Source organism: Nannobrachium achirus (genome assembly GCF_963921795.1).
Source record: "Nannobrachium achirus genome assembly, chromosome: 13".
NCBI classification, from domain to species: Eukaryota; Metazoa; Chordata; class Actinopteri; order Myctophiformes; family Myctophidae; genus Nannobrachium; species Nannobrachium achirus.
In genome coordinates, this window is record NC_137833.1 from 60,927,985 (window position 1) to 61,000,073 (window position 72,089).

The 72,089-nt window shown below is 41.0% G+C and overlaps 4 protein-coding genes across 5 annotated transcripts; all 4 read left to right on the forward strand.

The window, feature by feature from the left end:
• The first annotated feature begins 6,862 nt into the window (after positions 1–6,862).
• LOC308297086 (glutathione S-transferase P-like) lies at positions 6,863–15,373 on the forward strand. The gene is made up of 7 exons (XM_080740489.1): positions 6,863–6,995; positions 7,393–7,428; positions 8,706–8,812; positions 9,434–9,521; positions 10,933–11,036; positions 11,905–12,006; positions 14,977–15,373. Coding segments are annotated over exons 1-7 (627 nt in total). The 5' UTR covers positions 6,863–6,994; the 3' UTR covers positions 15,166–15,373.
• Positions 15,374–16,512: 1,139 nt separating this feature from the next.
• Positions 16,513–30,071, forward strand: LOC308297087 (glutathione S-transferase P-like). Its single transcript, XM_080740490.1, has 7 exons — positions 16,513–16,628; positions 19,561–19,596; positions 24,933–25,039; positions 25,177–25,264; positions 26,119–26,222; positions 27,269–27,370; positions 29,760–30,071. Coding segments are annotated over exons 1-7 (627 nt in total). The 5' UTR covers positions 16,513–16,627; the 3' UTR covers positions 29,949–30,071.
• Positions 30,072–34,513: 4,442 nt separating this feature from the next.
• cdk1 (cyclin dependent kinase 1) lies at positions 34,514–46,866 on the forward strand. Of its 2 annotated transcripts, XM_080740486.1 has the most exons (8): positions 34,514–34,554; positions 34,909–34,950; positions 35,392–35,548; positions 36,989–37,112; positions 37,566–37,736; positions 39,197–39,360; positions 43,761–43,902; positions 46,295–46,866. In XM_080740486.1, the coding sequence occupies exons 2-8, from the start codon at positions 34,914–34,916 to the stop codon at positions 46,406–46,408; spliced, it is 909 nt and encodes a 302-aa protein (XP_080596612.1). In that variant the 5' UTR covers positions 34,514–34,554; positions 34,909–34,913; the 3' UTR covers positions 46,409–46,866. The 2 variants fall into 2 exon arrangements, with proteins under 2 accessions (XP_080596612.1, XP_080596613.1); XM_080740487.1 differs by lacking the exon at positions 34,514–34,554 and having other exon boundaries at positions 34,878–34,950.
• A 6,179-nt stretch (positions 46,867–53,045) lies between these two features.
• Positions 53,046–56,495, forward strand: LOC308296722 (cadherin-4-like; the record flags this gene model as incomplete). Its single annotated transcript, XM_080740050.1, has 6 exons — positions 53,046–53,054; positions 53,335–53,487; positions 54,128–54,275; positions 54,451–54,623; positions 55,896–55,982; positions 56,481–56,495. The coding sequence occupies 6 exons, from the start codon at positions 53,046–53,048 to the stop codon at positions 56,493–56,495; spliced, it is 585 nt and encodes a 194-aa protein (XP_080596176.1).
• Positions 56,496–72,089: the final 15,594 nt, after the last annotated feature.

Genomic DNA, 72,089 nt, shown 5'->3' on the forward strand with positions numbered 1-72,089 from the left:
AAATAGCTCCAAGGAGGTGTTTGTTGAACATGAACTAAACCTTTGAATCAATATCCCAACAAATTAGGCCACACTTAGATTATAGGTTCAACACCCCATATTTAAGCAGATATGTATGTCTATACCTTTCCTAATGTTGCTTATAAAAAATACAAAAAAGTAATGTAAAAAATGTATTAAAGAAATAAAGGCTTTACAGAAATAGAAAAAGGCAAAAGCATCCAAAGTACATATCAATGTTCCCAATTTAGTCTAAATCGTCGTTTCCTTTTTTACACTATAATGACAATAATCATCATAGTAAGAATGCAGAATAAATTCTTATCACCCTTTCAAAGGTTAGAGATGCACCAAACGGTTGATCATTTCCATTCCATACTTTCTTCTACAGAATTAAAATTTATGTTAATCCTGGGGGCTCTCTCTGTCAGATTGGTGCTTTTGACGTCCGACATCTCGCTGCCCAATGTGCCTTCTGAAGGGGACGGTATATACTGTATACATCTCTGCCAGCCTGTGCCTGGATTCACTTCCCCAAACCGCTGTCTCCTGAGTGACCAAGTTACTTCTGCATATTTTGTTGTTTTTCATTTCAACCAAAATTCCCCCATGTGTGTCTCTTCATAACAGGATGCAAGTGTGTGGTAATCTGTCTTGTCTGTACATTTCTCTTCACGTTTAGCATTAAACAACCCACAAATTATATTTTGCATCTAGCATTTAAAGCAGTGCAAAGATGATCATCTCCAACTTGATCTAAAGTTAAGGGAAAACAGGGTTGAAAGGCTGATTTGAAAGCCACGTCTTTCGACAGCATGCATAAATCTAAGTTGAGAGAGATAGAGAGAGAGAGAGAAAGCCCTGGGAGAATATTCTTTAATCCTCTTTTTGTTACATTTCTTGTTATTCTTTAAAGCCACCACTGTAGCAAGCTTTTACTTTGTCTCAGAATAAATACACATATGGATGGCTGGTTATGTTGCACACTGTGAATCTAAAACAACTGCTTTGCACGCTATGCTTTTAGTCCACAGCTGCTCAACCACAGTGTATGGCTACTGGCTAGAAGTACAACTTCATACATAACTGACAGGCTGATATGATTTACAATATAATACATCCAGTTTTATCTCACGTACCCATCCAACCATATATGCGGTCCATGCATCTGTTTATATGTCCAGACATCACATCTCTGCACAGTGAGAACTGAAATGGTGTTCGGGTTTTTAAAAGATATTTTCATGTCTATCTCTGCCACATTCTCTCTCTCAGTTTTTTGTTTTTAGTTAATAGATTCAAAGCTATATTTGTGTCCATGCCTTACCCTTATGCCTAAACTTCTTTGCCTTTTTTTACTATGTTGAAAAAAAAAGAAAAGAAAGAAGAAACTTTTTTTTTTTAATATTTCAAATAGCCGATCTACATCAACACGTTATGATCTGGTAGATCAGCTATATGAAATATTAAAAATCGCACCCGTGCGAAGTGGGCGGTGCAAACATATTTAGGGAGTATGATATACTGTGGACTTCGATTTTCAAGCCTGTTTTTTCCTATGCTTTTCCCTTTGTAATTGAAGATATTATATCATATAAGAGGTTTTTCAAAGGCTGTTTATTTGTATTTTAAACTTGTATTAGCTGCCTATCATCTATAACCTGTGAAATTATCCACTGTCTGTCTAAAAGTGTGGTTATTTTCTCCGCTTATGGGTGATATTCATCTAATACAATTTTGAAATTCAAAATCAATGGTCTGTTAAGTTTGGTCAATTCATAACATGAACAGTAGATATTGGCGAAAGCCAACCAATCAGAGGTATTTGTGTCTCCGTGTTTATGACACTATACTAATTATTTCGGCAAAGCCAAAATATTTGAAGGCAAAGCCATTCGAAAACCAAAGAGGCCAGAAGATGAATATATTAGTAATATCGCATCTACACCGAGACCTTATAAGAAGTTTGGACCAGCTCTGCTACCAGAGCCTGAGGACTCTGGTGGTCCTTGTCGTCAGTTAGACAACCAAGTCACAACGATAAGTGACCTTATTTGCCTCTAGAGCTCAAGGCCAAGACTAAGACCTAAGAGGTTTTTCAAAGGCTGTTTATTTGTATTTTAAACTTGCTGCCTGTCATTTATAACCTGTGAAATTATCCACAGTCTGTCTAAAAGTGTGGTTATTTTCTCTGCTTATGGGTGATATTCATCTAATACAATTTTGAAATTCAAATTCAATAGTCTGTTCAGTTTGGTCAATTCATAATATACATGAACAGACTCTGTGTCTATGACGTACTATTCTTTTGACTAAACACATTATTTGATTGGTCTTTGCATGTAGCCATGACATTTGATTATGATCAAGTAAGCATTTGATTGGACACCATGTTTATGACACCATACTATTTTCTCCGTCCTAAAGTGTGAACCAATCGGGTGCCTCTGTGCCTATGAAATCATTTTTTATGAAGTGTTTTCTCCGGCCTAAACGCGTTCTAAATCAGGGTGAACCAATCGGGTGCCTCTGTGCCTATGACACCATGGACAAATCAACAGAATCGAAGTGTTTCATTGGTCTGGCTAACTCATGTCATCATCTTTAGTGACATCATCATTTTTGTAAAAAGCAGGACATAGGAGCGGTTTGCACCGCTCAAAAATGTTTTTTTGAAATAGTAAAACATGCCAAAAGGTTTAGGGGTAAAGGGTAAGGCATGGCTGAAAATATCCAATCCAATTTCAATGATAATATTGCTTTTGTGGCAGCTTATCAAGCAAAAGAAAATATGTAAGTATGTGGGGATAGGGGATATGATTCCTTAATGTAAGGTATAGGATCCAACTTCATAGCCAAACATTGTTTAAGAATGCACGCATTGCACTATTTGATAACATTTTAGATTAAAGCTTGCCACATGGGGTAGGCCTAGCTGAGGACTTCTTCTAATGCTGTGGACCAGAGCGAGGGTAAGCCTACTTCTACTTATTATGGGGTACAATAATGTAGCAGAAGCAGATTAGCACTAGTTAGTCCCTCCAGGAATCTGCGGAGAAAAAGTCTTGATTCCACAGAGAACATAATCATGATTCTGCGGAATTCTGCGGAGACCAGTTATCAAGTCAGAAATTGTTTGAATTAATAGGCATGACGCGAGAGAAACGTTAAAAAAAAAATCACACCCGTGTGAACTGAGCGGTGGTTCTCCCCCCCCCCCCCGTGTGTGTGTGTGTGTGTGTGTGTGTGTGTGTGTGTGTGTGTGTGGCCTGGACAACAGCGCCCCTCCCTTAACATGTGTGGTCAGAAAAGGTACTACACAGGCTTGAGGCTACATACAGACCCACCCACATACAAACAAACAAACTAACAAACAAACATACCTACACACACGGCCACGCTATGGAGACGGTGTGACCACCGCTCAAAAATTGCACGATACTATTATGTGCAACAAATTACATCAAGCTCAGGCATTATTTATACGAGTGGTGAGAACCACTGATCTATTCCTATCCCACGTTTACCCTTAGGGTCGTTTCACACTCTAATAAGGAGCCTAACTAATTTCGGTTCGGGAGGGCTCCCCGACCCGAAATTATTTAAGTTCGGGGGGAGTCCATTCATACTTTATTAACGGCTAGTGCCGAAGTCGCTTGTAAATATTGGAGGTCCATGTCATGACAACGTTTGTGGCCGATGAATGAGCGTTGCAGGGCGGATACATATCTGACTGGCCCTCGCTGCACGCTGAATGACTGGAGGTCCAGTGAGTAGCAGCTCCAGCAGGCAGCAGCACCAGTGGTGCTCTCACACTCACAAACGCTCGAGCTCTGTCGAAAACATTTAATCTACAAGCTCACATTATAGACGTGCCGCCTCTCTTGCTGCATGCATGTCATCACACAGTCACAACTCGTTGTGGAAAACCTATCAACACGGAACGGAACACTAGCAAAGTTGTGTTTAAGCTCTCTTTTCTCTTTAAAACGGTCGGCGACTAGCGAGACAAAGCTGTGTGTGTGTGTGTGTGTGTGTGTGTGTGTGTGTGTGTGTGTGTGTGTGTGTGTGTGTGTGTGTGTGTGTGTGTGTGTGTGTGTGTGTGTGTGTGTGGACTCGTGTGTCAGAGCGAGAACCAGCTGACAATGTATCCGCACAAGCATTGGAAGTCGGCGTGTCTCCCTCCCAAACGACCGCTGTTTCCTTGGCTTCACAGCCGAGCATATGAACTTGGAGCCGGGCTGAATGAATGAGAAGACACCGCTGAGTACCGAAATTAAGTCGGGAGGTCACAACATTTCGGCTGCACCGTAGAGCCGAGTTTAGTCAGTTGACGCCCCCCCCGAACCGGGAGGGGAAACCCATATTTGGGTCTGGACATTGCCAAACCGAAATTAGTTAGGCTCTTTATTAGAGTGTGAATCGACCCTTACTCAGCCCATTTCTCAATAATGATGATTCAATCAGGCATCTGGTTAGGGTATTTCTGTACTTCCCCTTCTTGAGATCCTAACTCCCTTTTCTGTTGAACCTGACTTGACCTCTGACTTCCCAGTAACTGAACATTGACGGTAATGCGTCATCACAGGTCACCAGGTCATGCACATAACTATTAACTTCTGTTATTACCACAGGTTTCCTAAGGTGCTTAGTGGGGAAAAAGGGATGTATGAATTATGGGCATCGCCATCACCTGCTGTTGTCGGTCATTCAATTCGTTTGAGGGAAACAATAATGTGGTAAGACAAACTGACAGAAATAGAAAGGGGTCAAATTAGTCTGCCTTCTTGTTCTTACGCTACAAGATCATAGCTGATTCAAATGAATGATCGATGCTTATTATCAGGCACTGCAAGCACCGTTTAATCCCCATGCAGAGATTCAGGTGTCACAGCAGCAACAGCAGCGTCAACTAAACACTGGACAGGAGTTAAGATACTGCTAAGAGCAAGTGTCAAGAGCCATTGATGATTAATGTGAAGAAGGCCATAATATTGGGTTTTCTCTGTCCTGCTCGACCCGTTCAGCTATGGCTGCCCCATGTTCTGATTCCAAAGGCTTCCCAGGGGAAATTTGAACTACACTCACACTCTCACACTATGCAATCTTTACATTAAAAGGAGTGCAAACCAATGAATAGAGCGTCTCCTTGATGAGTATATTAAATCTACCCTTTTGTTGCCCTGCCTACAATTCTCTTACTCCCAATGTAGACTGACATTTACCCTATATTATTGCATTAGGACCACGTACGACTAGCTTGGGGATAAGAAGAGGAACTTGAAGAACTGGAGCAAAAGCGAGTGATTGACTGACCATCCATCAGACAGACGAAATAGAAAGACCAGAAATGAATGTCTCATTAGTCTCATAATGAGAGGATTTCAGTGAATTGCACAGGAATGTATGTTTTTATAACCACCAAGAATGTTGCCCAGCTGAGTCAGGAGGAGTGCTCTAACTGAATCCAACATACTGTGGAGATAGTGAAGTGAGACCAAAACATAAGAAAAATAAAATAAAACGGCAAGTGCAGCAAAATGAAGTTGACACGGAGCACAGTTATCAGGGAGAATTTTCTGTGTGTGTGTCAGTGTGTGTGTGTGTGTGTGTGTGTGTCACACATGTATGCACATGCACATGGGTTATCCATCTTTTCTGGTGGTATCCATAATCACGCTCCCCCAGGGCCCTGTGAAGCAAAGTCCTATATGTGGCCACACCATGTAGGCTACAATTTGTTTTATAATAGGAGTAATAACTGATATAATGTCTGGTTTTACTGTTATTCCGCAAATGGCCGAGAAATCCAGGGGGGATTAAGCTAGTGCTGAAGAATATTAGTAAGTAGGCTAAGTGTACAGAATAAATAAAATAATATAAAGCGGTAAGAACATTATTAATAATGATAATAATAATCTTTCACACAGGCCTACTTAGCCTATATCTTATATCTCAGAATCTAGTAATTTTCTTTCACAAAATAATGAAAGATAGTAGGCTAATTTGCAAGTAAAAACCTAAAAGTCAGACCCTTTTAATTGTGTTGTGTTGGGGGAGGGGTTGATAATGATAACATGACGTACGACCGTCATGGGTCAGGATTCACCTGCTTTGGTGGAGGCGAATTCAAAAGCCTATACAAACTACACAAACATTCAAATTTCACAAACAAAGTGCTTTATAAAGTCACAACCCGTTCTAAATCTTGGCCGGCATTGTATAATTACCTGGAACCTCCGTGTTCTTTAATAAAAGCCTTTATGTTTCTGTTTTCCCATGCATTTCCTGGTCTTCCGCATGCGCACCAACCCCATCTATTGAACACTGAGATGTGGGCGTGGCCTTGCAAAAATGGGTCCGGAAATGCATGGGAAAACAGAAAAAATATCGGATAAAAAGGCTTCTTATTAAAGAACACGGAGGTTCCGGATAATTATAGACACCGGCCAAGATTTAGAACGGTTTGTGACTTTAAAAAGCACTTTGTTTGTGAAATTTGAATGTTTGTGTAGTTTGTATAGGCTTTTGAATTCGCCTCCACCAACGCAGGTGAATCCTGACCCATGACGGTCGTACGTCATTAAGCATCAGCGACCGTCATGTTTCAGGGCTATAGGGGGGCAATAGACTTTATTTTGAAAAGTAAATATATTATACGGAATGCGGAAATATTGTTGTTGCTTCTGTGTAGGCTACTTGACAGTTGATAACGGACGTTTAATAAGTCACCGCTGTGTAGATCCGCCCAGTGCAGGATCAGATGATCTACAAACCTGCCTTTGGACTTTACTAGGGAAAAGGGCGCTCTGTTGTCAGTAGTAACTTGTAAGGCAGTCACGTGACTCACACAACAAGACCTCCATAAAGAGAGAATTACATAATCTTGGTCGGACCTCGAGATAAACGCCAGTCACGCCACACAACCACTTGGCTGAGCAACCACTACACAACCACTACGCAGTGAAGACAGCAGCTCCATTCCTTCTGTACAAGTGAGTTAAAGGGCTTGAAGACAGAGTTTCATTTGACCATGTGTTTAAATTGCATGGACTACCACCGTTATGATTTCTTTAGAACCGTAATAGCTACTATGGCAATGCATGGCTGTGCAATGATCATAGGCCTAGTACTTTCAAAAAAATGCATGGTTGAAGATGTTGATGTAGCCGCAAATTGCAACACTAGATTTGTCTTTTTAATTTGTTGAATGAATCATTCAACAAAAACAAAAAAAATGTCTAGTGTTGCAATTTGCGTTAAGGTTGATGCTGATTTTAGAAATGAACCTAAGAGAATAGCTAGCACTGTAGCCTACTATTCACCACGGATTGTGTTAATGTCTAACTTTAAACATGAACTTGAAAGCCCTTGTCCTGTTTCTTTCCACAGTGGCTCCATACACCATCACATACTTTGCAGTGAGAGGTAGGTGGAAATTATTGACAGCTTGTATTTTTTGTTGTTATATTGATCATATCCCAGGCCAGTCAAACCATTTAGGACTTAAAAAACGATATGTTTATATACTCTTCCGAAGGTTAGTTGGAATGTATTATTATTAGTAGATGCAGACATACATGCAAACACGTTGCAGACTTGTGAATTTAGTTTAGTGGAACAGGAAATACTGCTGCATGGCATTGGCACATCAGCAACATTTAAATATGTGTTTGCATGATTTACATTGTAAGGTTAAGGTATAATGAATGAAAATGTAGTTTAAAAAAGAAAATAGAAAAATGTGATCCTTTAAATTTTAAAGGTTATATCGTTGTTTGGGTAAGGTGATTGCCTACGTATTGTGTGGCCTGTCTTAAGATCTCACTCCACTCTGAATGGAAAGCAAGCCTGCAGATCCAGTGTTATTTGAAAAGAATACCGCTCACATGATGATGCCCCACCCTAGATCATGTAACAGTGTTGCTCCTTGACTGGTTTCACACCATCAACTGAATGTTTTATTGATCAAGTCAAGATAAGCAGGTGCTCTGGTGCCATGTCCATGGTCACATTCAGGGACATGCAGAGAATGTTAGAAATGCAGGGGCTGAAATGTCTAAAAGGGCCTTTTGATGGAAATATCGAAAATAGCTGACCTCCAAGCTCACAAAGCTTGGAGGTCAGGCTGGTCAGCTATTTTCAGTGCTTGATACCACACTAAACTAAGCATAATCAAGTCAATACTGGAGATGTGGGTGTAACAGCATGTATTTCTACACAGAGAGGGCAATTATTTATACATAAAGATGCAGCATTCAAGTTCAGGCGAGTTTGGACAAGGCAATTCTCTTGAATGCTGCCTTCAGGTATTGCATGGAAAGAGGGCATTTGCATTTCTTTCACCATAGTAAAAAAAAACACATTAATGGTCTGGAGAGTGCACTTTTTACAGATGGATAAAAGGCAGGGGCTCAAGCCCACTTTGATGTCTATGTGCGCACGTGGCTGGTCACATTGCAGTCAGAAATCATCTTGTGCTGAACAATTCACAGTAGTGGGATCGAAGCAGATTGTGAGCAGATTTTAAAGTGTTAGGGGACGTGCCAAATTGTTTCAACAGATCTGCAAGCAGCTTATAGAGGGGAGACCGTAATCTTAGGAAGAGCTTAAAGTTAAGGCAAGTGACCCTTTCCTGGGTTATTAAACAACTTTCTGAGAAACACTGGATTAATGTGTTGTGTGTGCTTTCCTGCATGTTTCAGGCCGCTGTGGCGCTATGAGGATCATGCTGGCTGACCAGGGCCAGGAATGGAAAGAGATCGTTGTCAACTTTGACGACTGGATGAAGGGAGACCTGAAAGCCACATGTGTGAGTTGATGCTGTCTGCTGCTATGTGATGTCTTTTGGCCCACATGAACCTATCGGAGAAAGATTGTAAATTGTTCAAAATCAGCTGTGAGGCAGGCAATTCCTTTTTCTCAATCTTATTTTTAAATCAGTCAACGGTTTATGTCTAATATCCATCCCTAACATGTTTTCACATTATGAAACCTCAACATTTCAGGTCATCCCAGGTATTATAATGGCAACACATAAAAAAAAAGAAAGACGAAACAATTTAATCTGAAAACCAGTCTCGGTGTGCTATTTTCCCCGAGATCTACTTGTCCATTTTTGTCTTGAAGCTCTTCAAGCTATAGGGCAGATTTTATTTTATTTGGAATTTTATTCTGTTACTTCCAACTCGCAACAGAAATTAGCGACTCTTATCTATATACTGTATCTATCTACACAGCATCAAACAAAACACACTGGCTCTCGTATTCATGCTATGAGAGTCCTTAAGAAGAAAACCGAATATACATTGTTTTCTTTTTCTTCCATTATTTCTTTTATGCCTTTAAATGCCTTTTGTAAATGTATTGTTATGCCTTTTGTAAAGCACTTTCTGTTGCCTTTGTGTATGATTTGTGCGCTTCTTGCCTTTAGGTATTTGGACAGTTGCCCAAATTTGAAGATGGAGACTTGGCCCTGTTTCAGTCTAATGCCATTCTGCGTCACCTGGGTCGCAATCACGGTAATGGATTTTTTCTTTTGTTTTCTAATGTTGGATGCAGGTCTGAAACCATAAAACAGTTTCTTTTGTTTGATCTAAGGTTGGCAATTTTACATTTTATCGAACCTAACTTTAGTTATAGTATTGACTGTTCATCATTACTGACATTCCAAACCCCATTATGTCTCTAATTACAAATGTCACTAACGTGCATAATTGTGTAGTGTATGTGTTAATTTGAAGCTGATAAATGGGTACTCTAGTGATTGAATGAAATTGTTGACCCACATGAAAGTATATTTTCTGTTTTATTAAAGAGCTGAGGAGGCAAAACAAACACTCTTACTATGTCAATGATCAGAATAGAGAGCTTTAACCTTTTCATTTTTATCTAAATCATTTCATTGCCTTAAGTTCAGTGTCTATGAACAGTGGATCTCAACCTGTGGGTTGGGACCTTCAGAGGGGTCCCCCAAATTTTTGGGGGGTCTCCAGATGTTTAGCTAAATGTTAACATTGTTTTCTCACTCAACAGTAACTAGACCAACATAGAGTATAAGTGTATACAGGGTATCTAAAGTGATAAGGACTTTAAAGACCTTTTTTGTACCTCTGGTCAAACATTAGTCAGATTATCAAATATTAGAGGCAGAAATTGTGAAAATAGCCAATCTACATCCTCACAACGCCTCGCAACGCAAGGCGTTGTGAGCATGTAGATCTGCTATTTTCACAATGGTATAGATCGAGTCAAACTACATGTAATGCCAACTCCTACAATTCCAAGTGCTTGTGCAGGGGCTGTGTGTGTGTGTGTGGGGGGGGGGGGGGGGTCCCCAGTTCAAATCTGCTTATTTTGGGGGTCGCGGCCTGAAAAGGTTAACACATTAAACGCCCACGTGGTGCCCACGCGCCAATCTCTTTGATGTTTACGTGTGCCCACGACGCGTTCGACGCGTTGTACAGTAAACTATACTGTACTGTAGCTACTGCACTTGGCTACCGCGGTGATGAAACAAACTCCATTTCCCAACATGCAGCGCGAAATTACGTCACCCGGACGTGCTGTCTGTCTCGTTGACTTCCTGTTTAGCGGCTGCACAAAAATGCTGTTTTCTCCGGATTCTCTTCCTTTTTTCTTTTTTTTCTGAAAACGGCAGCCTCTTCTACCGGCCGTAACACAAACACTGTGGCTTAGAATTGATAAAAAACGGTCCTGACTGAAAGAAAAGATTTTCGCGAAATAAACAGGACATACTTGGATTACATTTACTCGGATTACTTGTCTCGCCAGTACTTCGAAGGTAGGTAAAATGGCGGGTTGCGATGGGCACCAGCAAATTAAACGTCGAATAATTCTGGGCACCCGATGTACTGGTCTATGACATACTAAAAAGGATAACATTTTGTATTGAACTGTTTTCCCATTCAGATGCTTGTGGTAAAGATGGCAGGGAGGCTGCCCTTATTGACATGATGAACGATGGTGTTGAGGATCTGCGTCTGAAATATGGCAAGCTGATTTACCAAGAATATGTGAGTCTGAACACACACAATCCAAATGATGTTGGCTTATTGTACTAATTTAGGATTTGGATTCACGTGACTTTCCAGCACATATAGTCAGGGGTGTCGCACCAACTTCTGGGCCCAGGATTCACTCACATTTTGTGCTTTAACTATTGAAACATAGCATATATATATAAGCTCACAGCACGCTGTGAGCTTGTAGATCTGCTATTTTTATTTTATTGTAAAACTAAATATTTCAAATTCTAAGGTTTAAAAAAATATATACCGGTATATATGTAAAAATATATATGTTTCTATGTCAGTGGTGAACGAACTTTTTCATGTGAAGGACCCCCAAAATGTTATGTATTTGGCCACGGACCCCCATCTCAAAATATTTAGTTCCAGGGACCCCCCCAGAAGCAGAAATGTAGTTACTAATGTTCGCTTAAAAATACATATATTCAAAGATGTGCACACATTTTCACGACTTTTCAAAAATAGCAGATCTGCAAGCTCGCAGCGTGGCACTCAGTGCCGCGCTGTGAGCTTGTATATCTGCTATTTTTCATTAGCTAAAGTATAAAATAATGAAGGCCCCTCCACCTTGGGCCCTAGTAACTCAGTCCTACTCCCGCCCCTTGTGACGCCCCTGCATAGAGTACTTATTGATTTATGTGTTTTGTATATTATCTTGGTTGATAAAGTTGGTAACTTAAATAAAATACCTTGATTGCACATGTTGAGATAATATTTGTAGTTTATTATTGCTTCAAATTATTAAAGTCATGTACTGTATCATAATGTGAAGTAGAAAGTAAAGTAGAAATAGCAGCGTAATTATGGCTTTGTTTGCCATTTTAATTGATTGTGTCACAATGTTATTTTATAGGAGACCGGCAAAGATGCATACATTAAGGACCTGCCGAACCACCTCTCCAAATTTGACGCTTTCATGGCCAAGAACAAGAGCGGATTCCTGGTTGGAGACAAGGTACACTAACTGCAATTGTTTTTATAAAATGACAACTGATTAATTAATCTTTTAGCGTATGTACTAGCTACTATGGAATCATGTATACTTGATTTTTTTGTATTTTCTTTGTACAATCCCGCGTGCACTACCCTCTTTGTATTTTTTTGTACAACCCCGCTTGCAATACCCTCTTGTGCCACCAGTGGGCCCCAGCCCACAGGTTGGGAATTGTTGAAGTACACAAATGCACATTTATTATATTATCTTCACGGTGCCATGGCATTGGTCCGACATTTCATTAGTATCTGGTGAATGTTAACCTGGTGAAAATACTATGCCTAAACCTAAAATAACCTCAGTAAAACTATGCCTAAACCTCACCGCTACTCACCAGTTAAGAGTGGGGTGGCTCAGAGTAGATGACAGAGTACAGCAACTTGCAATGGGCCTGGTGTACAAGATACACTACACCACTATGATACCCAAGTACCTGTCAAAATACTTTATAAACATTAAGGATGTCCATAATTACAACACCAGAGGCAGCGCCACAGATCACTTCCAACCCAGAGTCAAAACCAACAAAGGGTCAAACTCGTTTTTCTGCTATACCACCAAAATGTGGAAAGCCTTACCGAAGGCCATAAAGGAGTGTGGATCACTAGCATCCTTTAAAATTGCCCTGAAAAACCACTTACAGGCAGCAGCCGTTCGCAACTGGTAAAAAAATGAACCTAGCCCAACCCTACCCTCCCCTGCCCCTTCTTTGTATATACTGTTTGTTTAGACTTACTGTTTTCTTTTTTCTTTTTCTTTACATATCTACTGCATAGTACTGTGTTCTATTTGTCTGTCATTCAATGTTATATGAGATACTTCAATGGTTTCCAGTGGAAATAAGCTTAGTCTTTTCATGGATCTCCTTTTAGTAGACCTTGTACCAGTGAACTGTACCGTCATGAAACAGACCCCAACCAAATTAGGACTAATGAGATGTAGGACTTATGGGCAGCCCCCCACGGGGTCCTCCCTATGTTCCCCACCCACCCTCTCCCAAAAAAGGTTCTGTGTTCCCCGTCCACCCAAAAAAAAGGGGCATGCTTAAATAAGATTAATCTTCTGCCTGCTCCTTTTCAGTTCATGTATGGATGATGTATAAATAAAATAAAAAAGTAAATTGTATGTAATGTAAAAAACCATGAATGAAATGAAATGAATAAAATGAAATGAAATATGTTCCCAACTCAAATGCAGTAAATGGTGGGACAGCTGGTCACTTGGAACACGTGGGCAATCTTAATTTAGGTGCCCACTCGTCCAGTTGTCCAGGTGCCCACATGTCCCTAGTAGGAAATGAATGTTTCCTGCATTTTTGGATGAGCGGGGAACATAGAACCTTTTTTGTGGGGGTAAGTGGGGAACATAGAACCTGGGGAACATAGGTACCGTCCCATAAATATCTCATTATGTTTTTAATTGCCATCTTAAATACTGTACAATATACAATAATGTAGTTGGCAATTAAAACATTAGATATTTATATAAAATACTGTACAGTACAAACAGTATAATTATACTTATAGAAAGAATCATAACATGGCTGGAAATGATTCAAGAAAGTGCTAGTGAAAATGGGACCGTATTGTATATTGTTCATTATATTAGCATGTACAGTATATTTCAGTTTTGCTGTTAACTGGTTGATCCCCTCCCTTTTAGTGTAAGAGAACATGATCTTCAGAGCGTTATCCTAAATCAGTGGTCCTCAACCTTTTCAGGCTGCGACCACCAAAATAATCACATTTTAAACTGGGGACCCCCTCACCCTGACGAGCACTAAGAGTTGAGGCATTACGTTTTGTATAACACGGTTCTATTGTGAAAATAGCTGATCTACATGCTCACAACGCATGTGAGCGGAGCGGGAACGAAAGCCGCTCCGCACTCCAGCAGGCTCTTGTCCCGCTCACTCGTCGCTCTGGTCGGCCGCCGCTCCGCTCCCCGCCGCTCTGTCGCATTTCTCGCTTCACGCTCCCCTCAGGGTCGTCAATCAGAGTCAGCAGCCAAAATTAAAAAAGGATTTTGCTACCATATGCGAAACACTTTCTCCTTTGCTTTGCCACAACAAGTGTTCCCAACACAAATGCCTGCGGTAACGTGAGCCTCGGCTTGATGGAGACCTGCCTTCACTGTTACAAAAGACGCCATCTAATCTAAGGCATTGTATTTTTTAATAAGACAGGCAATATTAAATCCAGTTGGTTATTGATTAATCACTACAACTCGTGGCGTGTGTTTTTCATTCAGCCAAATCAGTCTCACTTGATTTTCAAATCGTATCCGTTGACTGACTGGTGATATATAACTTAACTGACACAAGGTAGGCTATTTATTATAAACATAGCCTACGTGTGTGGATGATATAAATACATTTGACTTGAGTGAAATCGTGATAAAGGGAATTCTCTGTCTGTTCTCCTCTCCGCGGTGCCGACATGGCTTCACTGCCACTAGTAGTGCACGGCTCTTTTTTGTTGGAAACATGCGGCGCGCGGCCCCAACAGGGTCGGCTTGGAGCGGAGGAGGTCGGCGCTCCACAGAGCGGAGGAAAATCCTCGCTCCAAAGCCGCTCAGACCCATTTGAAAAGTCGCTCGCTCACACTCATGTCAAAAACGGCCCGCTCACATGCTCTGCATGCTCACAACGCCTCGCATTGCGAGGCGTTGTGAGCATGTAGATCGGCTCTTTTCACAATTTCAAAATGTCAGCCTCCAATGTTATTTGGCCAATGTTTAATTTGTCATTGTAGAGGTATTAAAAAGTCCTGAAATTGTCACTTTAGAAATGTGCAGATACCCTAAAACCTTATGTTGTTTTTACTGTTGAGTGAGAAAAGTGAATCATCTGGGGACCCCCCTGGGTGTCCCGAGTCCCGACCCACAGGTTGAGAACCACTGTCCTAAATGATTATGTCGGTGCTTTTGCAGATTTCATATGCCGACTACAACCTGTTTGATCTCCTGCTCAACCACTTGGTGCTGTGCCCAACCTGCCTGGACACCTTCCCCAAACTGAAGGGCTTCGTGGAACTGATGTGTGCCCGGCCCAACATCAAGGCCTTCATTGAGACCGACGCTCATAAGAAGTTGCCAATCAATGGCAACGGCAAACAATAAATGCCTCCAAAAGAGCTACAATGATGCTGTAGTGTTCTGATTGTTGAAAACACGACCATGGAAAAAAAATCTTTTTGAACTTGGTCAAGAACGAGCCTACAGTAATCTTAGCTAAACCTTTTCTACATAGCCTTTATTCTGTAATGTAATTCTTAAAGAATTGTATCGTTTTTTTCTGCAAAAATAAATAAAATTAGGTTGACCCTAACCCAGTGTGACAATACTTCCTGTGATAATCCATACACTGTTTACAAATGTATGTATTATATTATTTATATTATGAGTAGCATAATTCATAGATTCAGATTTGGCCTGGCAGTTTCTTTTCACTCAGCTTTTAACTTTGGGTGCATATGGGTACCCTAATGCAAGGGTCTTCGACAGGGGTTCCGGGACCCCTAGGGGGTCCTCCAAATCTTCCAATCCTTTTTATATTAACAACTTGAAACCAAGTGTCCATATTCTGAGAACTGTATAGCAGATCTAAAATGGCAGATAAATAGCCGATCTACAAGCTCACAACGCCTTGCAGCGCGAGGTGTTGTGAGCTTGTAGATCGTCTATTTTCTGCAAGAGCTTTGGTGTATAGGGGGAAAAGAGCAGACCAAGTACAGAGTGAAAGGTCAAGTTTATTAAGTATTGAATATTGTTAAATATCTGAAAACACAAATTTACATGAATCCAAAATACTGATGATTGTGCTGTCAAACAATGAAATTATATGGAATCTTATGAACAGGTTGTGGGGGTCCCTGCTTCATCTCTCTCTCAACTAAGGGGGGTCCTTGGCCTGAAAACGTTGAAGACCCCTGCTCTAATGAATAATAAATTGCATTTATGCCTTGTATTAAAATGTGATCACCATTTCTGGCGGTGGTCCGAGTCTGACTCCCATTGTAAATTCAGCCAGAGGTAACGCAGAGGTTGTGTTGGATTGTATATTGTCCAAATAAGGTATCCAGATAAAGACTGCATTTGAATGGTGTGTTTATAGTCCATGGGATTCAACTCGAATACACCATAGCCTAAATGTGGACAGTTAAGTCCTGTCCAATTCAATTGGTCAACTCTGACTAGGTAAAACTGCCCTTAAAAGTAATATTTTTGTGTCAACTATTAAGATCTACAGTTCTTTTTCATTGTTATTCATTATAAAAAAAAAAAAAAAGCTTTAGGGAAACCTGCTAAATATAATCTCAATAGCTCTACATGGATGTATTGTAATTATACTATTAAGACTTGGCCTATTAGCTCCGCCTTTGGACTTGGGGAGGGTGCAGTCTTGTCAGTATTATTCTGTCATTCACACAGTGACTCAGCAAATCCCCATAATCAGAGGAACAAGATCTGGAACTGGAACCAGATCTCCCTTTTATTCTCGTCGTCAACAGTTGACCTCATACTTGGCTGCACCCTGTAGGTTTTCTACAGACATTGAATACAGCTTCCTTCCTCCTTTACAAGTGAGTTGAATGGCTTAAAAAATTAAACGCTTCATTTGATCCATTTATTGGCTGCCATTTGTATCTGTAGAACTGAAGGGTACTATGGAAATGCAGTCCTCTGATTGAGTGTCATACTGTATGCCTACTTCCAAAATGCAGTAGATATATTTTATTTTGTTGATTCTGTTAATGTAACATGAACTTGGCAGTAGGGCTGTCACAATTATTACATAATCGTCTAATCGCAATTATTTGAGGTAATCGCAATTATTTTGCATAATCGTCATAATCGTTGCCATGTTAAGAAATGTTAATATAGTTTCAGACACTTTCAAAAAGTAGTGGAAATAGCAGATCTAAAAGCTCACAACGCGTCGCATTGTGACGTGTTGTGAGCTTGTAGATCGGCTATTTCCACTATCAATGTTCTTTTTTAAGTATAACATTTCTTTGTATATAGGTTATGTGTCATGATTGCCATGTGCAACCTCAAAGCCTAAAAGCCAAACAGAAATGTAATTGTCAACGACAAAAACACAATTAAATCGTTAATCGCAAATATTTAAGTGACAATTAATTGTCATGTAAAATGTCATAATCATGACAGCCCTAGTTTTGATTGATTGATTGATTGATTGATTGATTGATTGATTGAAGACTTTATTAGAAGTTTGCATAGGAAAAGGTACAGTTTCATGACGGTACAGTTTACTGGTACAAGGTCTACTAAAAGGAGATCCATGAAAAGACTAAGCTTATTTCCACTGGAAACCATTAAAGTATCTCATATAACATTGAATGACAGACAAATAGAACACAGTAGGCTACTATGCAGTAGATATGTAAAGAAAAACAAAAAAGAAAACAGTAAGTCTAAACAAACAGTATAAAGAAGGGGCAGGGGAGGGTAGGGTTGGGCTAGGTTCGTTTTTTTTGGAGCTGTGTGAAGCACAGGCTCCCTATACGTGGCAGTGTGGGTCTGTCTGTCTGTCTGTGTGTGTGTCTGTGTGTATGTAGCCTGAACTTCCTAAACTTCGGCACGCTACTAGTCCCACAGTTTTGCCACCACACACTCGCGCCATATGTCAAATCGACCGGCTTACTCGGGAATCGTGGGCTAGTAACTTGCTAAGAGAAAGGTTCAATAGTTTAATTGATATTAATTTATTAGTGAATTAATTTTCCCCATTGACTTATAATGGGAATCGCAAAAACTCACATTCAATTATTTGTCTCTCGCAAACCATAGGGGCTAGAGTTTCAAGACTTGGAGAGGAGGTTCATAATGATTTCAAGGATTAAATAAAAAATAATTGTGTCATTTGGCCTCATGGTGGCGCAGCCCAGTTTACGTTTTGGCCTATAACTGTTGAACCGTAGGTCGGAAAATTAAAATTATTTTTACCCTGGATTCCCTGGGTCAAGACGCATCTCCCGATATAGGCCACGCCCATTTGCGCCAGGATAGATTTTCCGCCATTTTGAATTTTCTCCAAAACACACTTTTTGTTCCTTTTCCTACATATTTTCTTCAAATGTCTTAAAAACCGGTACACATGATCTATGAACCTATGCAATGAACATACTCAAGGGATATTGCGATAGTCCATTCCGTTCGTTCGTAACGGGCTTCCAAAGTTAGCGGGAGGGGCCCGTTTTGCAAACAATAGCCATAAATCACAAACAAAAGGTCCAGTCAACACTGAATTTCAACCACAGGTCGGGGGTGGCATACTCAACGAATCCCCAAAAGCATTTCCACTCTGCCTCATGGTGGCGCTATAACGGCCTACTTGTCTCGTAACTCTTGAACCGTAGGTCGAAAAATTAAAATTATTTTTTCCCTGGATTCCTTGGGTCAAGACGCATCTCCCCATATAGGCCACGCCCATTTGCGTCAGGATAGATTTTCCGCCATCTTGAATTTTCTCCAAAACACACTTTTTGCTCCTTTTCCTACATATTTTCGTCAAATGTCACAAAAATCGGTACACATGATCCTGGGTGACCAGAGAGGTGCCGTTGAGTCTAGCCTGCCCTGAGCATCAACTGCAATACACACACACACACACACACACACACACACACACACACACACACACACAGCTCCACTTCACACGGGTGTGATTTTTTTTTTACCAGTTGCGAACGGCTGCTGCCTGTAAGTGGTTTTTCAGGGCAATTTTAAAGGATGCTAGTGATCCACACTCCTTTATGGCCTTCGGTAAGGCTTTCCACATTTTGGTGGTATAGCAGAAAAACGAGTTTGACCCTTTGTTGGTTTTGACTCTGGGTTGGAAGTGATCTGTGGCGCTGCCTCTGGTGTTGTAATTATGGACATCCTTAATGTTTATAAAGTATTTTGACAGGTACTTGGGTATCATAGTGGTGTAGTGTATCTTGTACACCAGGCCCATTGCAAGTTGCTGTACTCTGTCATCTACTCTGAGCCACCCTTAACTGGTGAGTAGCGGTGAGGTGAGTCTGATAGGGAAGGTTAAGCAGGACCCTAATTAGTTTATTTTGGGCTGTTTGGAGTTTAGTTTTAAGGGCTTGTGGGGCGTCACGATACCATACGTGAACTCCGTAGTCAAATAGGGGCTGGATTATTGCACCAGCTATGGTCTTCAGTGTGTTGAAATTGACCATTGGGGCGATCCTCTGTAGGAAACGAGTTTGTTGGTTGATTTTATTTATTACTTTAGAAGTCATCTTTTCACTGGAAAGATTAGCTTCAAGGATACATCCTAAGTAAGAGATTTCGTTTTTTCGTGTTATGACCTTGTCACCCACTTTGATTGTGAAGTTATCGACTTTTTTGAGGTTATGATTTCATCCAAAGAGGATGGACTCAGTTTTTCCCAAGTGAATTGATAATTTGTTGTCGTTAGTTGGCAGGTTAGTTGGCAGGTTCTAGTCTCTAACATTGTCCATGTCTTTCTTTCCACAGTGCCTCCATACACCATCACATACTTTCCAGTACGAGGTATGTGAACAATATAGTAAACTATGTAAAAAAAGAAGAAACAAGTTTTAAAGGCATGTTCTGAACTAAGTGAACTAGTCTAGCTTACTTCAGTTCAGTTCAGTTTGTTTTATTTTTCAGCACTTTTGGACAGTTCAATACAATGCATCTGAATATAACGATATATTAATAGGGATAATTTAAAGTAGGTCACAATTGTTAATAGTTGTTTTGTTTTATTATCAGGTTAATATAATAATATAGATATATAAATGAATAAATGTAAACATGAGAGGCATTCTAGCCTACATTTTAGCTGAGATTTCATTATTGGATCACTTTTAACAATGTTTGTAGCTTAATGGAGCTGATTGTTATTCCCACCAGGCTGGATGACCGAACGTTGCATTGTTTGACAGCTCAACTGATTATTATATTGACCAATTTAAGATCAATCTATTAAAAACAAATTTCCTTTTAAATATTCATTTTAGAATTACAAGTCTGGGTTTGAAAAATAAGCTTTCTGCTCCCACCATCCTCAACATTCATAAAAAAATAAACGCACATCACAGCTAGCAACCAGTAAGACTCCCTAATCGGGAGGTAAGCGACCGGCAGGTCGCATGTATACACACTGCAAAAAGCAACCTCATGGTGGCGCTAGAAGAGGGGCATGTGAGAAATCAGGGGCGGAGGTTGTGGTTTGCCAACCAAGGAGTGTGTGTGCAAAGTTTGGCATGGATAGGGGCAACGGTGCCGGAGATAAGAGTAGGGCCAAAAGTGTGACGTGACGTGACGGACTGACGGAGGGACTGACTGACTGACAGACAGCCGGTGGAGGTTTTCATAGTAACTGTGCGACCTGATGGCCGCAAGTTTTGCACGGATGCAGATCATCCACCATTCACATGCATCATACACCAGGCCACGAAGCAACAGGCTACAAGTCATTTTCAATGGAAGGTAGCGACATGACGCTATAAACCAGGGGTCTTCAACAGGGGGTCCTCAGAGTTTCTACAGGGGGTCCTCCAAATCTTCCAATCCTTTTTATATTAAATTGAACCCTAGTGTTCATATTCTGAGAACTGCAGACAAAAATAGCAGATCTACAAGCTCACAACGCCTCGCAGTGCGAGGCGTTGTGAGCTTGTAGATCGGCTATTTTCAGCAAAGAGGTTTGGTGTAGGGGGGAAAAAGAGCAGACCAAGTACAGAGTAAAAGGTCAAGTTTATTAGGTAATGACGGCTCAAGTGGTTAAATATCTGAAAACACAAATTGACATGAATCCAAAATATACTGATGATTGTGCTGTCACACAATGAAACTACTGTATATGGAATCTACGAAAAGGTTGTTGGGGTCCCTGCTGCTTCATCTCTCTCTCAACTCCTTGGTTTGAAAACGTTGAAGACCCCTGCTATAAACTGACACTTGTTGCTAAGTTGCTACCCCCAAAAGGTTGAGCTTCAACATTTTTCTGTGCCCCAATGACGCAGTGAAGCATCAATCAACCATTTGTTTTTGTTTCAGCGTTTCCACTTCCCTCCTCTCCTCTCTCTCCACGATTCCTGCTCCATTCATTAACAGAAAGAAACATTCTTCATTCTTGCAGTTCCATGAGCTATTTAAAGCTACCTTTTTTTGTTGACACAGACTGGCTTGTGCAACACTTCACCGGCAACTCTGCAGCAATGTACTGTAGCTTGTCAAGCTTGGTCGCTGTGTAGCTTTTATCACTGCTAGTGTGACAGTGAACAGGGGCGTCACAAGGGGGGGAAGTGGGACTGAGTTACTAGGACCCAAGGTGGGTGGAGGGGCCTGGAATTATTTTATACTTTAGCTATTGAAAAATAGCAGATCTACAAGCTCACAGCGTGGCACCAAGTGCCGCGCTGGGGGGGCTTGTAGATCTGCTATTTTTGAAAAGTCGTGAAAATGTGTGCAAATCTTTGAATATATGTATTTTTTAAGCGAACATTTGTTACTCAAATTTTGCTTCTGGGGGGTCCCTGGAACGAAATATTTTGAGATGGGGGTCCGTGGCCAAATACATTTCATTCCGGGGGTCCTTGACATGAAAAAGTTTGAGCACCACTGACATAGAAACATAGGTTTTTCAAAAATAGCAGATACCGGTATAACAGCTCGCAGCGCGGCACTCGGTGTACCCAGGGCCCAGAATTTGGTGCGACCCCCCTGACAGTGAATGCAGAGGAGCTTAAAGATGAGCTAAAATGGGAAAAGAAAAGATGCTTGTGGTAAAGATGGCAGGGAGACGACGACATCCAGGGAGGTCATCCAACCCCATCACCCCAATTTCAGTCTTGTTATAGTCGGTTAAAATAAGTTCATCTGCCCACTGTCTGGAGAGAGGTGGGACGCTTTGGTGTTTAAATCTGTGATTGGCTGATACGGGAGAGTGTTTTCTGCTGGTGTTTCGGAAATGCGCACCAGTTCTGGTTAGGGTTAGGTTTAGGCATAGTTTTACTGAGGTTAAGGTTAGGGTTAGGGTTAGGGTTAGGCATAGTTTTACTGAGGTTAGGGTTAGGATTAGGGTTGGGTTTTAGGCACTCACTACACTGAGCACACACCCGGTGCGCATTTCCGAACGCACCCTTTGATACACTCTGACTGAAACACCAGCAGAAAACACTCTCCCTGGCTGATACAGGCCCAGCCGTACTAATATACTTAATGCTATAGAACCATAACTCTACAGTGTATAGAACAGGGGCCTTCAACATTTCAGGCCAAGGACCCCTTAGCTCTGAGAGAGAGATGAAGCAGGGACCCCCATTACATATCGTATAGTTGCAGCTTAAAAATGTACACGGATTATTTCTTATACAATTTAGATTTGACAGCACTATCATCTGTGTAGGCTGGATTAATGTGTATTTTCATATATTTAACCGTTTGAACTGTCAATACCTAGTTACCTACTACTACTATTCTGCTCTTCTTTTCCATAGTCTACACCAAACCTCTGTGCTAAAAAATAGCTGATCTACAAGCTCACAACGCCTCGCAGCGCGAGGCGTTGTGAGCTTGTAGATCTGCTATTTTTTTTTGGCTAATGTTCCACTAAGAATAGGGATGCTAGGGTTCAAGTGATCAAACATGATCACACAAAGATTTGGCGGACCCCCTGTAGTAACTCTGAGGACCCCCTAGGGGGTCCGGGACCCCCTGTTGAAGACGTCTGTTATAGAAATTAAATACTCTCAAATTACCATTTGGTTTCCATCAAAGTGAGGGCAACCAAGTATTGACAACATACAAACCTTAGAAAGGAAGGGAATACAACAACATAGACTGGTGGCCTGGCACGTGCGCAACTGCACATGTTGGTTGGTTGTGTTGCTGTATGTCACAATGACACCTTCATAGAACACATTATTTTCAGACCTTATGATGTAACATCTTCCCTTTTTCTTCTCTTTTAATTGTCCATGACTTATGTCACATTTGTGACGTGTTGTGAGCTTGTAGATCTGCTATTGTTGGTGAAGAGATTTGGGCTGTATTTTGATTGTCTTAAGTACCAGCTCTTATGCCTTAACCCTTAAGTTCTGTTCAGATTCACTACACCTTCGTTCTGTTCGGGTCATTTTGACCCGGGGGATATTTGGTTTAAAAAAAACAACACTAATATAAAATTTAACTTAACAAATAATCATGATACATTGACTTTGACTCAATACCAAACAATTCATATGATATATATGGTAAATTTTTGCATTTCTGCTTTGCTATATCACATTAAACACTGAACGAGCTAGGCGTTTTTACTGATTTAGCTGGAATTCATGTAAAAAAAAACTACTTTATTTAATACTGGGCAATATTGCTCATGCTTATAGGAAAAAATTAAAATCAGACAGGGGGGCTTCGGAAGGGGGGTGTTAGAAGGGGGGGGCTGTGTGTCTGTGTTTTGGCACAATACTGTGTATTTCTGTGCATAATTATGTGCTTCCGGGTCAAAATGACCCGAACAGCACTTAAGGTTCAAAAAATATGAGGGGGGTGTAGCATGGGTGTAGTGCAAAAATATTTTTTCTACACGTTCATCTCAGAAGAATCTTTAAGGCCAGTGAGTTTCAGGTGGAAAAATTTAAACTTCTACCTTTTTTTTTCAAATGAAAATGTAAAACGGGTCAAAATGACCCGAACAGAACTTAAGGGTTAAAGGAGTAGTTCACCCCCAAAATGACTTTTTTTTCCTATTGATTACTCATGCCATGGACAGTAGAGTTCAATAATATTTTTGGTTTTTTGTCGCATTCCTAAGACAAAAATGTGATAACAATAAATTTACCCCCATTCGTTCCGGATGGGGACCTGTTTCGAAACGGGTCCCCATCCGGAATCAATGGGTGTAAATTTACTTGAATGAATACAATTTTTGTCTTATGAATGTGACAAAAAACAAAAAATATTATTGAACTCTACTCTCCATGGCATGAGTAATCAATAGAAAAAAAGTCATTTTGGGGGTGAACTACTCCTTTAACTTAAAGGCCTGTCCATACTGTCTCCGACCACCAAACTTTTCATTTGAGAGTTCTGACTTTCTGACGTGCAGCTTTCCGAACTCTAATTCGGGGTATTTTCAGAAGATGCGAGTGACGTCGTTTTATAGTTGAACCAGTCTGGACAGGCCTTTAAGTTAAGATAAGAGCTGATACTTAAGACAATCAAAATATAGCCCAAATGGTGTACTATAGACTGAAAAGGATCACACCAAGTATAGTGCAACTCAGGTCTGTTTTACTAAGTACAGTGGTTAAACTGAAGTGATATTGATACATTCCAAATATTATCAAAGTATTCTGAGGCACCCCTAGACTTGCATCACGGTACCCACTTTGAGGAACCCCGTTCTAAACCAGTGGTTCTCAACCTGTGGGTCGGGATCCCCAGAGGGGTTCCCAAATTATTTTGGGGGGGTCCCCAGATGATTAACTTACTGTGCAACATTGTTTTCTCACTCAACAGTAAACCAACATACCAACATACAGTTTAAGTGTATGCAGGGTATCTGCACATTTCTAAAGTGACAATTTAAGGACTTTAAAGACCTTTTAAGTACCTCTGGTCAAACATTGGTCAAATTGTCAAATATTAGAGGCGGAAATTGTGAAAATAGCTGATCTACATGCTCACAGATCGGCTATTTTCACAATGGAATAGATCGAGTCAAACTAAATGTAATGCCAACTCCTACAATTCCCCACAAATATAATTATTTTGGGGGTTGCTACCTGAAAAGGTTGAGAACCACTGTTCTAAACAGCTGTCTGAGAAACCCTGGACTAATGTGTTGTGTTTCTCTCTCCTGTGCGTCTCAGGCCGCTGTGGCGCTATGAGGATCATGCTGGTCGATCAGGGCCAGGAATGGAAAGAGAATATTCTCATCTATGACGAGTGGCTGAAGGGAGACCTGAAACCCACATGTGTGAGTTGATGCTGTCTGCTTTATAATGTCTTCTGTTGGATCTTTAAATTGTGAAAGATATTCTAACGTGTTTGTTCAAATTCACAAAGCCTTTGTGTATGAAATGTGCCATACAAATAAACGTCCTTTGCTTTTAGGTATTTGGACAGTTGCCTAAATTTGAAGACGGAGACTTGGTCTTGTATCAGTCTAATGCCATTCTGCGACACCTGGGTCGCAATCATGGTAATGTATTATTTGACAGGTTGTTGCAATGTAGGATGCAGGTTAAAATCCATTCATCACTGTCTGGCCAAAACCCCTTAACTCCATCTTTTAGTTTTTAGATTTTTTGGCATAAATCAGGGCTATTGAACACCAATATTGAACCAATGGAAAGTAGTAAAAAGTGCTTGGGACAAAACCTCCTAACTCCACACTTTCTGCCAAACTAGCTAACCCTATCCCAATTGGCCCTTTTTTTCATAAATATGTGCTATTGAACACCCTTTACGTCTGTGTCTTGGTTAAAATAATATTGAACCAATGAAAAGTAGTGAAAAGCCCTTCGGTCAAAACCTCCTAACTCCACTTGAGCTCATTTCCCTGAAAATGAACATTTTGGAGGTTTTGGCCCAACAGCAGAGATATTATCTCTTTACAAACCTATAAACAAATATTTATGCTTCTATTATCACCTTGGCTTATTCATAACCAAAATCATTTTAATTAAACCTCGCCTTAGATTGCAGTGCTTTGCCCACAAGGCATGGGTCAAATTATTTTACAGAAAAATATTTTACTCAAAATGTAAACATAGGATGGTTTATTCTGGGACAAATACACATTGACGAATTGAGTACGCAATTAACATGTTGTATAGTGTTAGATGCTACTATACGTTTTCTCATTACAATGCAGTATTTACTTTTGCAGACCTTCCAACCCCATAATAGTGCAAAATTGTATAGCATCTATTAAGAAGTGACATACCGTATGTGTTAAGTTCTAATTTCAATATAATTGGTTTCCTTTTTATTTGTCATGAATACAGTAATAAGACACATAACAGTTTGCTAAAACTAGTATTTCCCATTCAGGTGCTTATGGTAAAGATGTCAGAGAGGCTGCCCTTATTGACATGATGAACGATGGTGTGGAGGACCTACGGATGAAATATTATAAGATGATCTTCATAGAATATGTAAGTCTGAATCCACACAGTTAAGGAAACAGATTAAATTGTAGTCATGTGTACTAATGTAAACACATTGTGCATCATGCACATCCTTGAAGTGATTTAGCATGATGACCACATGACCCTACACGATTCCTTCTCTAGACCACAAATTCGGAATATGTTCTGCTGCAGGGGTCTTTTCAGGCCAAGGACCCCTTAGTTGAGAGAGCCTTGTCATAGATTCCATAAAGTTTCATTGTTTGACAGCACAATCGTCAGTGTATTTTGGAGTCATGTCAATTTGTGTTTTCAGATATTTAACCACTCAAACCGTCAATATAATAAACTTGACCTTTCGCTCTGTATTTAGTCTGCTCTTTTTCCCATCTACACCAAACTTATTTGCCAAAAATAGCCGATCTACAAGCTCACAATGCCTCGCGCTGCGAGGCATTGTGAGCTTGTAGATCGGCTATTTTTGGCTAAAGTTCTCAGAATATGGACGCTAGGGTTCAAGTGGTTATAATAAAATAGCAGGAAAAAAAGGTTTCTATCACACATTGATTTGGAGGACCCCCTGTAGTAACTCTGAGGACCCCCTAGGGGTCCCAGACCCCCTGTTGAAGACCCATGTTCCACTGTATATTGTTATGTTCTTATGTTGTGTGTTGTGACCATATATTACGTCTTGTAGTAGAAGAGTCTTGCACCTGAATCTGAACTTTCATAGCACATACTATTGTTTACTATGGATATTGGATCTATACAGAACCAGAAATCCATATATTTTGCTTTGTGTATTTTGTCATACAAGGAATTGTACTTGGTGAGATTGGTGAATTTGAATTAAAAGACAGATAGGCAGCAAAATGAATAATACAATAAAAAGTATATTATGTATATGTAAAAAAAAAAAAAGGAAAATTAAAAAACCTTTGTGCAGGTAATAAATAGTTGTAGTTATATGCTGGTGATGCATCATATAATGTGTTATAAAGTGAAGTAGAAACGGTAGTCTAATCATGACTTAATTTGTCATTTCAATTGATTGTGACGTCCTAATATTATAGGAGACTGGCAAAGATGCATTCATTAAGGACCTGCCGAACCACCTCTCTAAATGTGAAGCTTTCATGGCCAAGAACAACAGTGGATTCCTGGTCGGGGACAAGGTACACTGACTGCAATTGTTTTGATAAAATGTCTGCAGATGAATGTGTCTTTTTGTGGGGTATGGGACAGTGGACATGTCTAACACACATAGGCCTACATACTAGGACTGTCACAATTATGACATAATCGTCTAATCGCAATTATTTGAGGTAATCGCAATTATTTAGCATAATCGTCATAACCATTTCCATGTTGAGAAATGTTTCAAACACTTTCAAAAAGTAGTGGAAATAGCAGATCGATCTACAATCTCTTGTAGATTGTCTATTTCCACTATCAATGTTCTTTTTTAAGTATAAAATTGTCAAATATGTCAGTAATTTCTTTGTATATTTAAGTTATGTAGATAGATAGATAGATACCTTTATTATCCCAAGGGGGAAATTCAGTTGTCCAGTTGTAGCACAGCAGTATATGTGTCATGATTGATTGCCATGTGCAACTTCAAAGCCAAAAGCCATAAATGTAATTGTCAACGACAAAAACACAATTAAATTGTTAATCGCAATTATTTGAGTGACAATTAATCGTCATGTAAAATGTCATAATCGTGACTGCCCTACTACATGCTACATAATATCATAATATACTATACACAATGTAAATGTGCAATACCAGTAAGACTCCCTAATCGGGAGATAAGCGACCGTAGGGGGCTTATCTCCGCAAATAGGGCAAAAATTTGTTTTTCCAAAATCTTCCTGATCCATGTTGATGACATGAGTGTAGACATGCTGTGTAGTGATATTCGTGATTTTAGGGCAAAAACTGTAGGAGCAGTGTCCAAAAATGTGTTTTAACTCTTTTAGTGCCACCCGTTCACCACTAGAGGGCGCCCCAGGTGCCATAGAAAATCCCATAGAGATATGCTGGTATATGCAGAAGCCCTGCAGCCATGACTTGCCTGAACACTTTCCTTTGTGCATGTACAGGAAGAGGATGAAGTTAGCTTGAAGTTAGCTATTGGCTACCAAGCATTTTAGAAGCCTTATTTTCGTGAACTTAGCCATGATTAAACCTTGCACACCTCATGCATGGGAAAAAAACAGAGAAGAATGAGCTCTAAAAAATCCTGGATTGCATTGGAGTGGATTTGTGCAGTTTGTTCACAGCTTTCAAACAAAAAATTCCGATTGGAAATCCGTTCAGGCATTCTTGAGATAATCGCCATTATGTTTTACATGTTATGTAAACAAACATGGCTGCCCTGTATGTTAGATGGGGTTGTATGGGGGTGGAACATGCAAAATCGCGATTGAAATCATGTTCACTAGATTTGATGGGGTCCAAAAAAAAAAATTTTTTAAAAACTTTTTCAAAAACATTTTTTTTTTTTTTTTTTCTTCAAAAACCGAACATGTTCGGTTTTGGCATATGTAATACGTTTTAAAAAACCGAACATGTTCGGTTTTGGCACTGGATGAGTTAAAAATCGGCCTGAAGGTGGCGCTAGAATAGGGCCATGTGAGAAATGAGGGGTGGGGTCTCCACGTTGCCTTGGCGGACGAATAGGTACCGGCCCCGGCTCTCCCGGACGCTCCTAGCCCGAGTTACGGCATTTTATGTGCGCTGCAGTGGCAGGGGGTCCTCCACTGGGGGCGCCACCACTTTTGCATCCGTTCTGGAGCACCAGGAGTCGGTGGTCCCCGGGAATTCCCCGTGAGCAGCCCCGTTGGGGTGGTCATTTGGTCATTTTTGCACATTTGGTCATTTTTTACATCTGGGGGTCCCCCAGGGACCTGGGGGTCCCTGGGACTCCGGGGGTCCTTGGAGGTTGTAGTTTGGCAGGCAAGGAGTGTGTGTGTAAAATCTGGCATGGATGGGGTCAACGGGTGCGGAGATATAAGCAGGGAAAAAGTGTGACGTGTGACGTGTGAGCACATTTGGTAATTTTTTACATCTGGGGGTCCCCCAGGGACCTGGGGGTCCCTGGGGCTCCGGGGGTCCTTTGAGGTTGTAGTTTGGCAGTCAAGGAGTGTGTGTGCAAAATTTGGCATGGATGGGGGCAACGGTTGTGGAGATATGAGCAGGGCAAAAGTGTGACGGACTCACTCACTGACAGACAGACAGACAGCCCGTGGAGGTTTTGGTAATAAATGCGACCTACGGTCGCAATAAAGTTGAAGAGGTGTGTGTGTGTGTGTGTGTGTGTGTGTGTGTGTGTGTGTGTGTGTGTGTGCGCGCGCGCGTGCGTGTGCGTGTGCGTGTGCGTGTGCGTGTGCGTGTGCGTGTGTGTGTGTGTGTGTGTGTGTGAGTGTGTGTGTGTGTGTGTGTGTGTGTGAGTGTGTGTGTCAGAGAGAGATAGTGGTCTTAGTGAACCACCCCTGGCAAAGGGGGCCCTCTACTGGCGGAAATGAATAAATCAATCATGATTATATCCTTGTCCAGATTTCATATGCTGACTACAGCCTGTTTGATCTCCTGCTCAACCTCCTGGTGCTGTGCCCAACCTGCCTGGACACCTTCCCCACGCTGAAGGGCTTTGTGGAAAAGATGTCAGCCCGCCCTAAAATCAAGACCTTCCTCGACTCTGATGCTTATAAAAAGTTACCAATAAATGGCAATGGCAAACAATGAATCCTTCCTTGACCGTGGAAAAAGGTCAAGAACCAAAGTAGGGCAAATGATCATTTTCTACGTAGTCTTTAATATAATTAGGTGGAGAGAGCACTTCAATAATTGTACAGTTTTGCTGCAAAAATAAACAAATACATATAACTTGTGTGTCAGTACTTCCTACTGTTTTACAAATACCACATGTGTTGAATATTTACATTAGGAATAGCCTAATTGGATTCAAAATAGCCACGAGGTTCATAATATTTGGCCCTGTAGTTTCTTCTTATCCAATAATAAACCCTGTTTACTCCTTGCATTAAATGTGAGCTGTATCAGGATATCTTATTTGTATAAGGCAGGGGTGGGCAACTTTGATGATGGCGAGGGCCACTATATTTCCACCTTCACTCCAGAGGGCCACAATGCATTTTGCTACGTTCTACTTTGTCTTTCTAGTATCTCATACAAAATAAGCAAAAATAGAAGATCTACAAGCTCAAAACGCGTCGCACTGCGACGCGTTTTGAGCTTGTAGATCTGCTATTTTTGCTTCTTTAAAAAAATACATTTTAGTACTACTATACTAGTCATTTAGCTACTAAGATAGTCTGAAGTAATTAAAATGGTCATGTTTGCATGTTTGGAATTGTAACAGCTGAAATCAATAATATATCAGCATTCTGATATTAACCTGCGGGCCGCATTTAGTGAAGGTGGGGGCCACCAGTTGCCCATGTATGGTATAAGGCAGGGGTCTTCAACAGGGGGTCCGCGACCCCTAGGGGGTCCGCGGAGGTACTGCAGGGGGTCCGCGAAATTATTGCAAAAAAAAAAAAAAAAAAGATTTCAAAAAATGTTTTTTTTTTTTTTTTTTCATTTTTCACATTTATGTTAAACAAATAAATCATGATTCTATCCATTTTGAATAGCTTGAATACATGATTACTATGCAATTGACAGATTGTTGATATTATTGACATTGGTTCTCAGTTAATAAGTAGTATGTTTAGAAATGGTAGTGGTACGGCCCACCCTGCTCGCTGTAACTTGTACATGTTTAAAATAAAAAATATGTCGTATTTTAGATGGTCCCTGCTCCATCTACCCATCAGTTTGGGGGTCCCCGGCCTGAAAACGTTGAAGACCCCTGGTATAAGGAAACATGCATGCCACTTGCCAGGTCAGGTGGAAATGCCACAGTCAACAGTTCTGGAGGTGACCTGCATGACTCACATTGTGATTGTCAGCCAGATGTAAATGCAAATGTGGTATTGGATTGCACATTATCCATATAAAGGTATCCACAAACACAGACTGCATTGTAATGCTATTTGAATGCTGTATATTATATAGTCCGTGGGACTCAGCATCTGTCTGTATGGAATAAGTGTTGACTTTAAGTCCAGTCCCACAATTGAAACCGCTCTTCAGTGGAGGGAGAGTTAAGTGTTTTCTGCTGGTGATTCAGTCCGAGTGTATTCGAAGGGTGCGTTCGGAAATGCGCACCGGGTGTGGTTAGGGTTAGGGGTTAGGGCTAGCTTTAGGCATAGTTTTACTGAGGTTAAGGTTAGGGTTAGGTTTAGGCACTCACTACACTGAACACACACCCGGTGCGCATTTCCAAACGCACCCTTTGATACACTCGGACGAATCACCTGCAGAAAACACTATCCTCTTCAGTGGAATTTACTTAATTACTATTAACTCTTGAGTTTTTGCTATGATGGGTGTGTATTGAGTGTATTCTATATTTCAACATATCAGTAACCACCTGAACCCAAGCAAAGCATCCTTATTCTCAGGGGTGTCGCCCCAAATTCTGGGCCCTGGGTACAAGGATTCACTGCTGTTATTTTGTGCTTTAACTATTGAAAAATAGCACATATACAAGCTCACAGCGCAGCACTGAGTGCTGCGCTGTGAGCTTGTACCCCCATCTCAAAATATTTAGTTCCAGGGACCCCCAGAAGCAAACTTTTAGTTACAAACATCTGTTTAAAAAAATACATATATTCAAAGATTCTTTTCAGAATATATCTAGCGCTGTGAGCTTGTATATCTGCTATTTTTCACTAGCTAAAGTATAAAATAATTAGGGCCTCCTCCACCTTGGGCCCTGGTAACTCAGTTACTAACAATGAAATGAAATCTCTATTTCTACCAATGACTTTTCAATATTCGATTCAACAATAAAATAATTCAATGGCACACAATCAAATGAAAAAGAAAACAAATAACAAGCAAAATGCAACAAAACTCTAAATGAAATACCAAACAAATAGGCCTATAAGTTAACTCCCAAAAATAAATCAAAGAAACACAAAACAAACAAGCAAACAATCATGTACCTTAGTCTGCTAACCTATGGTGCTCATGGATGAATGGAAAAGCCACCTTGAACTTCAGGCAGCAAGCAGGCACTGTGTAGACCAGGGGTAGGCAACCTTAGGCACATGCAGGGGCGTCACAAGGGGTAGGAAAGTGGGACTGAGTTACTAGGGCCCAAGGTGGAGGGGCCCTAGTAACGTTAGCTATTGAAAAATAGCAGATATACAAGCTCACAGCGCGGCACCGAGTGCCGCGCTGCGAGCTTGTAGATCTGCTATTTTTGAAAATGTGTGCAAATCTTTGAATATGTATTTTTTAAGCGAACATTTGTAACTCATATATTTTGCTTCCGGGGGGGGGGGGGGGGGGGGGGGGGGATCACTGACATTTTCACAATTTTTCAAAAATAGCAGATCTACAAGCTGTGAGCTTGTATATCTGCTATTTTTCAATAGTTAACATTCATGGGGGGCCCGCAGTGAATCCTTGTACCCGGGGCCCAGAATTTGGTGTGACGCCCCTGGGCACATGTGCCAACGTTGGCACAGGGGAGGGTGACTGACCACTGGCACGAGTGTGAGAGAGAGGACTTTTCTTCTAAAATTAAACACACATATATTTTAAGTCCCCTCACATCTGCAAATTACATTCAATTATTCATTCCAACTCTGCATGAGGGAGTCTGGGAGATTGGTGAGAGTATTGTTCATTACAGTAAAACAATAAAATAAAGGTTGTATATGGATCGAAATCTGTATAAAATATTCAATGTTGACGTGGTGTCATAACTAATCTAAATGCCGATATGGCACACTGACTATAAGTGACTATCAATTAAATGAAAACATGGCACATCATTTCAAAAAGGTTGCCGACCCCTGGTGTAGACAATGAACCATTTCAGTCAGACTGATTCAACTGAGTGTGGAGATTGAGTGAATGTTTCAGACAAACATACCTTGCCGGGCCTAGTTCAAAACTAGCCCTGAATACATGACGGTCATATAGGTCTACATGACCGTCATGTTTCCACCTCAATCTGGCTTCTTGTGAGGTACACAAAGAGCAACGGTTTGAGCTACAAACGTCAGATTTCAAAAATAAAGTGCTTAACCAAGTCTCATTTCGGTCAGAAATGATGCCGTTCAAACAGAATTACATGCCGCTCCTGGATTGTTTAATAAAAAGCATTTTTATCCGACAAATTTCTGCTTTCCATTGTATTTCCTGGTTTTCCCAGAGCCCTCTAGTGGAGAGTCGCGTCATCTCCACTAGAGGGGGAAAACCAGGAAAAACAAGGGAAAAGAGGATAAAAATGCTTTTTATCAAACAATCCGGGAGCGGCATGTAATTCTGGTTGAACGGCATCATTTCTGACCGAAATGAGACTTGAATAAGCACTTTATTTTTTAGATTTGACGTTTGTAGCTCAAACCGTTGCCCTTTGTCTACCTTACGAGAAGCCAGGTTGAGGTGGAAACATGACGTCATGTATATGGCCTTGCTGTGCAGTGTGTGAAACGAAAAGTGACAGGAAGTACCAAAATAAAAGTTAAAGGAAGTTTCAAATTAAGGTAACTGAAAATAAATGTAAATGACAAATTAACTTCAAATTAAAGAAATTGTTGAAGTTAAAGTCACAGACACTTACAAATATGATATATAACATATCAATGATTATAGGCTATTGTACATGCTTGTACGGTACCACACCTAATACAAAAGTATATATGGTCCAACATTTCACAATGACAGTTCATAATAAATACAATAAATAAATACACATAAATACACTGGAGAGCATATCTCAACACCCCCACTTGATCTTACTCACATTGTTGTTGTTTTTTTTTTTTTTTTTTTTTTACAATATAATACAATTTAAGCATGTTTCTCCAACAAAGTCTCTTTCTACATTCACCATGTCATAATCAATACCACATTTACATTTTGGCTGCAATAATCACATTTAATAATGTTACTTTCAAATAATCAGTTCATCACCCCAAACAAAATGAACACTTTTTCTTTCTTTTGATATTTGTATCTGATCTTACTTTGAAACGTGTTATTCGCCTTTGCTTTGAAGTACTTTACCGGAAGTTGTCACACGGGCGCCTCTTCTCGCATACGTCCCGCTTCACGGTGGCCTCGCTCTGGATTGGTGCTTTTCAAAGACTAGCAGGCTGCTGGTTGGCTGGGATTTGAACTGCTGCTGCTCCGCGGCCAATTCGAAGAGAAGATCAGTCACAATCTCTACGGAAACACTGGCCGCATCAACACATTTCACTGGGAGGTAAAAAACCTTTTGCTTTCGGGTTTTTTGGGTTGTAATATAAGTTATTTATTTGTCAGTTGCGTTGCACACGATGGCGAATCCACTTGGACCCTAAAATGAGATTTGATCAGCCTGCGATGTTTGTTTATTATCGTAGAAAATACGCCCTGAAGTGTGGAGAAACTGGGCAGTGAGCCACGACTCACGAGTTCTGTTTTGAATAATGCGTTATGTTGTATCAAAGGTCGAATTTACCTGAATATAAATCATGTAACGTTTACGTAAGCAATGCTTCATGTGTCCGTTCGTTGTTGGAGCGATGTTGTGTGTGTGTTTTGAAATGTCAAAACACGTTTCTTTTTCGTCCCTAAGGAACAATGGAAGACTATCTGAAGATAGAGAAGATCGGAGAGGGTAACTGTTTTTGATATTTACCGTTAGTCTGATGCACAACCGTCGCTAACATTACAATACTCATTTAAACGGTTTATTTATGCTTATTTAGGACGGAAACTGCTTGTAATCATGACGTTTCCCAGGCCCTTGTAATATATTTCATTGTCTATGAGGGACACATCATGCTTATGTTCCCAAGCCTTTTCTCTGGCATGTTGCTCAAGGGCAGAAATCTGTTCTAATCTGTATTTGTTTAGCCTATTCATTTTACCTATTGATTCATTGATGTATAAATGCAATGATTTAAAGCAAATCACGCTTCCTCATGTTATGTTGTTACTTTATTTTTTAAATGAACAGTTTAGCTGTATTCTAATGACACAAAATAGTAGCCAACTGCTTGCCATCGTACTGCTGTTGGGTGTCAGTTGTTAATCTGTCTGTGTTCTGCTCTCATAGGAACCTATGGGGTGGTGTACAAAGGTAGACACAAGGGCACTGGGCAGATCGTGGCCATGAAGAAGATCAGACTGGAGAGTGAGGAGGAGGGAGTCCCTAGTACTGCTGTCAGAGAGATCTCACTGCTAAAAGAACTACAGCACCCCAATGTTGTACGGTATGTGCGTGCGTGTGTGTGGTGTGGGGGAACTAATGTATAATGGTAGGGGGGTTATGGTTGACTATTGGGATAGGACAGTGGTTCTCAACCTGTGGGTTCCCGAATTATTTAGGGGGTCCGTCCCCAGATGATTAACTTAATGTGCAACATTGTTTCTCACTCAACAGTAAACAAACACATTTCTAAAATGCTACTTTGAGCACTTTTTGATACCTCTAAACCTAAAAGGGCAAGGTAAACATTGGCAAAATTGTCAAATATTAGAGGCAGAAATTGTGAAAATAGCCGATCTACATGCTCACAACGCCTCGCAACGTGAGGTGTTGTGAGCATGTAGATCTGCTATTTTCACAATAGAACCGTGTTGTAGAAAATGTAATGGCTCAACTCTTTAGCCCCTTTTCGACTGCAGTTTTAGCACCACACCACACTAAACCACACCACACCGCACCACATAAAAATATCTACATTTTCCATTACAAAAAAGTACCCCTATCGGTAAGAAACAAATTGACCCTTTTAACTGTGATTATAATACAATATAAATTTGTATTACAACTATCCTAATTATAATGCACTGTAATGGATTATAACTGTGATTATAATACATTATAAAGTATTAATGTATTACTATGATAATTAAAATACACTATAATAGATTATAATAGTGGTTATAACACAATAGAATCTATTATCATGTATTACAACTATATCCTGGTGGTCTAAATGAAAAGTCAGTGAGTGATCAGTCATTATCAAGTGTCTGGCCCTGCTTGGCCTAGCTCAGACCTACTCTAGAGTGGATACTTTTTAGTACCCTGTTTAGTACCACTTTCACACCACTCTACCCAGGTCCTTGTAGTGGAAAACCTGGCACAAGTGGGCGGTGCGGTCGGTGTGGAGTGGGGTGGTGTTGGGCCAGTGGAAAATGGGCTTTTTAGTGCTCATCGGGGTGGATCCCCAGGTAAAATATGGTTATTTTGGGGGTTGTGGCCTGAAAAGGTTGAGAACCTCTGGGATAGGACAATAGTCCCCCACAAGAATAGGACAATAGTCCCCCACAAGAACCCTAGTCCAAGGTCAGATCATATTATGCCCCATACAAGATCTCATATGGTACTGTACCATAAAGCCTAGGATGACAAAACAAAAACATTGATCACCTCTTCTTAATCACAATAATAAGCTTTAAAGCTCCAATTCAGAATGTATTTAAATGTAATGTGTCTTGGTAGAGTATGATGCAATACAATTAGCACATGATCTGCAGTGTGGTCTAACTCTTCAATTTAGACCCTTGGTGGACTTAAAAGTTGTGTAATGAATTATAGCTTTATGTCATAAACTGAGCATAATTCATTTTCCATGTATGTCTATACATTGTATACGTAATTATATGTTTTTTGTAACTTCCATATGTTTGTGTGTTTTGTCCAGACTGCTGGATGTTCTGATGCAGGAATCTCGTCTCTACCTCATCTTTGAGTTCCTGTCCATGGATCTGAAGAAGTACCTGGACAGCATCCCATCTGGACAGTACATGGACACTATGCTGGTCAAGGTAAGTGTGTGTGTGTGGACTGTGGACTGTGTGGACTGTGTGCATGATAGCGGTAGGGGTCACCAATATAACATTACACTGTTGTGGACAATGATACTGGTATATTTTAATTTTCATTATATTTTAACAGTTCATTTATTTATTATTATTATTTTGTGATAGTGATAAGCACGAACAATGCCATGCCACCAATGAGGAAAAACCTGGAGTAAAATGCCCGTTTTGACAATTACCTTTTTTTATGAAAGTCTCAGTTATTAATAGCGCAAGTTTGTTTCTATAAAGTGCAAATAGCCAATGTACAAGCTTGTAGATTGGCTATTTTTGGTATTTATGGGAAAAAAAATCACACCTGTGTGTGACGTGAGCGGTGCTGATGATGATGATCATAGACCCACCGGTGTGCAATGTGAACTGAAGTTATGAATGACACCAAGCCGTCTCTCCCTGCAGAGCTACCTTCACCAGATCCTGGAGGGCATCGTGTTTTGCCATTGTCGGCGAGTTCTCCACAGGGACCTGAAGCCACAGAACCTCTTAATTGACACCAATGGTGTCATCAAGCTGGCTGACTTTGGCCTGGCCAGGGCCTTTGGAGTGCCTGTCAGAGTCTACACACACGAGGTGAGGAATTCACCTCCCATTCCCTCCATAGCCATACACAAATAGGCATATCGTATCTACGGTCAACTAACTCCCCTTTTTTTAATGACAAATGCCCTCAAAATGAGCAAATGCATTAATTTTATTTCAATTTCATGCTCCTGGAAATGTATTACAGTTTAGGCATTTAGCAGACGCTTTTAATCCAAAGCGGCAAGCTTTTAATCCAAAGCGACTTACAATAAGCAGGTAATACACATCACTATAATAAGCAAGATAATATGTCAGTACATTAACAACAATATAACAAATGCATAGGAATATCAATCTAGAAAAACAATATCATGGGTAGACCACCACGCATCTAATTAGTAAAAACTTCTAAAACCTAATGCTATCTAGCTTCATGTATGGTCATTGAGGGAAGGGGAGTGTTACAGTAGTGCTATGGGTTTAGGTGAAGTCTGAATAGGTGAGTCTTCTTCAGTCCACGGCGGAAGCTATGGAGTGAGTCTGTAGTTCTAAGTGTGACAGGGAGTTTATTCCACAGTTTGGGGGCCAGGAGGGCAAATTGTCTAGGACGAGGGTCCTCTAGGAATAGGGTAGGGTCACCATGCTCTTGGTTGCCTTGTAGGTCCTCACCAATGTTTTGAATTGGATATGGGCAGTTTGGGCACTGTCCAGTGAATGGAACGCAAAAGCAGTTTTATTCCTAACATATTTTTGTGAAGTGATGTTGCGTTGTGACATTATTGTCAAAGCATAATTCAGGCTTCAGCTGCAGGTGACACTGTACCTCATTTTAGAAATTCTCCATCCAAAGTGAATGCCATGAACATTGACAAAATAATTAATGGAATGTGTCAATTTATCAGTTCTAACACGTGGCTAAATAGAGTATTTAATCTGATGTCAAAAACAGCAACACTCGGATTTACTATTCAAAAATGTAAAAAAGAGAGAGAGATGTACAGTCTGTACATCGGTACAGACTGTCAACAGGGGGTCCTCCAAATCTTTGTGTGATAGAAACTTTTTTTTATCCTTTTTATATTAACCACTTGAACCCTAGCGTCCATATTCTGATAACTTTAGCCAAAAATAGCAGATCTACAAGCTCACAACGCCTCGCGCTGCGAGGCATCTTGAGCTTGTAGATCGGCTATTTTTTGGCAAAGCGCTTTGGTGTAGAGGGGGAAAAAGAGCAGACTAAGTACAGAGTGAAAGTTTAAGTTTTGACAGCTTCAAGTGGTTAAATATCTGAAAACACACATTGACATGAATCCAAAATACACTGATGATTGTGCTGGCAAACAATGAAACTATATGGAATTTATGAACAGGTTGTGGGGGTCCCTGCTTCATCTCTCTCTCAACTAAGGGGTCCTTGGCCTGAAAACGTTGAAGACCCCTGCTGTACAGGATACATTGCTAGTACTTCCATCCCAGGTATTGGCTAAAAGCTGTCCTCTCTTCCCCAGGTAGTAACACTGTGGTACCGGGCACCTGAGGTGCTCCTGGGTGCGGCACGTTACTCTACACCCGTTGACCTGTGGAGCATCGGGACCATCTTTGCAGAGTTGGCCACGAAGAAACCACTCTTCCATGGAGACTCGGAAATAGACCAACTCTTCAGGATCTTCAGGTGTGTGTGTGTGTGTGTGTGTGTGTGTGTGTGTGTACATTTACCAGTACTATGGTTCATTCAAAATGGAGCCAAATAATAGAATTGTTTACATTCATTTGGCACTTGCCACTTACCAACTTTTAACACTTCGCCAGCCGAAATAGAATGGCTAGTTGGTAGATTAGCCGTGAAATTTCTATTATTATATTATGATCTGAACCGCATTCATTTTACAAGACCTTCAGCGCTATATCACGTGGTCTTCATCCCCCATAACCATCAGGCGATCCCCGTTGTATTCTCACCACAGTCACCAGCGGAATTCCTCCATCTGCATTGGCTTAGAGTGGCAGATCCGTTCACGTAAATGTCTGCTCAAATAATCCAAGTATGACTCTAGAGTAGATATGAACATTTTCGCTAGCTTAGCCCCCAGCACTCCAGCTATGCGAGTACTAACGTATGAACAGAAAATGGACGGCAGCTGGGAACATTACAGGGAAAGGACCTGTATTTTATTTTATTTTTTACAACAAGGGTTCATATTTTAGATTGTAATTAGAGAAAAGAAAAGAAGAGTGTTAAAATGTTTTCATTTACTTCTTTCTATTGTTTTAGTGATTTTAGTATTTTGATTTCAGTGGGTGGGGGCATGCGTGGCTAAATTTATTTTTAGGCACAACAAGGCGTCAATTTCTTTGTTACTATTTACACCAGCCCCCATAAGTCACATCTGACCATGAAAGATTGCAGTGAAAGATTGGGAAAGGGCTTATTGTGTCAAAAAATACATACTGTATTTGCAATACATAATGCATGCCCCCAACCTGGGGAAAAATAGAAAGAAGTAAATGAAAACATTTTAACACTCATCTTTTCTTTATTCTAATGACTATCTAAAATATGAACCCTTGTAAAAAAAACAAAGTTGTCCTTTAACAGTCAGTGTTTTGAAAATAAATCGCAATCCATTTACGTCTGATTAATTTACACCTATTGGTAGGGCTGTCACGATATGACATTTTACATGACGATTAATTGTCACTTTTCATTTCTGTTTGGCTTTTAGGCTTTGAAGTTGTACATGGTAGATATGACACATAACCTAAATATACAAAGAAATTACTGACATATGATATTTGACAACTTACTACTTAAAAAATAACTTTGATAGTGGAAATAGCCGATCTACAAGCTCACAACGCGTCGCGATGCGACGCGTTGTGAGCTTGTAGATCTGCTATTTCCACTATTTCGGACATTTTCAACATTCACGATTATGACAAAATAATTGCGATAATGTCAAATAATCACGATTAGACGAGTATGTAATAATTGTGACAGCCCTACCTATTAGAATGTTGATAAAAGCTCTGCAGTCTGTATTCTCACTAAAGACTGCAAGAAGCTTTGAAGTGAAAAATGAATGAAGTTGAACATGCCTTTTTAAAATGAAGGATTTGTCCTGCAGGTGGTGCTAGAGGATTGGTCATGGTGTCATTAAAATCAGTTGGGCTGCCATGTATTCTACCTTTAGAACAGTGGTTCTCAACCTTTTCAGGCCGCGACCCCCAAAATAATCATATTTTAACTACCCCCCCCCACCCTGACGAGCACTGGCATTACATTACATACATACATTACATTTTGTATATCACAGTTCTATTGTGAAAATAGCAGATCTACATGCTCACAACGCCTCGCAATGCGAGGCGTTGAGAGCATGTAGATCTGCTATTTTCACAATTTCTGCCTCTAATATTTGACAATTTTGCCAGTGTTTAATTTGTCATTTCAGAGGTATTAAAAAGTCCTCAAATTAACACTTTAGAAATAAACTTTATGTTCGTCTGTTTACTGTTGAGTGAGAAAACAGTGTTGCACGTTAAGCTAATCATCTCGGGACCCCCCCAAAATATTTTGGGGACCCCGAGTCCCGACCCACAGGTTGAGAACCACTGTATTAGAATATGAGATCTCTTGTGCAAAGTTGATATTTTGACTTGAGGGGGTTACTGAAGAAAAGGTCACGGGGTCACTCAAATAGATTTAATGGGTTCACAAATGTATCTACGCATTTCTGCCCACAAAGCCAAGGTGTAGTAAATGCGTTTTTGTACACTCCGACTTATTTATGAAACCCAAAGGTCAAAAAATTAGCCTTAGTGATTTGGGGGATAAACAAATACCTCAGTAACAGATAGTAATAACAGATATAGACATATACAAATGGATATACAATTAGTGTAATATCACTTATAGGCCGATATCTCATTTTGCTGACCAGTTGACGCACTTTTAAACCCATTTATCAGGGATTCCTGTTTTTTCATAGTTACTAGTCTTTGGCTTTGTGGGGCAGGGGTCTTCAACAGGGGGTCCTCAGAGTTACTACAGGGGGTCCTCCAAACCTTTTTATATTAACAGCTTGACCCCCAAAATAATCATATCTTAACTGGGGACCCCCCACCCTGACAAGCACTAAGATTTGAGGCATTACATTTTGTATAACACGGTTCTATTGTGAAAATAGCAGATCTACATGCTCACAACACGAGGCGTTGTGAGCATGTAGATCTGCTATTTCTGCCTCTAATATTTGACAATTTGGCCAATGTTTAATTTATCATTTTAGGGGTATTAAAAGGTCCTTAAATTGTCACTTTAGAAATGTGCATATACCCTCTATACACTTAAACCTTACGTTGGTTTGTTTATTGTTGAGTGAAAAAACAATGTTGTACATTAGGTTAATCATCTGGGTTTTTTTTTTTTTTTTTTTTTTCATGGCCATGGTAAAAATCATCTGGAATGATAATTCCAAACATGATTTCTTTTTTCTTTTTTTTTTCTTTTTTTTTTCTTTTTTTTCATATCACCCAGTACTACAAATAGGTGTTTCTGATCTAAAATAATCTGAAAGCAGTGCTTTGTTAAATGTTATGAACAGGGTATCCTCGTACAGTAATAGAGACACACTAACTGTGGTAGCTGAGAGATGCTGGTGCTGTTCATCATCGCAGATTGTAACACAAAATCAACATCATATTTATTTATTGCCCAGCCCTACCACACATCTAAATAATTATCTTGCATTTAGCAGATAGTAATAATAATAGAACACTGACAACCCTGTCTGACAGTCTGCATGTTCACACAAACTTTCAACCCAGAATGAATAGACAGCTTTCTAAAAATGTATTATTTCATCAATCATCATGGAGTCCACGATTGTATGGTGATGTAGTGCAAATGGTCATGGCTGTTGGTGTAGCCTGCAACACCACATGGCACTCAGAAATCTACATGTTTTACATGAGCATAGGAGGCCCCCTAGCTCATCTGGAACTAACTTGTGTCACTGATTTCTCTTACTCTGCTTTACTGGCTAGAACTATTTTACTTGCCCGTGGTTTACTGAGAGCCAACGTCTAGTTGGTACAACAGTGAAAGTGGTTTTCCACTCCACAGCGTGTTCTGCTAAAGTGGGCGTGTTCCAAACGGCCAAAACATCCCAGTCACAAGCTACTGAATGACTGCCACTTGGTCTTGGTGCAAACCTCTGTGAAAAAGTTAAAAAGGGGCACGGTGGCGCAGTGGTTAGCGCTTCGCCTCACAGCTAGAAGGTCCTGGGTTCGATTCCCGCCGGGGGACGCTGTGGGTGCTGGGGGCGTGTTTCTCCCTCCGCGTCATCAGCGCCCACACCCTAGGTGGGGTCGGTGATAGGGCCTTTCTGTGTGGAGTTTGCATGTTCTCCCCGTGTCTCCTAGGGTTGATACCCTCACAAAAACATGCAGTAATCCTGGTCTCAATAATGCCTCCCCCTGGCCAGCCGGGGCGCTTGATGGAGGGGAAAGGAACTGGTTGGAATAACGTGTTCCTTCCACGCGCTACGTCCAAACCAGGGAAATCCCCACTGTCAGGTGAAAAGAAACAACTTGGACTACTCATGCATTGAAGGAAGCATGAGGTCAGTCCGTTGTCTCCCCAGGCACGGCAGAGGGAGAGCAGAGCCCAGGATTACATAGGCAATTGGCACTGGGTGAAAATGGGTTGCAAAATCGTGGGATAAAAAATATATTTAAAAAAAAGTTAAAACTTTCCTCAACCACATTTTGCCAACTCCCCATCTCGCTTTTTACTGTATTATTGTCATTGTCTTTGCTATAAAACATTGTTTATACCTGTATATTATTATGTTATTGGTTTTATACGAGCTATCTATGTATCTAATATAGATTATCAGTACAGTTTCTTTTCTTTTTTTTGACTAGTGAAAAAAAGATTTTACATGACTATGAAAAGCAGGGTTGCATTCAGGGGTTTAGTCAATCCAAGGCAGGCTAATTAAATATGTAAACAAAATGAGAACTAATTTCCAGTATTCTTATTAACCACCGGTCGTCTTTCTTCTCCAGAACCCTGGGAACCCCCAACAATGATGTGTGGCCTGATGTTGAATCCCTGCCCGACTATAAAAACAGCTTCCCCAAGTGGAAGGGTGGCAACCTGCCCTCCATGGTCAAGAACCTGGATAAGAATGGCTTGGACCTGCTACACGTACGTACACTCTACATTTAACCCATTTAGAACGGGTACACATTATTGTGTATCGTTATTTTGTGCTTTAACTATTGATACAAGCACCGAGTGCCGCGCTGCGATCTTGTAGATCTGCTATTTTTTTTAAATCGTGAAAATTAGAATTTTGACCCGATTCTATAAGTGTCTTTTGAATCCTTCTAAGGTTTTTTTAAAAACCCCATGTTTCTATATGTCAGCAATCTGGCCAGCCATCGTCAAAGAAAAGGTCCTTTTCACTTAACTGGAGCTCAGTTAGTCTGTTCTTTTGAGAGACTACTATGTCAGTGGTTCTCAAACCTTTTCATGTGAACGACCCCCAAAATGATATGTATTTGGCCACGGACCCCCATCTCAAAGTATTTAGTTCCAGGGACCACCCAGAAGCAAAATGTGAGTTACAAACGTTCGCTTTGAAAATGCATATATTCAAAGATTTGCACACATTTTCACGACTTTTTCAAAAATAGAAGATCTACAAACTCGCAGTGCCGCGCTGTGAGCTTGTAGATCTGCTATTTTTCACTGGTTAAAGCATTCAATAATTCTAGGCCTAAATGGGTTCATATTGTGACTAGGGATGGGAAGATATGAAAATGTCATATCACGATTATTGTGACCAAAGAAATCACGATCTACGATATTATTGTGATAATCAAAATATCCTCAACATCCATTATCCTGGGGCGGAATATTTGCAAAAAAAGAATAGCCGATCTACACGCTCACAAGTCACAAGTTGTGAGCTTGTAGATCTGCTATTTTTTGGGAAAGAGATTTGGTAGAGAGTGAAAAAAGACTATCAAGTATGTATATTATAAGTACGTTTTACCAATAGAGGGTTTAAGTGGTACCGGATATGCAGCTCAGCAAATAAAAGTTGAATTGAACCCAGTGCATGACGGAGGATAATTTCACGATACTCAATCTCCACGATACGATTATCGTGAGTGTTTTTTTTTTTTTTTTATCACGAAAAACAATAATATCACTTATCGTCCCATCCCTAATTGTGACTTGTTTTTGTTTTGTTTTTGATGTGCCCACTTGTGCATTATGTCTATCAGTGCAAATTGTAATCCAGGATCTCTGAAATATCATTGTTGTTCCTACTACTTAACTCATTGACTGCCAAGGCCCGAGTTTCCCGAGTTATTACAGTAGTCCCAGGCTGCCACAGCCCAAGTTTCCCAAGTTGGAAGCCATTTTGAAAAAAAAAAAAAAAATCTTTTTTCAAAAATTGTTTTTATAAAAAAAAATCTAAAAATGCCTCAAATGTATTAGGCATGATCGCAATTGCGAAATTGCATTTTTAGCCCCATAACAAACGCATCTTTCAAAATGTCAAAAATGGCTGTTTTGTCTGACTTTGAAGGCTTGTATCTCATGAATGCCTGAACGGATTTCCAAGCGGATTTTTTTGTTTGAAAGCTGTTAAAAAGTACTACATATATGGTGCATGGGCGTGCACGATCCGTGCACTAAAAATTGATCCGTGCACTAGAAATTTAAGAACGTGGCATCCTGGTACTTGGCGGCCATCTTGAAAAGGGCATTCAATGAGTTAATCCTCCCACTGACATTCAGTATTGACGGAACAAACAAAGTCGTCAAAAAAACAAGTAAACTATTGCTAGCTTTTGCCACTGACTGAAGTTCTTATGATGCAAATTGTACTTCACACATGCACAGATAATGCTAGCCTACATAGTATCTCGACAAAGATTAATTAAATGTACAATATGTTTGAGCCATACATACAATGGAATGTCTTGTTTTTTCACATGAGGTTATGTTATACATCTTTGCAATACAATGACCTTGAGTGTACCTCAATGCAGGGGTCTTCAACAGGGGGTCCACGGTCCAGGACCCCTTGGGGGTCCTTAGAGCTACAGGGGGTCCTCCAAATCTTCCAATCTTTTTTATTTTAGCAACTTGAAACCTTGTGCCATATTCTGAGAACTGTAGCCAAACATAGCAGATCTACAAGCTCACAGCGCGAGCGCGAGGCATTGTGAGCTTGTAGATCGGCTATTTTCGGCAAAGAGGTTTGGTGTAGAGGGGGAACAGAGCAGACTAAGTACAGAGTGAAAGGTCAAATGTATTATGTAATGACGGCTCAAGTGGTTAAATATCTGGAAAAAGAAATGTTACGTGAATCCGAAAAACACTGACGATTGTGCTGTCAAACGATGAAACTGTATGGAATCTCTGAAAAGCTTGTGGGGGTCCCTGCTTCATCTCTCTCTCAACTAAGGGGTCCTTGGCCTGAACACTTTGAAGACCCCTGCATTAATGGTTTTAATCACTTGTGTACACTCATGCTTTAATATGCACTCTTGGTTTCTTTTTTACTTTCTCTCTATAGAAAATGCTGATCTATGATCCTCCCAAAAGAATCTCTGCCCGACAAGCCATGGCACACCCTTATTTCGACGACCTGGACAAATCCATCCTGCCCTCCAGCTCGTGCAAGATGTGAGACATGGAGAACCCCTGATCGAAATCCTTCTCAGTTGGGTGTCAGAGCCATACAGATGCAATAAGATACTCTTTATCCCATACATCACTTTATGACATACACACACATCTAGTCCAAGACGTGGACGGTTTTTCAACGGTGGCTAATCTGTGACTGCGGCTTTTCCTTGCCTTTGTAAACGGTCCGAGGATCTGTTGGAGGAAAAAAAGAAAAGTGATCTACAGTGTTGTTAAATACATGGAAACGAGACACACAATCCCCAACTATGTCAACGTATGTCTGTTTTTTCTCTTTGTTTTTGTGATCGTGTTCATCTGTTTGTGGTGTCTGTGTTTTTCTGTGTTCATTCTGTATGTTTTGAATAACTACTCTGTAAATAATTACTTGTGAAAAAAGTAAGTTGGATCACGAAGTACTATAAAGTTGCTCTTCAAAATCTATTCAATAAAAGTGCACTTTTTGAGATCCCAATGATTTTGTTTTGTTAGTGTGCCTGCTTTATCTAAAAACGTTAACAATAGATGTGACTTAAAGGTGCTTAGCTTTTGTATTTTAAACCAGGGGTCTTCAACAGGGGGTCCGGGACCCCTAGGGGGTCCTCAGAGTTACTACAGGGGGTCCTCCAAATCTTTGTGTGATAGGAACTTGGTCTTTTCCCCTCCTTTTTTATATTAACCACTTGAACCCTAGTGTCCTGAGAACTTTAGCCAAAAATAGCAGATCTACAATACAAGCTCACAACGCCTTGCAGCGCGAGGTGTTGTGAGCTTGTAGATTGCAAAGAGCTTTGGAGGGGGGAAAGCAGACTAAGTACAGTGACGGTTCAAGTGGTTAAATATCTGAAAACACATTAACATGAATCCAAAATACATGGTTGATTGTGCTGTCTAACAATGAAACTATCTGTGAACAGATTGTGGGGGTCCCTGCTTCATCTCTCTCTCAACTAAGGGGTCCTTGGCCTGAAAACGTTGACGACCCCTGTTTTAAACCATTTGTGTCGTTTTATTATTGTATTTAGTATATTTTCAGTGAGCACGAGTGGATCGGTTTTCAGTATTGCCCTTTGAAGGTGACCTGTCTGTTAGAACCTGCAAGAAGGCTGCACACGATAAATACTCCCTCCTGTCCTGACTGTGTTTGTAGGCTTATGCTGTTTGGATGGGAGACAGCCAGGATAAGCTCATAATGAAGGACAGAAATGGGAAATGAGAACAATCCGCCTCAACCTTTTTGTAGACCTTGCCAGTAGGCAGAGGAAGATACTTTACTCCAAATGTTTCATACTGTTCAATCTGTATCAGCCTCATGGTGGCACAATATAGGCTACTAGTACGCTTTAAGTTATGTCCTATAACTTAGCATTTTTGCAAAACATTTTTTGCTAATACTTCTGAGATTTTCCCCAAAGCTCACACCAATTGATTGCTACGCATACACTGGAGTCATGTGATAAACAGTAAACATGTATGATCAAAGGTCTTTGATACCGATTTACAGATATAGTGCCGTTTTCAGGCTGCAATACCCTAAAACAGTGGTTCTCAAACTGTGGTATGTGTACCACTGGTGGTACATGGGCACCCCTCTGGTGGTACTCAGAGGAGTTTCCCAAAAATAAGAAAATATATATAAGTGAAGTGAAATATTTATATTATACTACAGGTAGTTCTTCTGACCAAGCAATTGATTGAAATAGGCTCTCCAGCTGTGCTGAAATGAGCATGACATCACACCTAGCCGTTAATAGAGGATTTGAGAACGGATTAATCACATTAGAAATATCATCAGTTTGCATGGGAAGTTCAGATATATAAATCTGTTTGATGACCCGGTCAACAAATTATTGGCTTAGAAATGCAACAAAAACTAAAAAATCTTCATGAATTCAAGGAATAAATTGGCCACCTGTGTTAACTGTGCATATATGGGGTGGGTCTACGCACCTGTATTTTAACATACCGGTTTATGGTGGTACTTTGAGAGACACATATTTTCTGAAGTGGTACTTGGCGTAAAAAGTTTGAGAACCACTGCCCTAAAATACAGTATTTTCTGGACTATAAGGCGCACCTGACTATAAGGCGCACCGTCAATGAATGGTCTATTTTCAAACTGTTTTCATATATAAGGCGCACCTGACTATAAGGCGCACATAATAGACGCTACCGTTGCGTTATGCATCCAACAGATGGAGCTGTGCTAAAGGGAATGTCAATGTCAATGAATGATCCATATATAAGGCGCACTGGACTATAAGGCGCACTGTAGTTTTTTGAGAAAATTAAAGGCTTTTAAGTGCGCCTTATAGTCCGGAAAATACGGTAATCATTTGAACTGGGGACTCACCCCCCCACCCTGAGAAACACTTGGAATTGTTGGAGTTGAGACATCACATTTAGTTGGACTCGGTTCCACAGATAAATATTGTGAAACTAGTGAGGCGTTATGAGCATGTAGATCAGCTATTTTCATAATCTATTCTATTTTAAGTATTAAAATGTCTTAAAAGCCCTTAAAATCACTTATTTACTGTCATCTGACAGATAAAAAAATAAAATAACACATCATGTAGTTGAGAACCACCACTAGGCAGACTCACTCCCAAAACTAAGCACTTGCACATCTGCCCATAAGGGCCACCACAAATGCAAAATGTTGCACCGTAAGATAAGTTGTATACTCTTTCCTCCCAGCAACTGCCTATGATCCTGGCAGCTGCTAGCCTAGTTCCAGACCCTGAATCGCTAGCCACACACCTTTAAATTGTTGTTTTAAGTGAAACGAAATGTCAATTCAGGCCGAGTGTCAGGCTAGGCAGCTGCTATATGGCATGGCAACCCAGCTTGGTGGAGATGATGAGTTCCTGTTCCATGAAGTGTCACTTTCAGGTTGGTTCATGTTTTCAAAAGGTGACACTCCTCCTGTCTTCTGTTCCAGTTCATTTCCCCATAGCTTTGATTGATTGGCTCATCAACTGGAAACTGATGGTGAAACTAATTGATTATGTGTGTTTGAGCCTGCTTGTTTGCCAAATATCAGACTTGCTGTTGGTCATCCTTTGCCTGTCACAGCAGCTCACAAATCCTGCTGCTGCGTTTGCACCCAGCAGATATGAGAGTCATAGGACAAAAAAATCTAATTCCATTCCATCATATAAAAGATGTGTAGAGACAAGGTGGGGACCCTGATGAAGGCCCTACGAGGCTGAAACGCGTCGGTCGTTTTTTTTTTACATTGCTGCCATGATTTAAATAAAATAGTTTTCTACTTGCAAGTAACAGAGTTGCCTTGGATCTTGTCTAATAATCGGAGGATATCTTTAGAAATAGTGTCAAATCCTGGAATAAATTCCTTACCAAAAAAAATCTTCACCAATGTGTTTGTAAAGGTGTCTAGTAACACATCTCACAAAGACTGAAATTCAGTTTCCTTAGGAAAATCTTTGACAGCTAGGGTAATTCTGGGTCTCATTCACCCCCATACTACTGTGAAAAGTGATGACTCATCACTAAACCATCATTTTATGGTCTGTTTTTAGCCCAATGAATGTTTTTTTGTGCAAAACAAATGCTTGTAATGGATTCAGAATAATTAAAAACACCTAGTTAGACGCCTCACATCCCACTTAAAGCATATTTTTTGGGAGTGATTTTTTCCCCCTATAGTATAGTGTATAGTGAGTGAATGAGACCCAGAATTACCCTAGCTGTCAAAGATTTTCCTAGGGAAACTGAATTTCAGTCTTTGTGAGATGTGTTACTAGACACCTTTACAAACACATTGGTGAAGAAATGTTTTGGTAAGGAATTTATTCCAGGACTTTTTAAGATATCCCCCGATTATAAGTTCCCCACCGTATCTCTACACATCTTTTTATAATGGAATGGAACTAGATCTATTTGTCCTCTTATCTGTATACCCTCTCCAAAGAGCACCTGTCCACACTACAGTTTTTTGCTTTACCTACGGATCCACGTAGCGCTTCTTCTACTTTTATCTAGATATGAGAGTCAATTGAGAGTTTTTGTGAATTATAACAGTTTGGATATTCAGGCTTGCTTTACTACTGTAGCATTGGAAAATGATGGGTACAATTTCAGCCCTTAAAACGCAAAAGAAAAAAAAATAGGCATACAGAAATTGATTTGATGAAGCGATGTCTTTAATAACCAAGTGAATATCTCTCCTCCTCCCCCCCAAAATGTTAACACAGTAGACCTATTCCAATTTCCTTTGTTCTGGTGATTTTGTAGTCCAGGAGAAGTCCACAGATACAAAAACTAAATTCAGGCATTACGAAATATAATGCTGTGAGACAGTGTGAGTGATATTTAATGTTTGTTTAAACCAAAAAAAAAAACATACTGATCTTTGACCTCATAGAAGGAACCCCAGAGAGGGAGGAGGAGCCTGCAGCAGCCATAAATAACATCTCTGTTCTGATCCAACAGAGGGAAGAATGATACGTTTGTGAAAAGAGGACTATCATCTGACAGTGGGAGATGAGGGTGCTATTACTGCTGTGCTTGTGTGTGTGCGCGTTAACAGGATGGGCCCACGGCAACCTGGACGATGATGACTATGATAACAGGGTGAGTGTGATCAGGGGCGTCACAAGGGGGGGGGGGACTGAGTTACCAGGGCCCAAGGTGGAGAGGGCTTAATTATTTTATACTTTAGCTATTAAAAAATAGCCGATCTACAAGCTCGCAGCGCGGCACCGAGTGCCGTAGATCAGAGGTTGTAGATCTGCTATTTTTGAAAAGTCTTGAAAATGTGTGCGAATCTTTGAATATATGTATTTTTTTAAGCGAAAATTTGTAACTCATATTTGGCTTCTGGGGGGTCCCTGGAACTAAATATTTTGAGATGGGGGTCTGTAGCCAAATACATATCATTTTGGGGGGTCCTTCACATGAAGAGGTTTGAGCACCACTGACATAGAAACAGGTTTTTCAAAAAACCTTAGAAGTAGTCTATTTGAAATATTCAAAGACTTGCACAAGTTTTCACGATAAAAAAAAAAAAAAAAGCAGATCTTCAAGCTTGTGCTGTGAGCTTGTATATCTGCTATTTTTCAATAGGGGGCACGGTGGCGCAGTGGTTAGCACTTCGCCTCACAGCTAGAAGGTCCTGGGTTCGATTCCCGCCGGGGGATGCTGTGGGTGCTGGGGGCATGTTTCTCCCTCCGCGTCATCAGTACCCACACCCTAGGTGGGGTCGGCGATAGGGCCTTTCTGCGTGGAGTTTGCATGTTCTCCCTGTGTCTCCTAGGGTTGATACCCTGACAAAAACATGAAACATGCAGTAATCCTGGTCTCAATAATGCCTCCCCCTGGCCAGCCGGGGCGCTTGATGGAGGGGAAAGGAACTGGTTGGAATAACGTGTTCCTTCCATGCGTTACGTCCATCCCGGGGAAATCCCCCCTGTCAGGTGAAAAGAAACAACTTGGACTACTCATGCATTGAAGGAAGCATGAGGTCAGTCCGTTGTCTCCCCAGGCGTGGCAGAGGGAGAGCATAGCCCAGGATTACATAGGCAATTGGAAAATGGGTTGCAAAAATCGTGGGACAAAAATTATAAAGAAAATAGTTAAAGCTATACTGTGTAAGTTTCTCACCTAGAGGTCAGTAGCTCTATAGCAAACCGCGGTCGCGTCCGTGTCTTTCGGCCGTTTTTCGCCGCGGACCGGGCCTCACACCCCCGCGTCTGCCTCCACCTCGCCGAGATCTATCTTTAGAGGGGTCCCTGGTTCCTGTGCGTTCAGGCATTCCGGAGAAACGGACTCCTTCACCCGAGTAAATGCTGTTGTTATGTTGAGGCAAGCTACACGGGCGCCTACAAATATGGCCGCCGTATTGTGATAGCGACCCCACTTCAAGATGCGCTGTGATTGGCCGGCAGTGTATAACCCTCGCTGTGATTGGCCGGTAGTGTATGATGACGTAATTTTGCCGGGAAATCCCGCCCCTGTCACGGCTAAGTAGAAAACATATAAAGAGAAGGCTTCAGAAGCTGAAAATAACGGAGTGGGTGTTCTAAAACTTTAGCGATTTAACAGTTAGGACAATTTTAAGATTTGTTTTATAAAAAAAGTTACATGGTATAACTTTAAAGCACAAAATAATGCTTAATAATGCGTTCCCCCTATGAAGAACATTCATTGGGGGCCCACAGTGAATCCTTGTACCCAGGGCCCAGAATTTGGTGCGACACCCCTGAGTGTGAGTAGAAAGAGAAGCTACACTCGCTCCCATTCTGGCAGCTGGAGCGCTCGACCCTGGCTTGGCAACCCAGCTGGCGAAGATATGAGCACAACAGGGCGCCTTTTTCCAGTTACATAAATAGCGTTCATAAACATTAATAGCCTAAAATAATTGGTGATTTGAATTAGTCAATATTATTTATCACTAGACTATGTCATTATTTGTTAATTATTAACTTTGTGACCAGATTGACGATGGATGAGAGTTGCTTTTTTAAAAACGATATTCCTCTAAAACAGCAGCACTTTACTCTTACTCATTTCCCCAGGCTGCAAAGTCCTCTAGAGGGTTGAGGAGACAGAAAAGAGCATGGGTCATCCCTCCTATCAATTATCCTGAGAACGACCGTGGACCCTTCCCCAAACCTATGGTCCAGGTGAGATCAGGTGGAAGATGCCTAAATTGTATCAGACCTACATTGTTTCCTTTGTAATTACAGTAAGTCAGTCAATCAATCAGGGATGAAGATGACATTCCTGTCAATTCTTCCACCGTTGAGCTCACATAGCTGAGGCACTATGCCAAATGCCATACAGCTGTGAAATGAAATCAGATGGTGCAAAACATATGAAGTATTGAATCTTCATCCTTTAAACTAAATGTGCTTGTGTGTACTGGCACATGTTAACGTTTCTGTTATATTTTGTTCTTTGCAGATTCGTTCAGATGGCGACACAATGCCATTGCGGTACAGCATTACTGGACCAGGAGCAAACATGCCCCCTGTTGGCCTTTTCACTATAGATAGAAATACTGGCTGGTTGTTTGTTACTCGGCCCTTGGACAGAGAGGAAAAACCCTTTTACACGGTAGGCACTGTGTCCGTGTGATGAGGATCGCACACTCTCTAATCTCATCATGGGATTAAGTGTTTTTTAAAGGCTGAATTTGTGTGTACTAGCATTCACCAAATATATTCGAATATCAAAGTCACTATTCGACGTCGTTCACCGAAGTCAAATATTCGCTTTTTTTTTTCTCTCTTTAAAAAATATACAGTTTATAAAGCTTGGCTAGATAGGAAGTCATAAGTTTGAGTTGTCAATGGTTCTCAAACCTTTTTAGGCCGTGACCCCCAAAATAAACATATTTGAACTGGGGACCCCCACCCTGACAAGCACTTGGAATCGTAGGTATTACATTTAATGTGACTCGGTTCCACAGATAAATATTGTGAAAGTAGCATGTAAATCGGCTATTTTCACAATGTGTGCCTCTTGCTTAATTAATATTTGACAGTTTGGCCAGTCTTGTCGAATATTCGTCTATTCGAATACTTTGAGGTCGAATAATTCGAAAACTAAAAATCACTATTCGTGAATGCCCTTGTGTGTACATGCATCATTACGGTCTAACTTATTTCTTAGAGCGATAGAAGTTCATTTTCCCCTTTGCTGTCTGGAATTAGGTGGCTATGTGTTTATTGTTCTAATATGTTTGTTTCTACAGCTCCAAGCCCATGCAGTGTATGCGCGATCAGGAAAGCTTGGTGAGGATCCAATGGACATCAATGTGATTGTCATCGACCAGAATGACAACAAACCTGTTTTCACCCAAGACACCTACCTGGGACAGGTCCCTGAGGCCTCACATCCTGGTAAGATAACATACATTTGTAGTTTTACAATGAAGACATGTTTGGTCTTTCACTGCATCCAGTTCATAAACTAACACTTAAGTTCTGCTGGTATCTGTCTGCTTCATTGGTTTGTCTGTCACACTGCAGTGTGAGGGCCATTGTAAAGTCTGTCTCTCCTTGTCTATTTCTGCAGGCACAGTGGTGTGTACAGTGAATGCTACAGATGCAGATGAGCCAGACAATGACAATTCAGATATCCGCTACAGCATTCTGAATCAGGATCCAAAGACTCCTGCTGATAACCTGTTTGCGATCAACCCAGTCAGTGGAGCCATCAGAGTCAATGCAGGTGGTTTGGACCGAGAGGTAAGCCGTGATTCCATTGATTAAACATTTGGGCCATCAATCCTTCAGTTAAATAAATGCCCCAAAAAATATTGATTGTACAGTGGTGGCTAAAAGTATTGGCACCCTTGCATTTGTAAAACAGAAAAAACTAAAAGAATCTTCCAGAAGCTTGGCAAATGAAAACATATATTTGCATCAACATACAGTATTTGGTTTGCATTGGAACACAACATAAAACTAGAATAAATACAGAATCCTAGCTCATTCTACAAAGACATTTGCATAAATACCGGTACTTAAATACACTGTAGTTGAATTTCAAGCGGTTTATTCACCTGGAACTCACCTGTGGCGAGTCCAAGTTGACTTTAATCTTTAGTAACCACTAATCCACCCAGTTTAAATGGAGTAAATCCCTCATTCTGCTGTTTTGTGTCACACACTGAGCATGGACCAAGTAAAACAAGGAGAGAATTGTCAGGAGGTCAGATTGCAGCCAAGCATGGACAATCTGAATGCTCCGAGTCCATCTCCAGAGACCTTGATGTTCCTTCACTGTGTGCAATCTAGACCATTGTGTATTGTGTGTATTTTTTAAACAAATGCAAGGGTGCCAATGCTTTTAGCCACTGTAGAGTTATCTCCATCTCTTAATATCAAAATTGGTAAGCAGGCGAGATGAAAAACAGATGCCTATTGTCCATTTTTGTAAGTAAAAAATCACACCCGTGTGAACTGAGCGGTGGTCGTGTGTGTGTGTGTGTGTGTGTGTGTGTGTGTGTGTGTGTGTGTGTGTGTGTGTGTGTGTGTGTGTGTGTGTGTGTGTGTGTGTGTGTGTGCCTGGCCTGGCCTGGCCTGAACGTTTGTGTGTGAGTGTGCCTGGCCTATCCTGAACAACAGCGCCCCTCCCTTAACATGTGTGGTCATAAAAAGTCCTGCAGGCTACAGACACGGACGCATACAGACAGACATACATACCCACACACACCGCCACGTATAGGAGCGTTGTGACCACCGCTCAAAAAGTAAATAGGGGAGAGCCGTCAACATTGCGTGTTGTAATAATACCTTCAACTCTTGAACTGTGTATATTTACATATGTTTCAAGAAGAAAAGTGTATTTCTGCTAAATGTCTAGATCCTTAAATAGGCTAAACTGTGTGTGTGTGTGTGTGTGTGTGTGTGTGTGTGTGTGTGTGTGTGTGTGTGTGTGTGTGTGCGTGCGTGCGTGCGTGCGTGCGTGCGTGCGTGCGTGCGTGCGTGCGTGCGTGCGTGCGTGCGTGCCAACAGCAATTCCCAAAGTACACTCTGGACATACAAGCAAAAGATTTGAGGGGAGACGGGTTGAGCGGAAAAACGAAAGTTATCCTTACAGTGGTAAGTATTGTATAGTGCTAATATGGTTGATGTAAAGGAGGCATACATACATGTTTCTGTAGGGAGCCACATTATCCTGAAAATTAAGAATGTAGTCATGTTATGTGGTAAAGGTAACTGTACTTGCTGTTGGACCTTTCCTGGCAAAATCTTCACTTCACTTTATTCTCAAACCAAACATAAAATATACTTGGTGTGTAATAAGGACATCAAATATGAAATGCCACAAGTGGACAAGATCTGGGCTGACATTAGAAGATAACCTGATGTCATTTAAATCTGCTGTCTAGGAACACTATTCAGCAACACACACGCACACTAGCAACATAAAAGGTCAATAATATCTTTTTCAATTTGTCGCATTCCTAAGACAAAAATGTGATTAGGCCTATACAGTAAATTAACGGATGGGGACCCAAATGCATTTGGGTCTCCATCCAGAATCATGACTACATCTAGACTATGTAATTATTTGTTAGTTATTAACTTTGTGACCAGATTGACAACGGATGAGAGTTGCTTTTCTAAGAACGATATGCCTCTAAAACAGCAGCACTTTACTCTTACTCATTTCCCCAGGCTGCAAAGTCCTCTAGAGGGTTGAGGAGACAGAAAAGAGCCTGGGTCATCCCTCCTATCAATTATCCAGAGAACGACCGTGGACCCTTCCCCAAATCTATGGTCCAGGTGAGATCAGGTGGAAGATGCCTAAATTGTATCAGACCTACATTGTTTCCTTTGTAATTACTGAAGTCAGTCAGTCAATCAATCAGGGATGAAGATGACATTCCTGTCAATTCTTCCACTGTTAAGCTCACATAGCTGATGCACTACGGACTACGCCATACAGCTGTGAAATGAAATCAGATGGTGCAAAACCGGTCAAAACACTTGAAGTATTGAATCTTCATCCTTTAAACTAAATAGCCTGTGTGTACTGGCACATGTTAACGTTTCTGTTATATTTTGTTCTTTGCAGATTCGTTCAGATGGCGGTGACGAGATGCCAGTGCGGTACAGCCTTACTGGACGAGGAGCAAACATGCCCCCTGTTGGCCTTTTCACTATAGATAGAAATACTGGCTGGTTGTGGGTTGTGCAGCCCTTGGACAGAGAGAAAGAATCCTTTTACACGGTAGGCATGTGATAAGGATTAAGTGTTTTTAAATGCTGTGCCAATTTGGATTTGTGTGTAGATGCATCATTATGGTCTAACTTATTATTTATTATTATTAAGTTAACTTAGGTCTTAATATTCCAACTATGTTTGTTTATACAGCTCCAAGTTCACGCTGTGCAATCAGGAAAGCTTGGTGAGGAGCCAATGGACATCAATGTGATTGTCATCGACCAGAATGATAACAAACCTGTTTTTACCCAAGACACCTATCAGGGACAGGTCCCTGAGGCCTCACCTCCTGGTAAGATAACATACATTTGTAGTTTTACAATGAAGACATGTTTGGTTTTTCACTGCATCCAGTTCATAAACTAACACTTAAGTTCTGCTGGTATCTGTCTGCTTCAATGGTTTGTCTGTCACACTGCAGTGTGAGGGCCATTGTAAAGTCTGTCTCTCCTTGTCCATTTCTGCAGGCACAGTGGTGTGTACAGTGAAGGCTACAGATGCAGATGCACCTGGCAATGACAATTCAGATATCCGCTACAGCATTCTGAATCAGGAGCCAAAGACTCCTGCTGATAACCTGTTTGCGATCAACCCAGTCAGTGGAGCCATCAGAGTCAATGCAGGTGGTTTGGACCGGAAGGTAAGCTAAGCCACGATTCCCTTGATTAAACATCATTCCTTCAGTTTAATAAACACCCCAAACAATATTGATAGTAGAGTTATCTCCATCTCTTAAACCATTTAGGCCTGACCTACGTTTTCTAATATCAAAATTGGTAAGCAGGCGAGGAAAAACAAATAATGCCCATTGTCCATTTTTGTCACAAAGGGAGAGTGAGACAAATGGGAAGTTTGAAAGTCAATAAGTAAATGTATTTAAATGTACACATCAGTCAGTATGTACTGTATAAATGTAGCTATCGGTCATCATGTCTGCAGTGTATGGCTGACTGAAGTAGAGTGGGTGGGTGATTGAGTGAATGCAAAAATAAATGTAATGGTAGAAACCCTTAGATCTGCTACTGGGTTGAGTAGTAGAGAGAGAGTGTGAAATCAGGTTAGTCAGAGTGAGACTTCCGGCAGACTTCTTCTTAATCAACATAGCGTCACTGTCGGGGCAGAAACCTTGTATCTCCAAGTTTCAAATTTGTAAATTCTTTTGCAAAGCAAATCCCTGCTTCATCATACAAGGCCGTTGCACACAAGTAGTGAAAACAGCAGATCTACAAGCTTGTAGATCGTCTGTTTTCACTAGTTTAAATCATTTTTAAAATGATAAATGCAAAACAAACGGTTTTGGACATACAAGGTTTCCACCTGACAACGACGATAGGTGAGGCAAGTTGGCTGACACACTTTCCCATCAAGGGAAGAGATTGGCAAACAGACATATAGGGGGAGAGCCGTCACAGTTGAGTATTGTACGAATACCTTCAACTCTTGTGAACTGTATATACTGTACATAATGTATGGTAGTCATTTGTTGTTGCTATGGTAGTCATTTGGTGTTGATTCACTGTTTAACGCCTGTCAATGTAGCTTCTGTTTCAAGAAGAAATGTGTAATTCTGCAAAATGTCTAGATCCTTAAATAGGCTAAACTCATTGTGTGTGTGTGTGTGTGTGTGTGTGTGTGTGTGTGTGCGTGTGCGTGTGTGCGTGTGCGTGCGTGCCAACAGCCAAAGTACACTCTGGACATAGAAGCAGCAGATTTGAGAGGACGCGGGTTGAGCGGAAAAACGAAGGTTATCCTTACAGTCACAGTCAGATAGCAACAACGACGCTTTTCAGAAGGCAATGGTAAGTATAGTGCAAATATGGTTTATGTAAAGAAGGCATAAATACATGTTTCTGTAGGGAGCCACCTTATCCTGAAAATTCATGGGTTGCATTTGTAGTCCTTAACCGGCCATATTGAGGACCAACACAGGTGTTCAATTTGTCTTATTGGCATAGAACTAATGTTCTAAGTTAATCAAAACACCTGTGTTGGTCCTCAAAATGGCTGGTGTAGGACTACAAATGCAACCCATGAATTAGAAATGTGGGCATGTTATGTGGTAAAGGTAAATGTTCACACCTATGTTACTTCAAGAAACTGTACACGTATTATTGCTGTTGGACGTTTCTGTACAACTTCACTTTATTCTCAAACCAAACATAAAATATACTTGGTGTGTAATAAGGACATCAAATATGACATGCCACAAGTGGACAAGATCTGGGCTGACATTAGGAGATAACCTGATGTCATTTAAAGTTATACCATGTAACTTTTTTTATAAAACAAATCTTAAAATGGTCCTAACTGTTAAATCGCTAAAGTTTTAGAACCCCCACTCCGTTATTTTCAGCTTCAAAAGCCTTCTCTTTATATGTTTTCTATGAGCCTTGAGGGGGGGCAAAATGACGTCATCATACTACCGGCCAATCACAGCGAGGGTCATACACTGCCGGCCAATCACAGCGCATCTTGGAGTGGGGTCGCTAGGGCGGCCATATTTGTAGTCTCCCGTGTGTCAATATACTCGGGTGCACGTTGAAGCATGGGTGAAGGAGTGTATCTCCGGAATGGCTGAACGCACAGGAACCAGGGACCCCTCAAAAGATAGATCTCGGCAAGGTGGAGGCAGACGCGGGGGTGTGAGAACCGAAAAACGTCCGAAAGACGCGGACGCGACCGAGGTTTGCTATAGAGCTACTGACCACAAGTTGAGCAACTTACACAGTATAGCTTTAAATCTGCCTTCTAGAAACACTATTCAGCAACACACACGCACACTAGCAACAGAAAAGGTCAATAATATGTTTTTGAATTTGTTGCATTCCTAAGACAAAAATGTGATTAGGCCTATACAGTAAATTAACCCTTGATTCCGGATGGGGACCCAAATGCATTTGGGTCTCCATCCAGAATCAATGGGCGTACATTTATTGTAATCAAATTATTGTCTTAGGAATGCGACAAATTCAAATCAATATTATTGAACTCAAGTCTCCATGGCGTGAGTAATCAATAGAAAGAAAAAAAAACATTTTGGGGGTGAACTACTCCTTTAATGTAAACATTCTAGACACCCAACAATACAGGAAAAAAAAAATATTTTATTTTATTATTCAGATACTTACACATATTTATTAATAGAGTAGTAAAATATGGTGTTTCTATTTCACACAGGGGCCGTGGTTGTGAGAGGGTGACGGATGCCCAGCCTGCTCCACCTTCCTTCTCAGAGGATGAAGTGTTTCTAAGAAGCCTGCTTCATTCCTTGCAAAGATTGCCGCCACAGCAAAAGGAATCTGTTAAATTTCAAATCCACAAAGTGATTCATGAAGCTATCACTGGGGCGCTCAATTTGAAACCAGCAAAAATAGGCTATAGCCTACTCATTGTTTGTTATAATGTAGTTTCAGAACAGTTCTAATAATGAATATATCCATGAGGACACACATTTGACTTACTGAATGTTCTTAAAATAACCAGTGAACTGTACTGTCATGAAACTGTACCTTTTCCTATGCAAAACTTCTAATAAATACCTCAATCAATCAATCACTGACACACAAAGAAAACAATATTATGCCTGTATTTATGTACAATGGTTACAAAGTATTGGCGAGTTATCTTCAATAGTTGCTGTTCGTTATTCCAACATGGCAAAGGCTATATTTTACGATGAAACAGGTCTCCAAGTTGCTCTTTTAGCACATAAACAAAGCAGATTCTTCCAATGTATAACATTTCCTGTTTGACTTCCTGTTTTTACTATTTGCAAATCTCTACCTGGATCCATAGATCCAGTCCAGATCTTCTTTCTAATTCAAATTCACCTATTCAACCTTGTACTCCAGCAAGTGGGAGAGGTGTAGGACTAATGAGATTTCGGACTTATGGGCAGTCCCCGTGGGATATACTAAAAACCTAGTCTGGGATCACTTCACTTTTCGGGGTTGTAACCGGTCTGGAGCGGAAACCACAACACGTCATGTTGTAGTACTCAAAGGACTACAATTTGTCGGAAAGATCAAACCGGATTCAGTTTTAACCCAAATTATTCCCCTGCGCTCAAATACTTTTAGGGCCTACCTAATAAACTCCTTGATGCGGAGTAGTTTTGCTTTTGAAAAATTTGTTTGGTATATGCATCTTTTATTCCAACTGTTAGCGACTGGCAAGACTACACTAGTCTACTCCAGCATTTTAATAGGCATTAGGGAAACAAACGGAGGGAACCAAATCAAAGTGACGCCGCTTCTTCTAGTGGTTTCCGCGCTTTAGGCGGAAACCAAACGGCCTGTTGTGAACGTAGGCGAGGTTACTAAAAACCCTAAAAATTAATGTAGACCAACTGAGTGACATAAAAAAGTATACAAACAAATGTTTTTGTTCCCACATAGTATTGCACTGCAATTTAGTGTTCCAAACACACATCTCTCATTGGTGGCCTACATAGAAGGTGTTCCTATACAGCTCTCAATGATGCATATGATGACAGTAGGTGATGAGGACAAAATGTCCCCACAACTAGAGTGGGCTTGTAGATGTGCTATTTTTCAGTTTATAACCACCTTCCTCCTCTTCGTTGCAGATTAATCCTTAACTTGTTCTATGCTAAAGTAAGTAAGGAGTCCGTGCTGGAGAACTGGTGATTTAATAACAAAATATATTCCAAGTAAACACGTGAACAGCCAGGGTTCTATCTTCTGTATCACTCGTAAACAAATAAGATAAATCACTGATTGTAACAATGCGTGGCCACACTCTTCTCCACCTGAACAAGAAGTAAACACCGCACCAAGTGCATCCCATAATACCCCTCTGTAGCCCGCCAACTACTTCAAGGCATACTTAAAGGCACATACCCCTGGCCCTGTGTACAGTGTATATATAGTATAGGGTTACAAGTTTTAGTCTTCGTTGAAGAAATTGTCGTAAAATCGCTGTCCTAAAATGTTGATATAAGTAGTAAGAACGGGGGCACCCTGCTCCTTCAGCTAGAATATGGCAATGACAACTACCCTATTGATGAATGTGTCATCAAGATGGGTCTGAAACAGGGAAAATCCCAGTTGTCCGGTGTCCCAGTTGGGCGAACAGACTGTAATTATTGTCCACGACATTGCAAGCGGCGCGAAGGCCAGCGGACCTTGGTCCTGCTCTTCGCGCCCGAGCGCCGCAGGCGAGTGCCGTGGTGAATGCAATCGTTATATTTATGCCCAGGCCGTAAGGCCTGGGCAAGCGCACGATAAACGCATGAATGGGATGAAGATCGCTTGCTTTACAGTCTGTTCGCCCAACTGGGACACCGGACAACTGGGACTAGCCCTCTGAAACATACTGTCATGCTGTAGAATTTCCATTGTGGATGAATATTATACACTGACTGGCTCGAACCTATTAAAGGCTATGGTGAAGAGTTGATAGAACCTTTTGAATTGGTTCCCGTCCACCTAGGTGGACTGGGGTCAGACTACAACCGAAGACATGTGCACACACAACTCAGTAGATGCTAGATACCCCTGCTGTGGCCAGTTGTATTTGGGCCTTTAGATGGTTAAATTATTCTTTTGCTTGATAGCCACTATGAGGGAATCCTGGTAGAATGACTCATTATATTCATTGTGACCGCCAGGTCGCAGTTAATATCAAAACCCCCACAGTCTGTCTGTCAGTCACGTCACAAGTCACACTTTTCCCCTACTCATATCTCCGCCACCGTTGCCCCGATCCATGCCAAACTTTGCACACACACTCCTTGGCTGCCAAACCACAACTCCCACCCCTCATTTCTCACATGGACCTCTTCTAGCGCCACCATGATGCCGATTCTTGTAAGACACCTTTTTGGACACTGCTCCTACAGATTTTGCCCTCAAATCACACAAACCGCTACGCAGTATCTCTACAGTCATGTCATCAACATGGATCTGTCCCATTTCCCATATTCCCTCCTGATTGGCTACCATTGCCTTCCAAAGTTTGTGTACGCGACCTGACAGTCGCTTATCTCCCGATTTAGGGAGTCTTTCTTACTGGTATTATGTTGTTCACCTTTGGCCTTATGATGTGTTCTGATCTGATCATAGTATGATGGCAGGAGCCTGTAGTTTCTCCTCAGCCCCTGTGGGAGGCGCTCTTCTCCAAGTATGGACTCCAGTCCACACACTTCCTGGAAACTGACTAAACAAAAGGTTGCTGCTCTATTAAACCTACATGGCATTCAGGCTGCATTGCATTCTCATTTTCTTTTAGTGTGACGAGCCAGGTGATTCTAAGGCAGGGGTCTTCAACAGGGGGTCTGTGACCACCTAAGGGGTCCTCAGAGTTACTACAGGGGGTCCTCCAAATCTGTGTGTGATAGAAACTTTTTATCTCCTTTTTTATACTAACCACCAGAACCCTATCCTGAGAACTTTAGCCAAAAATAGCAGACCTACGTGTAGAGGGGAAAAAGAGCACACTAAGTACAGAGTAAAAGGTCAAGTTTATTAAGTATTGACGGTTCAAGTGGTTAAATATCTGAAAACACAAATTGACATGAATCCAAAATACACTGGTGATTGTGCTGTCAAACAAGTAATCTATGAAAAGGTTGTGGGGGTCCCTGCTTCATCTCTCTCAACTAAGGGGTCCTTGGCCTGAAAACGTTGAAGACCCCTGGTCTAAGGCCTTTCTACTAAACAAATGCAGAAAATGCATTACATTTGGTCTGATAATCTGGCTACTCTGAGTTTGATTTGAAATGACAACATATGTGTAATCTCCAAAACCACCATTATCAGACACTAGGAAGATAAGATTTTAAAAAGTGAAATGGATGCCTGTGATGCTGGGCAGGGCATGAGAACAAAACTGTCACGATTATCAGGGTTTAGACTTAATCTTTTCTCGCTAAAGTTATAATGCACTATTGGCACAAATATACAATATATATGTATGGGAATACATGCAATGTCATAATACTCCTAAATACATCATGCATCTCCAAAATATCAATTTCATATAAGAAAGAATTTGAAGAGTTACAAAACAGTCTGCTCTATATAGCAGGGGTCTTCAACAGGGGGTCCGGGTCCGGGACCCCTAGGGGGTCCTCCAAATCTTTGTGTTGATAGAAACCTTTTTTCTCTTTTTTTATATTAACCACTTGAACCCCAGAGTCCATATTCTGACCAAAAATAGCAGATCTACAAGCTCACTACGCCTCGCGCTGCGAGGTGTTGTGAGCTATTTTTGGAAAGAGTTTTGGTGCAGAGGGGAAAAAGAGCAGACCAAGTACAGAGTGAAAGGTCAAGTTTATTAAGTATTGACGGTTCAAGTGGTTAAATATTAAATATCTGAAAACACAAATTGACATGAATCCAAAATACACTAATGTTTGTACTGTCAAACAATGAATCGATACGTAATTTATGAAAAGGTTGTGGGGGTCCTTGCTTCATCTCTCTCTCAACTAAGGGGTCCTTGGCCTGAAAACGTTGAAGACCCCTGTTCTATAGCTATAACGCATACATGTATTGTATTGTGTTTTAAACCCAACCTGTCTGTCTGTTACAACCCATGATAAGACCCATCTGATGGCTGCACACAGTAAACCAGTAAACATACCCTCTGTGTGTATGTTTGTATTTGGATGGGAGACAGGCTAAGGCTAAGCTGATAATGAAGGACAGAAATAGGAAATGAGGGCAGGAAAAAAGATTTCGTTGTGCAGTACCAAGTTCCTGCTGAGTCATACATTGAGTCAACTCTGCTTTATTATTGTACCCAAAATACCTGTATCAAAATCTAATGTGTAACCCAAGATATAAATGATTTTTTTTTTTTTATGTATTCTTTAAGGGTGGATTAATCTAGTGGAGCTGTGATTTAACTCAATGACTGTCATTTCAAAAAGCACCCACACCTAACTGTGCAAAGAAGTGCAAACAAAAGGCCTGGCACGAGACAGACGACAACACAGGAAGAAGCAGAGAGCAGCAGTGTGTGACTGTGTGTGTGTGTGTGTGTGTGTGTGTGTGTGTGTGTGTGTGTGTGTGTGTGTGTGTGTGTGTGTGTGTGTGTGTGTGTGTGTGTGTGTGTGTGTGTGTGTGTGTGTGTGTAATGTAGTGTGGGTGTGGTGAGTAGTGTGTGTGGGGTTAGGGCTAGTCTTGTGTTCTTGTGTTGTTGTTGATAGGGTTAATTGCTAGCTGACAGGCTTTGTCTTCAGGCAGTCTTTGTGTGTGCGTGCGTGCATGAAGGATTCCTCAGGTAAACAATGCACCTCAGCCCCCCCTCCCCCAATAGTCAAATTCCACAGAGGTAACGTTTTCAAACAGGTTTGAACAAGCTTGTATTTGCCAACATTTTCTCTCACCAATACCTCTAATATCTGATTCCATTTTAATTCCAATGTTACCACAATATGTTAACTTCCATCTTGGGAGAGAGAGAATTATCAAGCTGCCACTAGGATGGTATGCTCACTGTATTGTCTTCCTTGTCTGACTCTCTTCAAATACAGCAATTGATTGATAGTCCTTTGGCTCGTCTCTGTCTTATTTTGGTTATGGATTTATCCATATCCATAATTATTTATTTAACTTATTAATCATTTATTTATCACCCTCTCTCTCTCTCTCCGTTTATCATTCTGTTCCTATTGTCCCATCCCCCCTCTTTTCTTTGCCTCCTAACCCTCTGACCTTATCTCTTAGTTTCTCCCACCCTTCTTCCATTTGACCCTGCACGCATTTCTTTCCCTTCATTCCTTCTCCCCACTCTGTCCATTTTATTTTCCTGCTCATTAACAGGCACTCCAGTTATGTTTTGAGTATGATCATCTTAGCCTTAACTACTGTTATTACATGGTTTATATTATGTTTGTTTTTATGCATATGTTTTTGTTTTTTTGTTTAAGATTTATTTTTGGGCTTTTATTGATAGGACAGTTAGACTGACAGGAAATGGGGGGAGAGATGGGGAGTGACATGCGGCAAAGGTCGTCCGGATCGGGAATCAAACCGGCATGCATATATTGCATTATGTATATATGCATATATTTAGGTTACAGATACTGCTCGGGTCAATTGACCCAGCAGTGCAGGTGGGGGCTAAAAGGGGTTTCACTAGTAAGAGATGTGGTGGAATTCAGAGGAGACAAGACAATTATATTAGGTGGTGGTGGTCAAGTTTATGTAAACATGATATCATGGACAGAAATACAGTTTAACACTCTGAGCAGTGGTAAAATAGTTCTGCCAAGAAGAATGGTCAGACACTAGAGTTATACTGTGTGGCTTCAAGGCCTCTGGAACGAGCTGTACCATAACAAGATAGGCTTTACCAAAACAATAGTTACTGAGGCCTTCTGAAGACCTCTCGACTCCTAACTATCAAGTATTAGTATCATCATACAGACCTAGATATTAATATAATCAATGAATACATGATCTACTCTATAACGTCACACATAATCAATCATGATAAACTCTAATCCACGACAGAGACCACACCTCTTCTTAAATTTAACAATTTATTGAGACGTAATGAGATGAATGTGGAACGGGATGAGGAACCCAAGGTAGGGCGAGACTCAAGGTGGGGTACAAGGATTCACTGTGGGCCATCCATGAATGTTCTTCATTCACCGAGTGCCGCGCTGCGAGCTTGTAGATCTGCTATTTTTGAAAAATCTTGAAAATGTGTGCAAGTCTTTGAATATTTCAAATCCTTCTAAGGTTTTTTTTGGAGAAAGAAAATATGTTTCTATGTCTATGTTTTCATGTGAAGAACCCCCAAAATAATAGGTATTTTGCCACAGACCCCCATCCCTAAATATTTAGTTCCAGGGACCCCCCAGAAGCAAAATTTGACAAATGTTCGCTTAAAAAATACATATATTCAAAGAATTGCACACATTTTCACGACGTTTCAAAAAATAGCAGATCTACAAGCTCACAGTGCCGCGCTGTGAGCTTGAATATATCACTGAATATATCACTGAGCTTAAATATATCACTCGCCAGATGGTCAAGACATGGCCCATATCTGTGTGGCTGGTTCAGATAGAGATCTCCATGTATGGGCATAAAAGTGATTATATGTTGTGATGTCATGGGAACCACTCTAACAGAATCCCTTTTATGCCCATATATGGAGATCCCTGATGTCATCAATATTAAGCCCATATCTAACAGGACCTCATACGGGAAGGGGAAATGCCCATATGGAGGAAGACAACCCATATCTGTGTGGCTGGTTCAGACGGGGATCTCCATGTATGGGCAAACTGGGCATAAAAGGGATGTACCATATACATTATATGGATCTCCATATATGGGTACCAGGGGTCTCCATATCTGGGTAACTGGTCCGATATACATCACTGGCCAGATGGCCAATAATTGCGCGCCATGAATTGCCTAACCTGTAATCCTGGTTTCTGCTCTCCCTCTGCCATGCCTGGGGAGCCCTGGCTGGCCGGGGGAGGCAGTATAGAAACCAGGATTACTGCATGTCTTTGTGAGGGTCAGCGTATGTACCCTAGGAGACACGGGGAGAACATGCAAACTCCACGCAGTTCCTCAGTCACCTTTACACCCCTTTTGGTACAGTAGCACTTTAAATTAAATTAAATGAGTCACTATGGATCATCATTAAAAGAACAATATTTTAGCAACTGCTACTATTAGTTAAATTATTATGTTGATGTGCAAGCGTTTTACGAACATTAACATCATAAGATACCGTATACAATACAAACATAATACATACCGCACTAAGGTGAGGTTAAAGAAAAGTGTACAGCTGTTTAAAGATGACTCTCCCAAGGTATTTGAAACTGACAATCATTTCAACTGTTGATATGAATGGGGTGCTGAGGTGAGTTGGGACACTGAGGTAAAGATGGTTATCCTCACAACACTGGTTACAGTGTGTAGCCGTGTTGTGATGGTCCAGGGAAGAGTGGTTGTCTGTGAATGGGGTGAGAATGGCTGTGTTGTCTATTTGTGGTAGGTAGTGATGGACGATGGACTGGTGCAGTCATAAAGACAGACTGTACACAAATGGGCTCAACACGCATCCCTGTGACGCTCCAGTGTGGTGAGTGTCAGGCAGACACATGCACACAATTCAGTTTCAATTCAAAGGACCTTTATTGGCATGAGAAAACATAGGTTTACATTGGCAAAGCAAGTGTCACAAATAAAATAAAAACTGTTGAAAATGGGGAACACATATACATTGGGAGGGGGTACAGCATTGTGTAAACAGAGCTATGTCGCATTGTGACATTTTATATATATACAGGGTATAAAGCTTTTGGAACAAATAACAGCATTATTTTTCCTCAAAATGCATTTAAAGGTAGCAGCTCTGTTTCATACTGTATGTGCAGTATGGCACAATCCATGGTTTATAGTCCTTTGGGTAGTTGTGTTTCTAGCCTTCTTTTGTCACAACTGAACACAAATTTTGCACACACATAGACATCAAAGGGGGCCTTTAGGGCAGGGGCTACTTTTTACAGGCGGATGTCTGTAAAAAGTGCCCTGTCCAGACCATGAATGCAGTTTGTACTGCAAACACAAACACTTAAATCGGTCAAACCAAATAGCAAGTTCAAGTTCAACAGCCACTGTTTATTTAGTCTGACTCTGGACTCCCTTTAGCCTGCTAAACCATCATCTGCTCTCCAAGATAGCCAACATTAAACCATAGCTTATATGGTTCTCTCATAAAATGTATGATTATACGTCTGTCTGTCTGTCTGTCTGTCTGTCTGTCTGTCTGTCTGTCTGTCTGTCTGTCTGTCTGTCTGTCTATCCATCCATATCTGCACGGAGCGCACGGTGGCGCTTGCAGAGAAAAACAGCGGAGTGGCAGCACACGGATTTAAAATGACTGATGTCCATGAAGGCACCCAAAGACGTTCCCTCTGAAGACATTAAGAAAGTAGTGACCAACGTGTTATTGTCACTTGACGATCGTGATCATCCTTTCATTTAGTGTGGGGCCTTAAGGGGAGCAAATGTTAATTTCGTGCAAATTTGTCTTAAAGCGCCGAATTTTGCACAGATGTAGCCCAGGGCTTGCTCTAATGATTTAGCTAGGGCGCCCGAGTTTGCGACCTTCTGGGTCGCCACAGCGGTCAAATCAAGTTGGGCTCCCATCGACTTTCTATACAGGAGGAAAATACCCAGAAAAAAAAAAACATTTTTTTTCTGGGTATTTAAGTAGGATGTGAGAGGTCTAACTAGGGGTTTGTCATGATGCTGAATCCATTTTTTTTGCACAAAAAACATTCCTTGGGCTACAAATGGCCCCAGAAAATGCCCACAAAACTGTGATCTGTGATGAAAAGTGATGAGTCATCACTTTTCATCACTAAACCATCGTTTTCTGAGGCCATTTGTAGCCCAAGGAATGTTTTTTGTGCAAAACAAATGCTTGCAATGGATTCAGCATCATGACAACTCCCTAGTTAGACCTCTCACATCCTACTTAAATACCCAGAAAGAAAATGTTTTTCTGGGTATTTTCCTCCTGTATAGAAAGTCGATGGGAGCCCAACTTGATTTGACCGCTGTGGAGACCCCGAAGATCGCAAACTCGGGCGCCCTAGCTAAATCATTAGAGCATGACCTGGGCTACATCTGTGCAAAATTTGGCGCTTTAAGACAAATTTGCTCGAAATTAGCATTTGCTCCCCTTAAGGCCCCACACTAATAGGCTAACTAGAATCATTAGGCCTTTAGGCCTATTCACTGGGGTCATGAGCACATGCAGGTCTTTTGTGTTGACTGTGACCTGAGGTAACACCAGAAGTGTCGTGTGTGTAGCCTGCATGACGTCTGACGTCTGATGACGATGCTACCCGCGCTCATGACCCCAGTGAATAAAGGCCTAATGGTTCTAGTTAGCCTATGACAGGATGAGGCAAGAAGGGGATACCCGCACTCTCTGAAATAATTTCTTTCTTGTAGTCTTATCTCATTATAAAGCACGACAGCAGTCTCAACGTGTGACGGACCGGTTTGGGCCTGTGGCCTTCCTCGGCGTCAGACACTGACACGCTGAGGAATGGCCACAGGCCGAAACCGGTTAGTGAGCGGATATCCCCTTCTTGCCTGATACTTACCAGAATCTGCACCCAGTAAACAAAATACTTTTTACTCTCATAGGGGCCTTTTCCACCGGCAAAGAACCGGTTCCAGAACCTGTGCCGGTTCAACTTTCTTGGGAACCTTGGTAGTCGGGGGCCTAAGGGAGATGACATGGTAATCTCGCGCTAATTAGTCTAAAAGCGCGAAATTTTGCACAGATGTAGCCCAGGGTATGCTCTAATGATTTAGCTAGGGCGCCCGAGTCGGCGACCTTCGGGGTCGCCACAGCGGCCAAATAAAGTTGGGCTCCCATCGACTTTCTATACAGGTAAAAATACCCAGAAAAACACTTTTTTTCTGGGTATTTAAGTTGGATTTGAGGGGTCTAACTAGGGGTTTGTAATGATGCTGAATCCATTGCAAGCATTTGTTTTGCACAAAAAACATTCATTGGGCTACAAATGGCCCAAGAAAACAATGGTTTAGTGATGAAAAGTGATGAGTCATCACTTTTCAGAGTTTTTTGGGTGTTTTCTGGAGCTGTGGCGACCCCGAAAATCGCCGACTCGGGCGCCCTAGCTAAATCATTAGAGCATGCCTTGGGCTACATCTGTGCAAAATTTGGCGCTTTTAGACTGATTAGCACGAGAAAAAAAAAACCCTAAGGCCTCCGACTAACATGAATGCTCACCCATACATGCATCGTTTTCTGATGCCATTTCTAGCCCAAGGAATGTTTTTTGTGCAAAACAAATGCTTGCAATGGATTCAGCATGATGACAAACCCCTAGTTAGACCCCTCAGATCCTACTTAAATACCCTGAAAAAATATGTTTTTCTGGGTATTTTCCTCCTGTATAGAAAGTCAATGGGAGCCCAACTTGATTTGGCCGCTGTGGCGACCCCGAATGTCGCCGACTCGGGCGCCCTAGCTAAATCATTAGAGCATGCCCTGAGCTACATCTGCACAAAAAAAAAATTGCGCTTTTAGACTGATTAGCGTGAGATATCCTTAAGTCCTCCGACTGGTTAGTTCTTGCGAACCGGCTTGCATTTCCACCAGATTGAACCAGAGCCAAGGGTTTTGCTCTGAAACCGATCAAAAATCAAGGATTTTGTGGTTCCGGTTCGGAACCAACTTTTACGGTTCGGAACCAAACTCCGGTTCTCGGTGGAAAAGCACACCTCTGGTTCATCCCATAGGCGGGAGAAAGAACCAGAACCGGTTCTTTGTCCGTGGAAAAGGCCCCATAGAGAGCGCGTCATCTCAGTGGCGTCAGTTCAGAAAAAGCTAAGGTATGGCAACATGACTGGTGCGCGTGCAAGACACCAGTCATTACCTTAAGAACTACATTCTATTTCCCCCCGTTTCTACGGTTTCTTGGTCTGGATATGGCAGCCTGGAATGGTTGTTCAAGTGCAACTAAACTTGGCATGTTAGTAAATGTGCCACAATACCTTGTTAAAGTGACCATTTTGTTACATTATGTAGTTGTTTTACTGTAATTTAACAACATAATACAGATAGACAAAGAGACATTCATGGATTTATATTTAAAGGTAACTTTTATTTTCCCCCCTGGACCCAGGGTATAGCAGCTGCATACCCCTGCCATCTTACAAACTAGGGGTTTTTCATGATCGTGAATCCAATGCAAGCATTTGTTTTGCACAAAAAACATTCCTTGGGCTAGAAAGGCCCCCTCAAAAGCGTGAAAAGTGATGACTCATCACTAAACCACCGTGAAAAGTGATGACTCATCACTAAACCATAGTTTTGTGGTGGCCTTTCTAGCCCAAGGAATGTTTTCCGTGCAAAACAAATGCTTGGAATGGATTCAGCATCATGAAAAACCCCTAGTTTGACCCCTCACATACTACTTAAAGGGA

Bases quoted from the DNA above. Each gene is read 5' to 3' on its own strand.
- LOC308297087 (XM_080740490.1), top strand. The intron at 19,597-24,932 runs GTATGTGAACAA...TGTGCGTCTCAG, and splicing joins CACATACTTTCCAGTACGAG to GCCGCTGTGGCGCTATGAGG. The intron at 27,371-29,759 runs GTACACTGACTG...ATCCTTGTCCAG, and splicing joins GATTCCTGGTCGGGGACAAG to ATTTCATATGCTGACTACAG.
- LOC308297086 (XM_080740489.1), top strand. The intron at 7,429-8,705 runs GTAGGTGGAAAT...TGCATGTTTCAG, and splicing joins CACATACTTTGCAGTGAGAG to GCCGCTGTGGCGCTATGAGG. The intron at 11,037-11,904 runs GTGAGTCTGAAC...GTTATTTTATAG, and splicing joins AGCTGATTTACCAAGAATAT to GAGACCGGCAAAGATGCATA.
- cdk1 (XM_080740486.1), top strand. From the start codon at position 34,914: ATGGAAGACTATCTGAAGATAGAGAAGATCGGAGAGG. The intron at 37,113-37,565 runs GTAAGTGTGTGT...CTCTCCCTGCAG, and splicing joins TGGACACTATGCTGGTCAAG to AGCTACCTTCACCAGATCCT. The intron at 39,361-43,760 runs GTGTGTGTGTGT...TTTCTTCTCCAG, and splicing joins CAACTCTTCAGGATCTTCAG to AACCCTGGGAACCCCCAACA.